General features: G+C 46.4%; 1 protein-coding gene across 1 annotated transcript; it reads right to left on the bottom strand.

Moving 5' to 3' along the window:
* Window positions 1-27,299: 27,299 nt before the first annotated feature.
* Window positions 27,300-57,161, bottom strand: LOC137637745 (zinc finger protein 585A-like). Its single transcript, XM_068369887.1, is given in 6 exon segments — window positions 27,300-29,852; window positions 29,975-30,052; window positions 48,907-49,779; window positions 50,566-51,127; window positions 55,956-56,160; window positions 56,163-57,161. Coding segments are annotated over 6 exon segments (3,420 nt in total). The 5' UTR covers window positions 56,695-57,161; the 3' UTR covers window positions 27,300-28,682.
* Between the last annotated feature and the right edge of the window lie 14,928 nt (window positions 57,162-72,089).

Below are 72,089 nucleotides of genomic sequence, written 5' to 3'. Positions count from 1 at the left end.
TTCGTTTTTTCCCAATTCTTTCAAAATTACTACGTACTAAGGAACTATCACAGAGTAATGATTCCTCTAGATGTTTATTTGTCGGAAAATTTTGTTTACTTTTTTTTTGATTGAATATCATCAAATTTTTTTAGCTAAAATATTGTTTTACATTTTTTTTTTTTATTTTATTTCCCTTCAAAAAAAATTTTTTGGGTCAGAATTTTAATTTTATAGTCGTAAAATAATCGACAATTATCCAGCAACCCACCATACAATTTTTATGCATATCCAATAATAATTAGATTAGTAAATAACACCTTGAAATTGACATACCCTTCCTACATTTCAAGTGGCAGATTAGGGAGTCTGAGTCAGTGTGGTTGGCGGCCATTTTGTGGACATATCCGAAGCGTAAGCTGCCCTATCTATATATATTCTTGTTCCCTATAGAATTTGTGATATTTTGGTATATTTTTACCTGCATAAATATCATATTATATATTAAATATATGTATTTTTTTACGAAATTTCCAAGTACTCAAAAAATTACCTTTAGATATGGCCCCTGATATAAATGTAATTTACAAAATAATGAAGATTTTTTTACATATTTCTATTTTAGGATAACATATGTTTATTCCCTAAAAAAATTAGCCACTTCCTATTTCATTTGGGTACCCAAAAAAATTCATGAAATTTGGACAATTTTTTTTGGCCAAAAAAAGTTACCCTTTTTTTCTCATTTCAGATCTTCACCTCCATGGGTCTGACTTCATCCAAAATACATCAAGATGTGTCCTAAACATTCAAGAATCAATTCCTAAAAGGATTTGTGTATATATGTATAAACTTTTTTTTATGAATTTTTATGTCAGGTCTTTTTTTTCTACTTAATTTTTTAAAATATTTATAATAAATAGTTTTTCTGCAGATGAGTAGTATTTATCTTTACAGTTGTTTTAAGCATTCATTGAAGTTTTTTTGGCAAAAGAAAAAAGGAGGTTACTGCAAAAACTGATTTTTCAAGAATTTTTTTTGGCGTCGGGGTCGTTCGCGTCCGAGTATACCCTTAAAGGGGTGTCCGAGGACCGTACCTATCCAGGGTTAAAGGAACCTTCCATCAGGATGACATGGCTATCTCACCCAAAAATAGATTTTTCGCCTCACTCAAAATCTGTTTATAGTAATCTTGCACAGACACAAAAATTTACCACAAACTCTTCCATATCAGTCTCTCTACCATTGCATTGGTTCTACTGTTATGGCAAATTAACATTACTAACATAAGTTTTATCTTTCTGGTTGCCTTTGTGTTGTCCAGTGCCTTCTTAAGACCTACAGATACCCTCCATCCCTATGAAGATGGACCAGGAATTCTGCAATTTTAGGCTGAGAGGTTCTGGAAGAAGAATGACCTTTCATCTGGCACCAGCGTAAAAAAAAACTGCCCCTTTGACTTGATAAACTCGACATGTAGAGCATCACATGGCTTAGGCTAACTAGATGAAAAGCGTTCTTACCTTGAGACCCTCCAGACAGGCTCCAAGCATGTGGAGCCCCTGATGAAGACAATGAAAGTGAGGCTGTTTGAGTAGATCTGGTCTCTCTAGCAATCTGACAGGAGGCTTCACTAGGACCTCAAAAAGGTCTGGGAACCAGTCCTTTCGAGGCCAGAAGGGAGCGATGAGGGCCAAGGAAAGAAAACTGGTTTCCCTTGCCTTGATAAAACGCCCAGATCAGAGAGAGGGAGGAGGTGTACACCTGAAGACTTCCTCATCTTGTAAGTGGGCATCTGTCCTCATGTACTGGGGATACTTGAACGAAGGGAAGACGACCTAGTAACAAAAGTTCATTCCTATGACATGGAATAAGAATTGAAAAACAATACAAGACTGAAAAATTATTTGAAAAAAAAGCCTCCCACTGATTGGGCACCCCTATATCAATACAAAAACACAAGTACCTGGTTTTTATTTTCTAGGACACCCACAGACCCCAAAATAGATATAAAACATAAGTCATATTTGAAAATACAGTCCCATTAGGTTTATGATGCAAATTTCTTAGCAATTAACACCAAGAAAGAGCATTTTCAGTCAAGGTCAAAGTATTCAAACAAAGTTCCCAGCTTGTGACATAAAGTTCCAAGCTTGTTGCGGTCTGCTGCCCTGGAGGGGGACACTGTCGTCTGCTGCCCTGGAGGGGGACAGTGCCGTCTGCTGCCCTGAAGATGGGGACTGCCATCTGCTGTCCCGAAGAGTACCCTTGAGTGTGCCTCTGCCCCTTCTTGTAGAGTGGCACTACCTGTACAGGAACTGTTGAGAGCCACTACCACCAGCTAGACTGATGTTTAGCATTGTCGTCTGATGGCCTGGAGAGTGGAACTAAATGCTGCTGAGGAGAGAGGGGAACTGCCTCAGCTGTAGCTACTGGAGCCATTTCTGGCCTACTGGCCTTGGCCGGGTTACCCAAGGACTGCTCCCCTAGTCCACTGGCTGCAGTCTCTGGCAGACTAAAGGGGTTAGTTGCCAGAACAGGTGAGGAAGCAAGGGGCCCACCACAAGCAGGAGACTCCCAGAAGCCTGGTACAGGGGGGAGTAATAGTGAGAACCCTGGAGGGGGCTGGAGACCTCCAATCACTGGTTCTGCTCCAGTTACAGGGATGGCCAGACCATTCACGTTTGGCCAAGTCGGGGACGTAGGAGCGCTGGTGGTCACTGTGGTTGACCCCAGTAGCAATGTGGCACGTTGGGGACGGCTTAATGCTCCTCAGCGCCCCTCGGGGAATTCTACCATTTCTCTCTGTGTAGGGAAACGTTGAAGAGTGGTCGGCATTCGGACAATAGGCAGTCTGCGTGCTACGTATGGCCACAGTCCGCAAACCACTATACAGTGACACAAGGAACCTTGAAGTGTGTGACATAAGAAAGTTCAAAGCTTGTGATGTAAGAAACCTTGGAGCATGTGACATAAGAAAGCTTCAAACTTAAGGAGAACCACGCTACATTGTGGTTCATTGTCTACAAAAGGAGTCAGAAGGGTTTGGACATTGACAACTTCCTCTCAGCACCTGGATGGAGAAGCTCCAACAACGCCTCGTTTGACAGGGGACCAGCCATACTCAACGATGGCCAGACCTGTAAAATATCAGAAAAAGAGCAGCCAACCCACGAGGGGAGGGCAGAACTGCTTCTCCAGGGGAAACAGTTCTGTCCCTCGAACCCCAAAATTGACCTGATGTTAAATGGTCTATGCTTCTGCCTGACCGTTCCCCAGGAGACTGAACGAGCAAGAGATTCGGGAAGAGATTGGAGGGGGGGGGGGGCAATGAAGAAGCCCGAAGTTTCTTCGACTTCGAGCAGGACCCTGAAGACAAAGAATCTCTCTTCGAATTCTTGCGCCTCCGTCCAAAGCACTCCCACTGGGAGGCAGACCATCCCCAACACTCAGGGCAGGAGTTGCCCTACGCAAGCTGTACGTTGAGATATTTAGAAGTGTGACTGTCCATGTAAAAGTTATTCAGAGTCTTTTGTAGTAAAAACTATTGTAACCAAGACTTTCCCAATATCAACTCGCCAAGGTATAGGGACACAACAGCGTAAGCTTAATACTAGGTACACAAGGGAGCATGGTTTACCTGCTGAGGTCATCTTATGCAGAGAACCAAGGATGCTGTTTTCTCCATGAGAGAGGACAATGAAGAAAAGAATAAGAGCCAGTCAAACCTCTTCATTCACACCGACTAAAAACGGATACTGTCCTCAACCTTCTGATACTTGTCCAATAAGGAGCTTGAGGTTTTATACCTGTCATTGTGCAGCCACCACAGGGTCGATAGAAAATGTATCGAGCCTCCTGTGGGTCACTTCTTGCAGCCATTGAGCTGTGAAAGTGTTCTGATGTTTCCACACCCCAGCCTGAAGAACCTGTTATTGAGAATTTCCTCTTGAATGCCAGCCTGACATCATGAGCTCCGGGGCAACATGAAGGAAGAGGGTTTGGATTCAGTTCATGGTCTATGGCCTTGCAAATCCAAGTTGAGATGGTATACTTGGCGACCCTCCTCTTGGTCCTTCCTGAGCTGATGAAGAGTGCAGGCACACGGGGACAGCCTGCGGCTGTTCTCTTAAGGTACAACCTCAAACTCCTCACTAAGAGTTAGAGATGATCAGGGTCATCTGTTACAGAACAAGACTCGAAATCCGGGAGGAGTCGAATCGAGGATATGCCACTCCCAAGTTCTGAGTCTTAGCAACAAACTCAGGTACGAAGCTGAATGTTACCTCTCCCCATCCCCTTGAATGAGCGATGTCGAATGAGAGACCATTAAGTTCACCGACTCGCTTGACCGAAGCCAAAGCAAGCAGAAACACCGTCTTCCAAAGTAGGTGGCAATCTGTTGCCTAGAGTAATGGTTCTTGAGCGGCCTGAGAACTCGAACCACATTCCATGGGGGCAGGTTTCACTTCAGACTGAGGACAGGTAAGTTCATAACTCTGTATGAGTAAGTTAAGTTCTAGCGATGAAGAAATGTCCATTCCCTTCAATCTAAAGGCGAGGCTTAAGGCTGAGTGATAGCCTCTTACCGCTGAGACTGAGACAGGCGCATTTTCTCCCATGCAAATACACGAGGAACTTCACTATTGCTGGGATGGTGACTTTGACAGGAGAGATACCCCTTCCAAGGCACAAACCACAGAAGACTTTCCACTTTGCCTGGTAGACTGTTGCTGATGACTTTCGCAGGTATCCAGATATCCTGCTAGCAACTTATTGCGAAAATCCTCTCGAGAGAGAATATGCTGGATAGTCTCCAGGTGTGAAGTCGTAGCAAAGCTATGGTTTCATGGAATAGGCTGGCATGTGGTTGTTTGGCTAGATCGTGTTGTGGAGAGATGTCTCGTGTAGATTCCGTCAGGAGTTGCAGAACGTCTGGAGACCATTCTGCGTGGTGCCATAGTGGAGCTATGAGGGTCATTGAAAGGTTGACCGATGTTCTGGCCTTGTTGAGTACCCTCTTCATCAGACAGAACGGGGGAAAGGCGTAAACATCGATGTTGTCCCACCGTTGTTGGAGAGCTTCTTGCCAGAGAGCCTTGGGGTCCGGGACTGGGGAGCAGTATAACAGGAACAGGAAGTTCAGGGCCGTTGCGAAGAGATCTACCATCAGAGAACCCCACAAAGTTAGGACTTTGTTGGCTACTAGATGATCCAAAGACCACTCGATACTCACTATCTGAGAAGCTCTGCTCAGGTTGTCGGCGAGCATATACTTCTTGCCCTGAATGAAGCGTGCCGATAGTGGTATCGAGAGAGTCTCGGCCATCTCAGTATCTCTACTGCTAGATGGGACAGGGGCTGCAAAAAAGTACCTCCTTGTTTGTTGATGTCAGCCACTACTGTGGTGTTGTCGCTCATTACCACCACTAAGTGGCCCGCTAGGAACTGTAGGAACTGTTAAAAGGCCAGAAAAACAGCCTTCATCTTTAACAGATTTATGTGGAGGTGCTCTTCTGACTCTGACCAGAGGCCTGAGGTTGTGTGGTGCAGCATGTCGCCCCCCACCACCCCTTTTTTTTTTTTTGAAGCGTCTGAGGACACCATGAAATCTGAGGGAAGACGAGAAGATCCAGTCTAACACCCACCATTCAAGGTCCGTCTGTTCTGCTGATCCCATGGGGATCCGGACATCCGGGGAATCGAGAGCCTGATTCCACAGGGAATTGAACTGCCACTGCAGGGATTTCATCCTGATGCAACCGTTAGGAACTGGAGGGGCCAGCGATGAAAAATGACACGAGGAGACGTAGCCAAGTCTGGGCTGGGAGCTCTTATCGTCTTAGAAAGGGTCTTGCGACCTTTCTCAGCCTTGATATTCTCTCGTCTGATGGGAAGGCTTTGTGGAGATTGGTGTCTATCATCATACCTTGGTATACCAGTCTCTGTGTAGGAAGCAGGGAGGACTTCTTCATGTTTACCATGATCCCCAGATCTTGGCAAAATCTCAGAACTTTGTCTCAATGTTGAAGAAGGGTTAACACAGAGTCTGTTAGGATTTGACAGTTGTCCATATAACGAAGGAGAGGAATGCCAATCCTGTGTGCCCAAGATGACACTAGGGCAAACTCTCTAGTGAAGACTTGAGGTGCTGTGGAAAGACTGAAGCATAGCATCTTTAACTGGTTATTTCCTGTTGTCTAGGCTGAATCTTCAGTATTTCCTTGCAGACGGAGGGATTGATTGATTGATTCAAAGTTTTTAGGTATCCTGACATCTAAGGTCATTGACGCCAATATCATTTAGTTTATATATATAAAAAAAAATAAAAGAATATTCAATTAAAACCATAAAAGTTTAATGTCATTATAAAAGTTAAATAGTCTTCAGAAGACCTGCTTCTGAAATAAATCTAAAAATGCCACTTGCATAGTAGGAAACATCATGTCCAAGAATCTTGGCAAGGATGAACAAGTACGCATCCTTTAGGTCCAGTGTACATATGAAGTCCAGTAGTATTACTGTTAGTCTGACCGTGTTTGATGTCTCCATGCTGAATGTAGTTTGTTTCACAAACTTGTCTAGAGCTGAGAGGTTGATGACTGGTCTCTAGCCTTCAGAAGACTTTTTCACAAGAAAGAGTCGACTGAAGATGCCTGGAGACTCGTCGAGGAATTCCTGGAGAACGCCCTTCTTCAACAGGGTCTGGACTTCTGCCCGGAGGGTTGGCCCCTTTGCTTACCCTATCACAAAGGGGTCTATTGACATCGGATTCCTGGTCAGGGTAGGGAGAGATGTTATGAACAGGATGCAATACCACAAACAAATCATGGAGATTGTACAGGGTTCAGCCCCGAGTTGCTTGCACCTGTCCAAGCAACTTTGTAAGCATCCCCCTACTGGTGGACAAGCAGGGGAAGTGCCTATCCTACCGCTTCCGGCTGCTCCCTCTAGGATATTTTCCTTCCCTGGAGGACTTTGGGCCTTTCCTGTCCTTGGGAGGAAAGGGCTTCTTGGACACCGTTGTCTTCGCTGCTGTTTTGTTTGTCATGGTCTTAGGTGTACGGGGGTGCTGAATAGCTAGAGGTTTATAGGGCATGGATTTCAAAGCCCAATGGAGAAGGGATTCCAGATGGGACTTCGTCCATCTCTTAGCAACATGTTCCACGTCCTTAGGCTGAAATAGACGGGATCCCTCTAGAGAGAAATTCCTGAACCTGGCGATCTCGGCATTTGGGACTTGCCGGTGGAATCTCTCAGATACCGCATCCCGACGTTTCCCAATGGTATTTGCCCATAAGTTTGAAACCTGATGGACGAGAAACTCGATTGAGTGGGTGCCTGAGAGCAGGAAAGTCTCCATTGCTTTCCTGGTACATTTCTTTGAGAAATCCTCAGTTCTTACCAGGATTTCCTAGGTCCCTAACCAAACATCAAGCCACAAAGTAGCCTGCATGGGAAGAAGAAGAGTTGGACAAGACACGTCTAAGATCTCAGAATACCTCCTCTGCTGCAGACAGGAGGTGGGAGAAGCTTGGTGGTAGAGTCGGAACGTTGGGAGGAGGAGAGCTCAGAGAGCTGTAGGGTGATCGTAGCCCTGGCACCCTTCAGGCCCTGAGACCAAGGCAAAGTTGCACTGGTCTCTGAGGGCTTCTAGGTGCATAAGACACGGTATAAGACCGTGTCTTTGCTCTCTCCTATGGTATCTCTGGGTTGGTAAACCCATTGAGAACCCTGAAGAGAGTCAGAACCTGACAGAATGCATGTTCCAACTCTTTCTGCTCTCCTTCCGACGTTGGACTTGGACTTGCAGCGAAGTCTCCTTTTCCCACCCCCAAGAGCTCTTCTCCGGGTGGGTCGCGCACATCCCTCGAGTGACAGGCTTCACCTGTAGGCTTAGAGGTTCTTGAAGAGGACTTAGGAAGAGTCTTGGAGTCATTCGGTTCCTTTCGTGGAAGGAGGTAGGGCTCAAGCATCGAAAGCCGGATTGTCATGTCCCTCCTGACTTCCATCGGTGGTGGAGAACTCTCCGTGCGAGGGGAAACTTCCTCCAAAGGTGGACGAGAGGAAGCCCCTCCCTGGCATTACTCCCTCGGCAGAGGTGAGGTAGGAGAGTGTCCAGTGAAAGATGCAGGAGCAGACCTTGATAGCCTAACAGGAGTCAGCTTTACCCTAGGGGAAGTAACCACGTCTGAGACCTTCTTCCTCTTCAGGGGAGAAGAAGCTGTGGTTCCTTACAGTAGGTCTGCTGTAGCTGTAAAATGCTCCGAAGAGCTGGCAGACAGAGCAGGCTTGAAGGCTTGCATCACTGCACTGACCATAGCCCTGAACCAGGGCTGCTGACTGACTAACGCACTGTCAGACAGATCCCCTTAAGGCCCTGAAGGGAAAGGGACCGACAGTTCCCTGAGAGGAGTCTCTGCTGTTGATGGATCCACCTTCGAGGAAGGCAGCTTCGGGATCCTGAACCCTTCTGTGGAGACCCCTCCTTTCCACGGCGGTCGCGCTGTAATGCGTTTGCGGATAGGGGAATGATGCGATGGTGAGCAGTCTACTCGATGTCTCTTAAAACCTAAAGGCTGTAGAACCTGCTTATGGCCATGGCGCAAGTGGGACAGTGAGCGCTAGCGCATTGGAGAGCGCTGGTGGGCCAGAGAGCCCACAGGGGAGCAATAGCGCGTAGTACGACGCCACGCAGGAGGATGCTGGTGTGCAATTTCCGGTAAATTTGCAGGAAAGCGCTGGCGAGCAGGTGAGCACTGGCAAGCTGGACTGCCAATGAGCCAGAGGATGCTGGTGAGCTGGAGAGAGTTTTGGCACAGGAGAGCGCTGTAGTCGTCAGCAACAGCAGATTCTAGAGGGTCAGGGGCGTCGACAGCGGCCACAGAAGACGCCTCTGACACCACAACATCGACAAGAATTAGTGGATCTACCTCCGAAATCAACGACGGCTGCACACTCGCATTGCGGAGGATAAATTGCAGCAAGGAGTCCTTGAAGGGCGCACCCGGCAGCCGCAAGGACGACCACACCTGTAACACAGAAACCATAGACAAGGCCTTACCCGGGGGGAGAGGTGGGGCCACTTCACTGGGGGAAGCAACACCATCTCTCAAGGACAAGGTTTGGCAAAAATTAAAGTCTACACTACTGCTCGACGGTCTCTCAGAAGAGGCCGAACAAGCAGGAGCTTCTTAGGAAGGTCGGGAGGCAAAAAAGAGATATTGTGGTTTTTTCCCTTCACACAAAGGAACCTTCGAAAGAGAAATATTCCGCTTTGACTTCTTCTGCCCTCGTCAAAATCTTTCCCACTGGGAGGCAGACCACTCCCGACTCTCATTACATTTATTACCGCAATCACACCGTTGACCTCTGCAGGTAGGAGAAAGGGTGTGGCGGTCAATGCCCATGGCCAACATGAAGGTCCAGCAGGGTTGGCCTTCAAGTCCAGGGAAAGTACGCATGGTCGCACAAGTCAACACAAAAACACACTATTAAAGAGAAAGCATGAACAAAAAGCACTAATGGCAGTCCAAAATATAACTTGGTGAGGATGAAAAACGGCAACAACCGTTTACCATCCGAGCCAAAAGATAAGGAACTTAAATCACCAGTGGGCGAGAGGGAGCTAACCCCCTACGCCTGCTAACTAGCGGAATGGGTAGTTAAACCTCACTAAATTTTAATGGCTCGTCATTTCAGCTTCACTGAAAGTAATACCCCTATTGAATAGCGTAGGTTCGTATTCCAGTTACGGCACACAAAAAGAATAGTTCAAAGCTATCACCCAATGGCAAGTCAAAAAGGCAATGGACCAGGAGAGCAGCAATGTCCGGTCTTCGCCGACCCAAAAGCAAATTAGATCCTCAGCCCAGTGTGTGAGTGAACGGGGTAGCCGGCTACCCACTAACTGGCGGTTTAGGTAGTTATCCCTCACTAAAAGTCTTATGGCTCATCTTCCAGCCTCGCCAAAAGTAATATCCCCATAAACAGCAAAGGTATAGAGTGACGGAACAAATATTTCTTTAAAGTTACATAAAAAAAAAATATTGCTTTTAATCCTGCAGTTTTCTATTTTTCATATGCAAACACCAATAACTAACTTGACCAGAAATTAAACCGAAATGATTGCACTTAGTACACTTAACATTAAGGTGAGCTATGAGTCCAAACAAATTGGATTTCCAAAAACAAACCATGACAGCCTCTGGACATGATTACTGCTCTGTACCACAAATAAAATCAATATGCTGTAAACTTAATTATCAGATATTCAATTTTGTAAACTCACATTAATACTGAAACCTGTAGAATTTATTCTTAAATAAATTGGGTTATGGACATTACCCAGCCCTGGGACTTTGAATATTATTCAGCAAAATATCTTAAAATATCACAAATTTTTAGTAATTTGTATTTTTCCTTACATACTTACCGAGAAACACTTTCTTAGGAGTTACCTGGAACCTCCTCTCAAACGACCAGAGTTTTGTGTAGTTTACCCTACTCCCATTTTCTATAGTGGTAGGCCTAGCGGGGGAAGACGTGCCCTGAGGGCAAAGCAAGGTAGGCCAGCTGCTTCCCAGGTCGCACCTCTTCAGTAAGTTTTAAGTAAGGAACAATACTCAAGATCAGTGAGGCAACTGGGGGACGGTTGGGGGGCCATGACCCGAAAGTGTTTCTCGGTAAGTATGTCAGGAAAAATACAAATTACTGAAAATTTGTGATTTGTTCCAACATAGAGACTTACCTAGAAACACTTTCTTAAGAGACTTACACTTTAGGAGGTGGGAGTGCCTCCCAGACATAGACCCCAATAGAAAGTAGGATAAACTACACAAGGGACTCATTAAGTGTGTGAATAACACTTACCCTTCAAAATATTCCTTCTTGTGCTTGATGAAACTTGACGATTCTTGAGACTCTGACTACTGTGTAAAAGATCCGAGGACGACTGATAGTACGAGAAAAAGGGGGAAGAAGGAGAGACCAAAAGATAATCATACTTGTGTCTAGAGCATTTGTATTTCGCGATTGAACCTGGGGCTTAAGCCGTCAAACCGGTTGGAGCGCTGAGATGACTGGCCCGATCGAAAACCCATCCAAAGACTTCCTCGTACAGTCCTTGAGGTAGTGAGCGGTGAATGTTGACTGATTAGACCAAGTTCCTGCTCGAAGAACCTGAGCTACCGGCATGTTCTTTTCAAAAGCTAGAGAAGTGCTTAGGCCTCTAACATCATGAGCCCTGGGCTTCCCTGGTACTGCAAGCCCATCACTTGAATAAGCCTGAATTATTACCTGTTTGAGCCAAAAAGAAACAGTATTCTTGGAGATGTTCTTTTTAGTTTTACCCGAGGATACGAAGAGGTTCTTAATAGCCGGACGGAGCTTTGCCGTTCTTTTAAGATACTTCCTAATCACCCTGACAGGGCACAATTTCAAGTATTCCTGATTACCTGAGTTCGGAATTGCTGGGACAGTAAAACTTTCAAACCTAGGATCCCAAACGGAAGGATTCTGGGTCTTGGCGACGAACGAGATGACAAACTTAAAGGAGATCTCTTTCCACCCTCTAGAATGCTCTACTTCATATGACAACCAATGTAGCTCACCCACTCTCTTAGCTGAGGCCAACGCTAACAGGAAGACAGCTTTGAGCGTGAGATTCTTGTCCACGATATCTTTTAAAGGTTCGAAGGGTGGTTTACGAAGCATATCTAGCACCCTAGCCAGGTCCCAACTCGGGACTCTAGGGGAAGATGGAGGACATGATTGCTCGAAGCTCTTGATGAGCATGGAAATGTGTCTGGAAGAACCCAAATCTATGCCCTTCAAGAGAAAGACTTGACCAAGGGCGGCTCGAACTCCTTTAACCGCTGGGACTGACATGGCCATCTTATCCCTGAGATGAACTAGGAAATCTGCTATACCGGGAAATGATGCTTCTAAGGGTTCTCTCTTCTTAGACTTGCACCACTTAACGAACATTATCCATTTAGATTGGTAGACAGCCGTAGAAGATTTTCTCAAGTAAAGGGACATCCTCTTAGCTGTCTTAGTCGAATACCCTTGTCTTTTCAGGAGGCACTGGATAACCTTCAGGCGTGAAGACGAAGGGATTGAGGGTTTTCGTGAAACCTCTGAAAGTGTGGCTGCCTCAAAAGGTCCGGTCTGTCAGGAAGAGGCCACGGAGGGAGAATGGCGAGACTTTTTAGGTCTGCGAACCACTCTCTCTCCGGCCACCAAGGCACGACCAAAGTCATCTTTAGGGTGATTGCCGTCCTCACTCTGTTGAGAACTTGTCTTATCAGGGCGAAGGGAGGAAAGGCATAGACGTCGAGACCGTCCCACCTGTGCTGAAAGGCGTCCTCCATTGCTGCTTTCGGGTCTGGGACAGGAGAACAGAATACGGGGAGTTGCGCATTCAACCTTGTTGCAAAAAGATCCATTACCGGGGATCCCCACATCTGAATGATGTAGCTTGCTACTTGTGGGTGAAGGGTCCACTCTGTCCCCACTACTTGTCCCACTCTGCTGCGGCCGTCTGCCAGGACGTTCTTCTTCCCAGGGATGAATCTTGCTGACAGGTTGACTTCCTCCTTTTCCGCCCACTTCAGGACTTGTAGGGCGAGATCGCACAACTCCTTCGACTTCAGTCCTCCTTCCTTCTTTACATACGCCACCACAGTTGCGTTGTCCAACATCAGGGCCACTGCGTTCCCTTTCAGGTCTTTCGTGAAGTGTTTGCAGGCTTCTTGGACCGCTCTCATCTCCAGGACATTGATATGTAGGGACTTTTCTTCTTCCGTCCATTTTCCCCTCGCTGTCTTCTCTCGAAGATGAGCACCCCATCCTTCCTTCGATGCATCCCTAAAAAGGAGTTCCGGAGGTTCGGAGGACAATGGCATCCATTTTTGAGTGTGTGTCCCATCCTGCCACCACTCTAGAGCTTGCTTGGTTTCCTGCAGAACTGGCACAATCTTGTCTGGGGAACTTCTCTGGTTCCAATTCTCCTTTAGGTTCCATTGAATTATTCTTAGGTTCTGCCTTCCGTGTGGAACAAGCTTCTCTAAGGACACCAGATGTCCTACCAACCTCTGCCAATACTTCGCTCTTCTGGGATGTCCTAGTAGGAAGGGAAGGAGAACTTGGTCCAGGTTGTTCAGCGTGTCTATTGATGGAAAATCCTTGACCTGTAATGAATCCAGAACTATCCCCAAGTAAGTCATCTTGTTGGTCGGGGTCAACTGAGATTTTTCCATGTTGACTGTGATGCCCAGATTTTTGCATAGTTGCAGAAGGTCTGCGCCATGTTGCTTCAAGACTTCCTTTGAGGAAGAAAGGAGTAACCAGTCGTCCAGGTATCGAATTAGACGAATCCCCCATTCGTGGGACCATACGGAGACGGTCGTAACCATCCTCGTGAATACCTGGGGCGCCGTGGAAAGTCTGAAACACAGGGCCTTGAATTGCAAAATCTAGGCTCCCCACTTCACCCAGAGAAACTTCCTGCTTGCTGGATGAATAGGAAACTGGAAATAGGCGTCCTTGAGGTCTATGGAAATCATAAAGTCTCCCTCCCTCAAGGACGCCATGACTGTTCTTGGGGTGTCCATTTTGAAGGAAGTCTTCCGAATATACTTATTGAGGGCTGACAGGTCTATTACTGGTCTCCACCCTCCTGTCGCTTTTTCCACCAAGAACAGGCGACTGTAGAATCCTGGACCCGGAGAATTCACTGTCTCCAAGGCTCCTTTCTGCAACATCGTGGAGACTTCTTCGTCCAATGCCGCCCTTTTCAACGGGTCCTTTGGAACCAACCAGTCCGCCTGACTTGCTGGAATCTGCGGAGGAAGGTCCTCCAGAAATGGAATCCTGTAACCCTCCTTCACTACAGTTACTGTCCACGGATCTGCTCTGTGGAGCTTCCATACTTGCCAAGAGAGTCTGAGGCATCCCCCTACCTGAGGCTTGGGCAGGGGAGGGGGGCCTCTCACCTTATATCCTACGGAATGACCGGCCTGCCCGGCCTCTTCTGGAGGATGAGTAAGCACTCCTGTAGGTTGGAGGAGTTGAAGCAGATCCCCTTCGGGAGGGATTCACTGATTGGGACCATTGTCCTGAGGAAGGTTCGCGCCTTCCTTGCGTTGGGGCAGATCTCGAAGACGTAGGCGCTTCTGCTACAGGTCTCCCAAAGACAGGTCGTCTCGCCGACTGTGGCTTATGCACGGCGAGTTCCCTCTTTTTACTCAACTTCTCCGCAAGCTCTTCTGCCTTCTTTGTGGGGATAAGATGTTCCTCCCATACAGAGATGTTCCGCAGGGCTCTAACTTCCCTGCCGGGGATTTTCACTGACAGATTCTTAACCATTGCATCTCTTCTCCTCAGTACCCAGTTCACGGAGAGAGCCAAGGACTGGAACGTCAGAAATTTCAGGGCACGGCTACCTGATCCCAACAACTCGTTCAACACCTCACGTTTGGCCGGCTCCATCGAGTCTGTTGGAATCTGAGTGCCAACTAAGGTGGTGGCCTACCAATCCAACCACGAAGCGACGTTGACCAGGTCCTTCGACATCTCCTCCATCATCACGGACTCGGACTGGGAGAAGAAGGTGGGAGCCGATGACGCCCTTTCGTCGGAGAAGCCCTGGCATAAGATGTCCAGAACCTCCCTCATCTTGCTTGCCCCGTGCGGTCTTCCTTCCAAAGCATAATACTTGCTTTGGGACTTAAGTCCCTGCAAGAGTTTAGCCGCACTATAGCCTTTACCTGAGTCACCATTTCGGGCTATGACCTTATCGATGTGCGTTCGGCCTACCCCCACGTCTCTGGCCTCCGGAAGGGCTAAAGAGGACTTCTTCTGTGCGGGTGCTGCCAAAAACTTGTTCAACCCGGAGGTCCAAACTTCCTCTTCTTGTGGGATGCGCTCCACTAAATTATTGTAGCCCCTGATCAAGAAGATCACCCTCCTATATGCGGAGTCCTCCGTCGGCAGCGTAGTCTCGTCGACCGCTTCCTCCGTCCTACGCTGGGGAGAGGAGTGATCACGGGCACCTCCGCTTGGACGGGACCCTCGGTTCTTCCTATCCTTGTCGACGGAAGGCTCCGTCCTCTTCAAAGGCCTCGACGAAGGGACGGGCTCCTCCGTGAAATTGTTCGACGGAGGAGCGCGCACTCGTCTCTCATCTCGATGGGGAGACCTGTCGAGGCTGCCCGTCCTAGGAGACGACTCCCTCCGCTGGGCGGATTGAGTGGCACTAGGACGGGACTTATGCCTACAAGACGAGGCCCTCCGCTCATCGGCTGACGCCATGTCGAGGTTACTGGAGGCCCTTCTAGGAGGACTGTCTCCTGCTCGCTTGGCTATCAAGCTTGAGGTCTTTGTAACGTCCCTCAGCTTGTTGTCGGGTACAAAGACCCATGTTCCCTGAGGAAAACTAGGTCTCCTGCTCTTACTTGGAGGCGAACGAGATCTTCCTCTCCTATCCCTAGATCCTGTGGGTGACCTCGAAGGGGAGCTCCTCCTCACGGATTGATCTCTCTTCCTCCTACGTCTCCTCCGACGTTCTTCACCCGACGAGCCCGATGAATCTTGCACCGACGAGTCTGACTTGCACGTGAACCTCGACTGCGTACCGGACGGCGGCTTCTTGGATCTACGTTATACTCCAGACGTAGAAGGTTGCAAAAACCTCTCCGGAACTGCTGAAGCAGGCGGCATCAACGACGACGGACGAGCCATGAAAGGGAAGGACTCGCTCAGGTCCTCCTCCATATACAACGGAGACCTCAACGGAGTCCTTGGCACACCCCATGCCAGCGGATCTTCTTGCGGGGAATCCTCTCTACCGACGGCACCTTCCGCAGCCGAAGCACCTGAAACATCCACCCAAGAATCTGGCGACGAAAAAGGCACATTATTATTCCACATGGGGTCCTCCGCCGAGACACGCTCCCCACGTACGAGAGCAACGTCCCTCGGACCCCCACTACACACACTTACAGGCGCCTGATCCGCCATGAAAACAGAAGCATCACCCGCAACATCAATCCCCTGGGAAAGAGGCACCAACTTTTTCCCTTTCACCGACTTACCTCGTCCCCTACTCTGGGTAGGGGAAGAAGAAGGAACTCTACCTGATCCCTCGCCCGCAGAAGTCGCAGGGGAAGACAAACTTGTTTTCCTTGGAGACCGCTTCGTAGCCTTCGTTTTCTTGGTCCCAAATTTGACCCATTGGACCTCATTCCATCCAGCACATTCCGGACACGTGTCCGAAGGCGAACACACTTTACCTCTACACGAGGAACACAAAGAATGGGGATCCTCATCGGTCTTCGACAAAAAAGCCCCACACGATTTCCCGGCTCTAAGCCCAGGACAACGGCGAGCATGCTCCATAGCACACAATCACAAAGTCCACTAGACACAAGCACGAAAGAAAGAAAAGCACTAAACACCAATAAAAGCACAAGGAATGAAGGTAAAAGCACACAGCAATAGCACTAATCGCACGGAAAGATACTAAAGACCATGTGGTAACCACGTGGTGATGAACACAAAGGGGGTCGCACTGAGCACTGAGGAGCAGCGTGTGATAACACGACGCGACCAGAAAACTTACAAAAGAGGTGCAACCTGGGAAGCAGCTGGCCTACCTTGGTTTGCCCTCAGGGCACGTTTTCCCCCGCTAGGCCTACCACTATAGAAAATGGGAGTAGGGTAAACTACACAAAACTCTAGTCGTTTGAGAGGAGGTTCCAGGTAACTCCAAAGAAAGTGTTTCGAGGTAAGTCTCTGTGTTGGAACAACTTAACTTTATTCTTGTGAAACCTGAATACAGTACTGTACTAAGAATGCTGTAAAACGATTTGACGAGAAACTCTCTCTCCAGAGGGACCAATGCAGATTGAAATATTTGAGAAGAGCAATTGTGGAAATGAACGTGAAACCAAATATTTAATATTTTAATGAAGATTCTCCTCTCAAGGACAATTCAATGAAACTTATATAACCTAAACTAATCACTAAGACAGTAAAAGAGATTACATCAACCAAATCACAAAATCTTTAAAAATAATGATACTTCTCTACCTTATTACTATACTTATATTCAACAAACAAACAAAAAGATATCTCCATACAATAGTACTTCTAAATAATTGCATCACTTCATATTCCAATACAAGTAACCAAGACTTTCCTAATACAACCTCGCCAGAGAATGAGGAGGCAACAGTATTAGTTTAATACTAGGTACACAAGGGAGCATGGTTTTAGTTCAGCGTATGCAGAGAACGCAGGATGCTACTTTCTGCAAGAGATGGGACGATGAAGAAAAGAATAAGAGCCAGTCAAACCTTTTCATTCACACAGAATTAAAACCGGGTAAACAGTGCCCTCAACTTTCTGCTACTTGTCCAATAAAAAGCTTGAGGTATTATACCAGCTGTTGTGCAGCCACCACTGGGACAATAGAAAACGTATCGAGCCTCCTGTGGGTCATATCTTGCAGGCAGTGGGCTGTGAAAGTGTTCTGATGTTTCCACAACCTAGCTTGAAGAACCTGTTTCTGAGAAGTTCCTCTTGAATGCCAAGGACGTAGCTACGCCCCTGATGTCCATGAGCTCTGGGGTGACGTGAAGGTGGAGGGTCTGGATTCAGCACATGGTCTGTGACCTTGCAAATCCATGCTGAGATGGTGTTCTTGGTGACCCACCTCTTGGTTCTTCCTGAGCTGGAGAAGAGTGCGGGCACACAGGGACAGGCTGCGGCTGTTCTCTTAAGGTACAGCCTCAAACTCCTCATTGGGCAGAGTAAGAGATGATCAGGGTCATCAGTTACAGAACAAAGACTCGAAATCCAGAAGGAGTCATATCGAGGATCCACTACTCCCCGGTTCTGAGTCATAGTAACAAACTCAGGGACAAAGTTGAATGTTACCTCTCCCCCATTTCCTTGAATGGGCGATGTCGTATGAGAGACCAGGGAATTTACTAACTTGCTTGGCCGAAGCCAAATCTAGCAGGAACACCGTCTTCCAAAGTAGGTAGCAATAATGGTTTATAGGGAGGTCTCTTTAGAGAGCGGAGAACTCGAACCACTTTCCATGGGGGAGGTCTCACTTCAGACTGAGGACAGGTAAGTTCATAACTCTGTATGAGAAAGGAAAGTTCTAGCGATGAAGAAATGTCCATTCCATTCAGTCTAAAGGCGAGGTTTGAGGCTGAGCGACAGCCTTTTACCGCTAAGACTAACAGGCGCAATTCCTCATGCAAATACACGAGGAACTCTGCTATTGCTGGAATGGTGGCATCGAGAGGAGAGATACCCCTTCCACAACACCAACCACAGAAGACTGTAGGGCAATATTAGGCCTGGCACCCTTCAGCTCCTGAGACCAATGCAAGGCGGCACTGGTCTTTGAGGGCTTCTGGGTGTAATCTTTGCCCTCTCGTGGGGGTATCTCTGGGTTGGTAAACAAATTGAGAACCCTCATGAGAGTCTGAACCTGCCAAAATGCATGTTGCGACACTTTCTGCTCTCCTTCCAACACTGAACTTGCCGCGAAGTCTCCTTCTTCCACCCCCGAGAGCTCTTTTCGGGGTGGGTTGCAGACATCCCTTGAGTGACTGGCTGCATCTGTAGAATTAGAGGTCCTTGAAGACGACTTTGGAAGAGTCTTGGAGTCCAATGGTGGTGGAGAACTATCCGTGCGAGGGGAAACTTCCTCCGAAGGTGGAAGGGAGGAAGCCCCTCCTTCCCGCGACTCTCTCGGCAGAGGTGAGGTAGGAGAGTGTCCGGTGAAAGATGCAGGAAAAGCAGGCCTTGATGGCCTAACAGGAGTCAGCTTTACCCTTAGGGAAGTGACTGCATCTGAGACTCCTCTCTTCCTCTACAGGGGAGAACAAGAAGCCATGGTTCCTTGCAGTACGTCTGCTGGAGCTGTAAGGTTGCTCCGAAGAGCTGGCAGACAGAGAAGGCTTGCACCACTACTCTAACCATAACACTGAACCACGGCTGCTAACTGACCGACGCACTGTCAGAAAGATCCCCTCAAGGAAAAGGGACCAAAGGTTCCCTGTCAAGAGTCTCAGCTGTTGATGGGTCCACCATCGAGGAAGGCAGCTTCGGGATCCTCAAGCCTTCTGTGAAGACCCCTTCACCTTTCCCCGCCGGTAGCACTGTAATGTGTTTGCGGGGATGGGAATGAGGCGATGGTGACCTGTCAATTTGATGTTCAATAAACAAAGGGGCTTGTAGAGTCTGCTCATGGCCATGGCGCAAGTGCGCCGGTGAGCGCAGGCGCATAAGCGGGCACTGGTGGGCCGGAGAGATCTTCTGTGGAGAAGAGCGGTGGCGCGCAGGAGAGCGCTGGGGTGCAGTAAGGCACTGCGCAGGAGGATGCTGGTGCGCAGTTTCGGTGAATGCGCAGGAGAGCATTGGCACGCAGGTTGGCGTTGGAGAACGCCAGGAGCTGGAGGGTGCTGATGAGCTGGAGAGAGCTTGGCACACACTGGTTTGGAGAGCGCTTTCCTGCAGGAGAGTGTTGGCGAGCCGGAGACCACGACTGCGCATGAGAGCACTGATGTCTTGGGGAGCGCTGACGAGCTTGATCTGGTGAGCGCTGTTGCACTGGCGAGCGTAGGTTGGCTGGCAAACGATGGCAAATGCTGCTTTTTGGAATGGAGGGGCTACACTGAAGAGCGGCGGCAGTCGGTAGATTGCTGGGGGGTTGGAGGGTGCTGAGGACGAGCAGGAGAAGGCTGGTGGTCAGGCAAATGTCGAAGCACTGGAGAGAGAAGTCGCTCTGAAAGCGTTGGAATACAGGCTGGCGCTGACATGCTGTTGGAGAGCACTGGTGCACTGCAAGGCGCTGGCGAGCTGGAAAGTGTTGGCGTGCAGCTGAACGCTTTGGAAGAACATCCGGATGATGTACTGTACAAGAGACAGGAAGGATGACGGCAGGTCGGCACAAAGGTCGAATTGGACCAAGGATGTGCCCTTTGGAAGGGCAAACATCCACTGATAGGGATCGCGAACGATCCACAGAAGAGTCAATGGCCGAGGACTAGCAGCAGCGTCGTCAGGATAATGACCAGGAATGGGCGAAGGTTGAAGGCCAGAAGACGACTAAAGAATAGAGGCTCCTCTGCGGGGAACGGCTGCAAAGACAAGGCCAAAGAAGCACCTTTTCACCGATGGTCAAAGGCAACCTCTCAGGCGAAGCGGAGGGTGAGCTCTGAGACGTGGAAACAGCAAGCTCACCTATACCAGCAATCCTCCGAAGAGGAGTCTCTATGACACAACTCACCCGATGGTGAGAGCCACTCACAGGAGACACATGAAGGACTCAAGTTTCCCCCTCGAAGGATGGACAAAACGGTGGAAGGTCGGGAGGCTGAAGAAGTCTTGTGTTTTTTTCCCTTCAAAGGAACCTTGGAAAGAGAAATATTCCGCTTTGACTTCTTCTTCTGCCGTCACCCAAACCTTTCCAATTGGGAGGCAGACCACTCCCGACACTCATTACAGATATTACTACAATCACACCGTTGACCTCTGCAGGTGGGACAAAGGGTGTGGAGGTTGGTGTCCATGGCCGACATGAAGGTACCGCAGGGACAGCCTTCAAGTCCAGGGCAGGTACGCATGGTGGCAAAAGTCAACACAAACACATACTCTTAAAGAGAAAGCACAAAAAAAAACCATTAATGGCAGTCCAAAATATAATTTGGTGAGGATGAAGAATGACAACGAGCCAAAACCAAAGTGACCTAAATCACCGGTGTGTTAAAGGGAGCAGTAGCAAGCTATCCCCCCTACCCCCACTAACTACCGGAATGGGTAGGTAACCCTCGCTAAAAGTCTTATGGCTCATTTTCCAGCCTCGCCGAAAGTAATATCCCTATAAATAGCGAAGGTTTATATAAAGAGATAGAACAAATAAATATTTCTTAAAAGTTACATAAAAAAAATATTTGATTTAATCCTTCAGTCTTCTATTTCCCATATGCAAACACCAAAAATGACAAATTCGTAGATAATTTGTATTTTTCTAAACTATACAAACCTTAGCTATTTACATGGGGTAATTACTTCGGCGTAGCTGAATGACAAGCCATAAAAGTTTTAACGAGGGTTTACTACCCCGCCGCTAGTTAGCGAGGGGGGGGGGGGGGGTAGGAAGGGGTAGCTAGCTACCCCCCCCCCCCCCCCTCACACACATTGGTGAAAGGCTCACTTTACTTAGAGGTAGGACTTATCTTGGGGGACAGGGCTGGCGGGCACATATGTGCAAATAGCTAAGGTTTGTATAGTTAAGAAAAATACAAATTATCTACGAATTTGTCATTTGTTCCGTAACTGAAATACAAACCACGCTATTTACATGGGGTGACTTAACCCTTAGGAAGGGTGGTAAGTACCCTGCCATACTGGCTTTGGCTTGCCCGGGGACCCTGACCCCGAGTTTGTAGGAACTCAAGGGGTAAGGGGTCCCTGCTCCTCGCTGGCAGTTGTGAAACTGTTACGGCCTACATAAGCTTTGTGTGAAGGTGAAAAGTGACTCGTCCTAGGAAGTTGACCTGGAGTTCTTCAGATGGAAATCTAGGCTAGGACTCTCCCAATACCACCTCATCAGGGTATGGGGACATGCCAGTATCACAACTTAATACTAGGAACACAAGGAAGCATGGTTTACCTGCAGAGGTTCGAGGTCAGCTGTGCAAGGAACCCAGGATGCAGCTTTCTCCAAGGAAGGAGAGGATGAAGAAAAGAATAACGGCCAGGCATATCTTTTCATTCACGCAGACTAAAACCAGGTAACAATGCCCTCAACCTTCTGCTACTTGTCCAATAAGGAGCCTGAGGTTAGACAAGCTATTGTGCAGCCACCACAGGGACGATAGAAAACGTATCAAGCCTCCTGTGTGTCATGTCTTGGAGGTAGTGGGCCGTGAAGGTGGTCTGACGCTTCCACACCCCAGCTTGAAGGACCTGAGTCACTGAAAAGTTCTTCTTGAAGGCCAGGGACGTAGCTACGCCCCTCACGTCATGCGCTCTAGGGCGACGTGACGGAGGAGGGTCAGGATTCAAGGCCTGGTGAATTACCTTGCGAATCCAGGCCGAGATAGTGTTTCTGGTGACCCTCCTCTTCGTCTCCCCGGTGCTCACGAACAAAGTCCACACCTGGGGGGCGAATTGCAGCTGTTCATTTAAGATACAACCTCAGACTCCTGACTGAGCACAGTAGGAGATGGTCTGGGTTATCTGTTACAGAACGGAGACTCGAGACCCAGAAGGAGTCGAACCTTGGGTCCGGCACTCCCGGGTTCTGAGTCTTGGCAACAAACTCAGGGACGAAGCTGAACGTTACCTCCCCCGATCCCCTTGAATGGGCGACGTCGTACGAGAGACCATGAAGCTCACTGACTCGCTTGGCCGAGGCCAAAGCTAGCAGGAAAACCGTCTTCCAGCTAAGGTGGCGATCAGAAGCCTGGTGTAATGGTTCGTAGGGAGGTCTCTTGAGAGACCTGAGAACTCGAACCACGTTCCATGGAGGAGGTCTCACTTCCGACTGAGGGCAGGTAAATTCGTAACTCCGTATGAGAAGGGAAAGTTCAAGCGAGGAGGAAATGTCCATTCCTTTAAGTCTGAAGGCAAGACTTAAAGCTGACCGATAGCCTTTCACAGCCGAGACTGAAAGGCGCATTTCCTCCCGCAGATAAACGAGGAACTCCGCTATTGCTGGTAGAGTGGCATCGAGAGGAGAGATACCCCTTCCATGACACCAACCACAGAAAACTCGCCACTTCGCCTGGTACACCCCTGCGGATGACTTGCGCAGGTGGCCAAACATCCTGTTCGCAACTTGTTGCGAAAATCCTCTCTCGAAGCGAAGCTACGCTTTGTGGTAGATGTTGGAGTGTGGTTGTTTAAGTAGCTCGTGACGTGGAGGGAGCTCCCTCAGAATCTCCGTGAGGAGTTGCAGAAGGTCCGGGAACCATTCTGCATGATGCCATAGCGGAGCTATCAAGGCCATTGAGAGATTGACCGATGTTCTGGTCTTGTTGAGTACCCTCCTCATCAGACAGAACGGGGGAAAGGCGTACACATCGACGTTGTCCCACTGTTGGTGGAAGGCATCCTGCCAGAGAGCCTTGGGGTCCGGGACTGGGGAGCAGTACAGCGGGAGCTTGGTGTTCAGCGCCGTAGCGAACAGATCCACTGTCGGGGAACCCCACAAAGTCAGGAATTTGTTGGCTATCTGAGGATCCAAAGACCACTCGGTACTCACTATCTGCGTCGCTCTGCTCAGACTGTCGGCGAGCACATTCCTTTTGCCTGGAATGAAGCGAGCCACTAGTGAGATCGAGTGGGCTTCGGACCATCTCAGGATCTCTACTGCGAGATGGGATAGCTGTTCCGAAAAGGTACCTCCCTGCTTGTTGATATACGCCATTACTTTGGTGTTATTGCTCATCACCACCACAGAGTGGCCCGCCAGGACTTGGTGGAACTTCTGAAGTGCCAGGAACACGGCCTTCATTTCTAGCAGGTTTAAGTGCAGGTACTTTTCTGATTCTAACCACAGGCCTGAGATCCTGTGGCTCAGAACATGGGCCCCCCACCCTTTGTTTGATGCGTCCGAGAACAGCATCAAATCCGGGGAATGGACAAGAAGGTCCACTCCCTTTCGTAGGTTCTCGTCTCCCATCCACCATTGGAGGTCCGCCCGTTCCGCAGGTCCCATAAGGATCATGGGGTCCGGGGAATCGTGGTCTTGACTCCACCGGGACTTGAGTCGCCACTGGAGGGATCTCATCCTGAGGCGACTGTTAGGAACGAAACGGGTCAGGGAGGAGAGGTGGCCGAGGAGACGAAGCCTTGCTATCCTTTCGTCTGATGGGAAAGCTTTGTGTAGATTGGTGTCTATGACCATGCTTATATATACCAGTTTCTGAGAGGGCTGCAGGGAGGACTTCTCGAGATTTACCACGATCCCTAGATACTGGCAAACTTCGAGGAGTTTGTCTCGGTGGCGAAGAAGGGTTGCCTCCGAGTCCGCTAGGATCAGCCAGTCGTCCAGATAATGGAGGAGACGGATGCCGATCCTGTAGGCCCACGAAGAGATGATGGTGAATACTCTGGTGTACACCTGAGGGGCTGTGGAGAGACCGAAACACAGCACCTTGAACTGGTAGATCTTATTGTCTAGGCAGAATCTCAGGTACTTCCTTGAAGACGGATGGATTGGGATCTGGAAGTACGCGTCTTTCAGGTCCAGTGTACACATGAAGTCGAGTGGTCTCACCGCAAGTCTGACCGTGTCTGCCGTCTCCATGCTGAACGGAGTCTGCTTGACAAACCCGTTCAGGGTCGAGAGGTCGATGACTGGTCTCCAGCCTCCAGACGCCTTTCTCACAAGAAAGAGTTGACTGTAGAAGCCTGGGGACCCGTCTACAACCTCCTGGAGCGCGTCCTTCTTCAACATGGTCTGGACTTCTGCCCGGAGGGCTTGCCCTTTTGCCAATCCCATAGCAAAAGAGCTTAATGACACTGGATTCGCTGTCAGGGGAGGTAGAGAGGCTGTGAACGGGACGCGATAACCTAGATTGATCACGGAGATCGTCCAGGCATCTGCCTCAAGTTGCTGCCACCTTGTCGCGCAACTCTGTAGGCATACCCCCATTGGTGGACATGCAGGGGATTGCCAACCCTAGCGTTTCTGGCCTCGGCTGGTACCTCTAGGGTTTTTGCCTACCCTGGAGGACTTCTTACTCCTTCTGCTCTTGGCAGGAAAGGGCTTAGACACCTTGGGCTTCGCTGTGGTCGTCTTCTTTGTGTCCTTAGCTGGACGGGGCTGCTGAACCGCTGGAGGTTTGTAGGACCTCGATGTCAGGGCCCTGTGGATGAGGGAATCCTGGTTGGATTTCCTCCACCTCTCGGCAGCGGGCTCCACGTCCTTAGGCTCAAACAGGCTCTTACCGAGGACGGAAGTGTCTGAGCCTGCTAGCCTCTGCACTGGGGTCCTTATGATGGAACCTCTCGGCCACAGCGTCCACACGCTTGAGGATCGTGTTGGCCCACAAGCTCAAAACTTGGTGGGCCAGAAACTCAATGGTTCGTGTGCCCGAGAGTAGGAAAGTCTCCAACACTTTCCTGGTGCTTTCTTTGGAGAGGTCGTCGGACCAAACCAGGATGCCCAGAGACCCCAGCCAGATGTTGAGCCACGAAGTTGCCTGCATGGCACACTTGGTGACCTTCTCCTGGCTCAGGATCTCAGTGGCTGAGAAGGACATGTGCCGGTTGGAATGTCTCTCAAGAGGGACTCCCCCTGTGAGTTCTTCCACGGCATGGTGTAAGGGAAGACTCAGACAAGACTCCTCCAGGATCTCGAAGTACCTCCTCTGATGGACTCGAGGAGGAGGGAGGAGCTTGTTACCGGCCCTCGATCTGTTGGAGGAGGCAAGCTCAGAGAGCTGGCCCTCGACCTTGTCCGTGGCACTCTTCATCACCTGGGATCAGGGCAAAGCTGCACTGGCCCTAGAGGGTTTCTGGGTGCCATAGACGCGGTCCAGGACCGTGTCCTTGCCTTCGCGAGGTGGGACCTCAGGATCCGGGATCCCATTGAGGTTCTTCATGAGGGTCATGACTTGCCAGAAAGCATGTTCTGACTCCTGGTGCTCTCCTCCCGAAGGACTGGCAGCGAAGTCTCCCGTCCCCAGTGGCTCTTCCTGGGGGGACACGTGGACATCCTCGACGGCTCTAGACGGTTCCTGTCTGATCCTCGCTGAAGATTTAGGAATCGTCTTCGAGTCCTTAGGCTCCCTCCTAGGCGGGATACAGGACTCGAGAAGCAAAGGGGGCAGGCTCTTCTCCACCCCTGGACAAGACGACCTCTCAGGGAGAGACGGAGCTTCCCCCATTGGTGCGATGGGGGAATGATCCAGCTCATCCGACTCTCCTGAGGAGGGGTAATCCTCCTACGCAGGGGAGGGAGAGAAGGTCTGGGGGGGAGGAGGAGCCTTGCGCAAGGATCTGCGAGGAGACAGAATAAGCCTCGGAGGAGTTGGACGCACCCAGTTTGATCAAGTCAAACAGGGCTTCCTTGGAGGGCGAACCCTGCAGCCCTAAGGAATCCCAAAGTTGCAACAAATCATTATTAGACATAAAATCCTCCTCCGGGGAAGGAGGGGCAGCTGCCTCGCTATGGGAGGCAACTACCTCTCCCGCACCCCAGGATCGGTCAACAGCACAGCGGTCTACGCTACCACTCGCCGGCCTCTCGGATGAGACCGCTCGAGGGGGAGCTTCGGAGGAGGAAAGGGCAACGGAAGAAGAACTCCTGGAATTTTCTCTCTTCAGAGAAGCCTCTGAAGGAGAAAGATCCCTTTTGGCCTTCTTCTTACGGCGCCGGGAAAACCTCTCCCACTGGGAGGTAGGCCACTCCCTACATTCAATACATACATTACCACTAGCACACCGTAGGCCCCTACAGTGAGGACACAAGGTGTGGGGATCAGTGTCGACCGCCGACATAAAGGTCCCACAAGGGCGGCCGGGAAGTCCAAGGCAAGTACGCATTATCAATAGAGGCCAACTTCAATCACACTGCGAAAGAGAATAAGCAAAAAGACAGATTAGTTATGGCAGTCAAAGCAAGGGAGAGCACAGGCAGGTCTATTCTCTTCCCGAGCCAAAAGTAAAGTGACCCTTTCACTGGTGTGTGAGGGGGGGGGGTAGCTAGCTACCCCTCCCTACCCCCGCTAACTAGCGGCGGGGTAGTAAACCCTCGTTAAAACTTTTATGGCTCGTCATTCAGCTACGCCGAAGTAATTACCCCATGTAAATAACGTGGTTTGTATTTCTGTTACGGAACAAACAAACGACCCGAAATTAAACCCAAATGATTGCACTTAGTAATAGAGTTAACAATAGGGTGAGCTATGAGCCCAAACAAATTGAGTTTCCAAAAACAAACCATGACAGCCTCTGGACATGATTACCGCTCTGTAATACAATCAATATACTGTAAACTTAATAACATCAGATATTCAATTTAGTAAACTCACATTAATACTGAAACCTGTAGAATTTATTCTTAAATAAATTGGGTTATGGACATTACCCAGCCCTGGGACTTGGAATATTATTCAGCAAAATATCTTTAAATCTTAACTTTATTCTTGTGAAACCTGAATACAGTACTGTACTAAGAATGCTGTAAATTGATTTGATGAGAAACTCTCTCTCCAGAGGGACCAATGCAGATTGAAGTATTTGAGAAGAACAATTGTGGAAATGAAAGAGAAACCAAATATTTAGATATTTTAATCAAGATTCTCCTCTCAAGGACAATCCAATGAAACTTATATAACCTAAACTAATCACTAAGACTATAAAAGAGATTACATCAACCAAATCACAAAATCCTTAAAAAATAATGATACTTCTCTACCTTATTACTCTACTTATATTCAACAAACAAACAAAAAGATATCTCCATACAATAGTACTTCTAAATAATTGCATCACTTCATATTCCAATACAAGTAGACTGGCTTTTGATTCTTCCTTCCTGCTAACATTCATAACTTCACTACAGTACAATAAGTAGGTAGAATCATCCAGTATTACTTTAAAAAAGAGACAACGTCACCAACATTGTTTCAAAAGGCTTGATGCTGTATATCATTCTCTAAGCTTTATTTAGGCTGTGACCAAGCCAATCAACTACTGGAGCTGAAACTAAATCAGCGGACATTTCCAAGTTCAAACTTAGTACAAATGTTTTTTCTGTTGACAATGTTTCATTTCCTGGTTTTTATAATGCTTATTTATTAAATATTGTTATCTATCTTAAAATAATCTAATTTTTCTCTTATATAGTTTATTCTTTACATTCCTATTTCTTCACTGCACCAGACTGTCAACTTTTTGGTCCCTTGGGCTAGTGGCATTTTGCTTTTGCACCTTGGCTTCTAATAGTAATAATTATGCTGATATGACAAATTTGGAAATAATTTGTATTTTTCCCAACTATACAAACCTGGAGCTCTTTACAGCAGAGATGCATTTTGGCAACAGCTGGAACTAGCTGTGAAACTTTTAGCTACTTAGCGAAGGGAGAGCAAGAGTTGGACCAACCACTCTGCTCACACCACCACTTGTAACTGAAAGTCACTTTGCAATTGCGGCAGAACTTCCTGGGGGAAGGTGATAGTGGGACCAGTATGTGTTAAGAGCTCCAGGATTGTATACATAGGGAAAATGCAATTTTTTTCCAAATTTGTCATTTATTACTGCACTACATACAAACCCTAATGATATTTACAGTGGAGACTCACCGTTAGGTGGGTGTAAGTCCAAAAAACTAACTGGCTAGTGCCTGACCTGGGGGGTTACCCTGTGCTTCGCATGAGCTGTTTGGAGGCACCATGTCACCTTGTCGACTCTGAGAGCTAACGGCCTGGGCAATCATGCGAAGGGGTAAGAAGTCTCATCAATAATCTTTGCTGTTTTTTTTCCTTTATTCCAGATTACAATTTCAGACTTTATAGCACCTCCTTCTATGATGATTCTTGAGGAAACCTTCAGAACAAAATGCTTCACCACAGTCCGTGCACATGAATGGTTTTTCTTCCATGTGAGTTCTTAAATGTTTATCGAGTCTCTGTTTTAAATTATATGTTTTGCCACATTCATGACACTGGAATAGATCTCTCATGTGATTTCTTATGTTTAGTGAGATAGTTTTTCAAAGTAAAGAATTCGCTACAGACATCACACTTGTATGGCTTCTCTCCCGTGTGAATTCTTAAATGTCTAGTGAGATTTGATTGTCTAATAAATGTTTTGCTACAGACATCGCAATTGTATGGCTTCTCTCCTGTGTGAATTCTTAAATGTGCAGTGAGAGTTTGTTTCTGGGTAAATGTTTTGCTACAGACATTGCATTTGTATGGCTTCTCTCCCGTGTGAATTCTTAAATGTAGAGTGAGATTTTGTTTCTTGGTAAATGTTTTGCCACAGACATCACAATTGTATGGCCTCTCTCCCGTGTGAATTCTTAAATGTCTAGTGAGATTTGATTGTCTAATAAATGTTTTGCTACAGACATCGCAATTGTATGGCTTCTCTCCTGTGTGAATTCTTAAATGTGCAGTGAGAGTTTGTTTCTGGGTAAATGTTTTGCTACAGACATTACATTTGTATGGCCTCTCTCCCATGTGAATTCCTAAATGTTCAGTGAGAGTTGATTTTCTAGTAAATGTTTTGCTACAGACATTGCACTTGTATGGCTTCTCTCCCGTGTGAATTCTTAAATGTACTGTAAGAGATAATTTATTAAAAAACGTTTTCCCACATTCACTGCATGTGCATCGCTTTCTAGCTAGAGCATTAGAGTTAACATTACCAGAGATACTTTTTTTTTTCTGCTTCTCATTTATTTGATTCACCTCTTGATTCAAAACATCTTTCTGTAATAATTCTTTTCCACTGATCACACATGAAAGTCTTTCCTTTTCTTTTCCTTTATCCTCTTCCTTAACTGTCCTTAAATAAGTGTCTACACTTTCCTCATTATCGACATCCCCTTTCCAATTTCCTGAACCCTTTTCACTTACTGATGCATCGTACTCGTAGGAATTTTTCAAGTTGCTTTCGCTAGAATCAAATATTTCTGGCTCTACTTTGACTTCCAATTTTGGGTCCAAGAAAAGAGCGCTATCATTAAAGAGAGCAACACTGCCTGAGGTATCATTATTTTCTGGATCAATTGCAGGTGAAAATAGATCTTCAATTTCACTTTTCACTGAAAATTCAAAAGGTGGTTCAGAATTCATCATCCTCTCCCTATCACAAGATGACAAACCCCTTAATATTATTTTCAATAGACTTCAAAGAGGAAATTAACACTAAACTTCCTATTCTCAGACATCATACTGTACAACAAAAACTTCCAACATGACCCTTTCTTTTCCCGTCTTACGTCTTTTGCATATAACTTCAGTAGCTTACAAGCTTTAGCAGCAAGAGGTGGATGATTCCTTCCTTTGAGATGAAGAGTCTGGAAGAATAGAAAACTACAATCAGTTGGAGAAGAGCAAAACTCAATAAAAATAATGGAGTTTTCTAAAACTAAAATAAATTCATAAAAGTTATGTAATTTGTATTTTTCCTAAACATACAAACCACAGACTTTGATCTGTGTTCTATCTGTTCTTGTTACACATTTCAGGCATCTAAAAATCTCATATCCTCTGTAGATTCTATAATCCACAGCATCTCCTGTGACATTATTGGTTTTATTCTTTAAATATCTTTCCCCTTGCTCTTCAAAAAGACAAAGACATTTCATCCAATGTCTTATTTCCTTTACTGTACTTCCTCTCCAGTCACCATCAAAATTGTCTTGCTAATACTGCTATGCACCTCAGAGCCTTCCTCCAGAATTATGAACAGCAAAAGCCTTTTTAGGGCTCAGGCCATGTCGTCCTGATGGAAGGTTCCTTTAAGAAGCTTCCTAGGGTATATTTGACTACAGTGATATTCCCAGAGAATTTACCTTAAGGTCTCCAGAATTCTAACTCATGGCGCAAATATCCTTAAAGTTTCCTTTAAGGATATCGCATAATATCAGGGGATGTATATCTTGATATGACACATAGCAATCTTCACCCCGAATAGCGTTTTCGCTTTGAGGGGGAAAGTGGCCAAAATAGAAGGGGAGCCGTTATCAAGGTACCCTTCCTCCGTTACTATTCAACTATCTAGATGGCGCCATCGTCGACGCCATGTTCATTCCTTTATCTGTAGCGATCTCGCACGGTGATTTTTCCGGTTGCTCTCTCGTTATTTTGGATTATTTTGGATTTATCATGCAATCCCCAGCCTTTTCTGCATCTGCAAAGTTGAGTATTTGACCTTTACATTGTATAAATTTTTAGCTCTTGCCTCACAGTGAAATTCAGTCAGTTTAAGTTAACTTAGTGGAAGAGCTGTTGCCTGAACCGGAGGCGTCATGGGCGCTGTTATTTAGTTAGCCAGAACGACTTTCCCAGTATAAATAGCATAAATAAAGGTGGCTATTTAGTCTTCACTGCTAGGAGTTAATTACATTATGCTGATAGTATTTGTAATAGCTTCGGCGATTTAGGTAACCGAACCTTGCTTACGCTAGGCTACCTAGCCTAGGCGTTTCAATTTACTTTCATGCATGATATAATTGACATTCCTAGTGTTATTAATTTTAAATGAAGCTTTTTAGGCAATTAATACATGTGAGATATATCCATTGCATATAAAATTTCCTTTTCTAAGTTAGTATACGAGAGAGTTTCGGTGATTTAGGAAGTAGATTCGCGCTGCCACTGGGCTACTAGCTTAGCGGCTTTAGTATACTTTCATATGTGTTCCTCGGTTACCCTCGTGTATCATTTTATCTATTCAGGCGTAGATAGATATCTCCTAGAATTATTATATAAAGCAATACTCGTCTCCAGTGGAGACCTAAGGGTAATCCTTCCTTCCCTCTGAGTGTAGCCTTAGGCGACAACCCTAGTCGGTTGTGGCTCGAGTTGTCATTCAAGCAGGACTAGGCTAGGGTTTTTCAGTCCCTTTCCTTAGCCGCACATGGCAGGTTTTGGGTTTCGGTCAGAATCTCAGAGTAGATAGTCTTGTGCTGGCAGCTGGCCGGCAGGGGGAATAGTCATTCCCCTGTCGGATTACGCTGCCGGCATAGGAGACTAGACCTCCCTAGACCACACCTGAAAGGGTTATGTGATATTGCCACCTTCTCCCTGTGGTCTAGTAGACTAGTCCTGTGCTTGTAGACCCTAGGCTGAAGAATAGACATTCTTTTGTTGTCTAAGATGCCACCTGCAGTGGAACTCTGTTTCTCTCTTGTTTATGGGTGGCGGCAAGATTGCTGCCGGCCCCTTAACTGTATTGGCAGACCCTAGGCTGGAGAATAGATACTCTCCTACTGCCTAGGATGACGCCGATACTGAGACAGAGTTTCTTTAGGGTGTTGTAGGACAGGCAACCCTGCCGGCTCCTTCCACACCTCATACAGGACCCTTTTCCCTCCCCCCTCTGTCCTTTAGTGATGGCCTAGCCATCACAACCCTTCGGCCGTCGTCCTACAATTTCACCGCTTGCCGGCAGGTTGTAGGACCGGCTCGGGCTTCTGCTTGTAGTGGCCTAGTCACTCAGCTTTCCCTTATGGACGCAAGGCTTCGAGCTGTGCCGGCTGCCGGCAGAGGATCCCTTTACTGTAGAGTGTTCTTCAGTCCTCCCTTGGACTGACATTCACAAACCTATGGCCGGCAGAGACCGGCAATGGTTGTGGATGGGTGGAAGCCTGAACAATATATTCTCCCCTTCCATTTGAACCCTCATTCTGGAGGAAGGCAGTAAGCAGAGCTCTTACATCATCCTTCACTCCTTGCTTTCTCTCTCTCTCTATCGGCTAGTGCCGCCAGGTACTAACCTAACCGGCAGCTGCCGGCCACTACCCTAGCCGGCAAGATGCTGACTGGACTTGTGCTCCAGAAGCCAACAAGCCGCCGCCACAACTGACTTGGCCGGCAAAAGCCGGCCGAGTTCAGACTGCCGGCCACTACCCTGACCGACAAGACGGCGGTTGGACTAGTGTTCCGACAGCCGGCAATCCGTCGGCAACCATCCCAGCCGGCAATGCGCCGGCTGAACTGTGCCCCAGGTGCTAGCCTTGCTGGCAACATGCCGGCTAGAACTACACTATATGACTATACAGCAGCCAGTATATTTGCAGTATAGATCATACTGCAAACAGAAAACTATGGTATAAAGTATATAGTAGTTAAATTTCCAACATACTCTGTGTGTCCATGTGCAGTCTATTGTTGAGACCATACTATATAAGGAAAGGAAATTTCTTTCCTTACACTGATAGATGATCAGTTACAAATGACCCTCATTATTAAACTTTTGGGAAGTCAGTGTTAAGTTACACTTATCTATCCTTACAGGGTAGAAGTCTTCCAATGGGCCTCCTGAATAGGATAACCCTAGGCTTTAATTTTGAGAGAGGTCACAGCAATTGGCTGGACAGGAAACACATGTATGTGTTTTTCCTAATTCATTTCTAGCTTGCCTATCCTAAGCTATATGCAATAAAATGCAAAAATATTATTGATAATATTTATATAGTTTATCAAGTGAGATGAACTACCATATACTCATTTTCTTTTCCTCTCTTTACAGGAGGACCACCCTAAGTGCCGCCGAGTCTTCTGCAACGTCAAGAGCAAGGACTTCTGTGGCCACGAGGAGTGCAGGGCCCACTCCCTCTGTTCCATCACCAAGGGAACACTCAAGTATTGGGACCCCCAGGTATGTAATGTATGCAAAGCCTTGGTTACTGAGGCCTTTGATGACCCCAAGACAACGGAGTCAAGGGATGCAGCACGGAGTAAACTGCATAGATGGGTCCGTGGCTTCCAGAAGAACGCCACGGGGCCTTACCTTCCGAATGAGCGGATGCGGGCCTATCTGTTCCCTAAGGCGTCTGCGGATGCCCTCATACCACAGCCTCACCCTGAGATCCCTTGCGTCCAGATTTCCGTAGATACGGATGTCTCGGATGTGATGAAGGACATCCATCTAGATGAGAGGATGTCAGAAGTGTCAGAAGACACTGAGAAGGACCTTCTTGCGGAAGGTCAGGAAGAGGAGTCTACCTTGGCTCCTGAAACTGAGGAGGATGAAGTCGAATCGGTGCCCGTTTTGTCGGTTCCAGCCCCAGAACCAGTGCCCTCTATATCCTCTGCTCCTCCATCTGATGAAATGAGGAAGACCCTGTCTACCCTCATGACCCTGTCTACCCTCATGTCAATGATGGAGAGATTTCAGAAGCAGAGTGAAGAAAGGGAAGCTGCACTGAGGAAGGAGATACATCATCTCGCAGCGTCCTGCGGGTCTCACAAGAGACTCAACGTGAAGGGTCTTCCTTCATGTTCAGATATAAACCCGTGGAGGCATGCACAGTACATGCCGATCACAAACGGGAAGATATTTATTTCAGAGAAGCTGGGAGCCGTCCTCATAGAAGATGTCGACTTCTGGCCCAGCTTTGAGTCTTATCCAGACTGCTTCGTCCATCTGAAGGCAGAACCTGTGTCTAAAGAGGAGACACAGCAGAAAGAGGTCATAGTTCTTGACTATGGAAAAGCTCAGGCTTTAATGGCTAGCAGTTTGAAAGACAGGGGCTTCACTAACTCTAAAGTGCCAGCCCTGAGTAAGAAACACCCTTCCTTTCTTGCTCCAGCTACACTGGCCTTTCCCTTTGTGGAAAAGGGGTTCAAGGCAGTGATGAAGGCAGTAGAAGCTGGGAAACCTTGTCCTACACTTGAGGAGTGTAGACCCTTATCCCTAACTCTGCCTACAGACCACAAGGACTGGAAGGAAATACATTTTACCTTCTCAGTTGGGAAGTTGGAGGCGGATATTGATGGACGCCAGTTCAGTGAAAACCTCCCTAAGTTGTCTGATTTTCTCTTGCGCAGAGAGCAAGAAACAAAGGAAAGGCTTGCCGCATCTCTGTCCCTCCAGACTACCTTGGAGGCAATGGCAAGTGACCATAGAACCCCAGACATGTTTATGGTCGTGGCCAAGTCATACTTGGCAATGCTGGTCAAGGACCTATATGGTTTTGTTAGGGCCAGAAGGGCATGTAGGGAGTTCGTGATCGCTTCAGCTGCAGTGAAGCACGAACCCAGGAAGTTAATATCTTCCAATATCTGGGGTAAAGACCTCTTCCCGAGCGAAGTGGTCAAGGAAATAGTCGACAAGGCGGCCACGGAGAACAGGAATCTTCTCCAAAAGTAGGGTATGTCGTCTAAGAGGAAGATTTCCCCGGATGAGGGTCCCTAACCGAAAAGGAAGACAAGGAGGCCAAGGCTGCCCTGTCGCCCCGCCAGACAACAACAACTTCCGATGACCGCGGTGCCCCAGATGGTGGCACAACCCCAACCCACCTACCAAATGGTATCCCAGCAGATGGTGACCCAGTCACCAGCCTTTACTCCCACCTATGAGAGGAAGACCACTACCATTCGCACTAAAGGGTGAGGGTCAAATAGAGGTTCCTCTAGACACCCCTCAAGAGGAAGAGGGGGTAGGGGAGGGCGCGGTCAAGAAGGCAAGTCCTCCGGTCAACCGAAGATGCTTACGGTTGGAGGAAAGTCCATTCATTTTGGGATCGCATAACCTTCGATCCCTGGGCCCACAGCCTAATCAGGAACGGACTAGGTTGGAGCTGGAAGACAGCTCCACCATAATTTCCTCAATTCTTTCAATACTCCATCCCCGTCCTGGAAGAATATACCCGAGAACTCTTGAGCAAACGGGTGTTAAGGAGGGCAAAGTCCATCAAATTCCAAGGAAGGCTGTTTTGTGTTCCCAAGAATAACTCAGAGTCATTCTGGACTTGTCGCCACTCAAAAAGTTCATAGTAAACTACAAGTTCAGGATGTTGACCCTTCAACGCATAAGGACCCTGCTGCCAAAACGGGCGTACACAGTCTCCATAGACATGGCAGATGCCTATTGGCATATCCCAATCAATCGCCAACTCTCCTCTTACCTAGGATTCAGGCTACAGAAGAAGAAATACGTCTTTAGAGCCATGCCCTTTGGACTAAACATAGCCCCAAGGATCTTTACAAAGCTTGCAGATGCAGTCGTTCAACAACTACGCCTAGAAGGTGTCCAGGTGGTAGCCTACCTGGAAGATTGGCTGGTGTGAGCAGCATACGAGACAGAATGCATGCAAGCATCCAAGAAAGTGATCCAGTTCCTTGAACATCTGGGATTCAAGATCAACGTCAAAAAGTCTCGACTATCTCCAGCTCAGGAGTTTCAATGGCTTGGAATACATTGGAACTTACAGTCACACCGCCTCTTCATTCCACTAAAGAAGAGGAGAGACATAGCAGGATCTGTCGAGAGACTACTGAAATCCAACAGGATATCAAGACGCCAACAGGAGAGAGAGACGGGCTCCCTTCAGTTTGCATCAGCGACAGACCCGGTGCTAAGAGCACAGTTAAAGGATGCATCAGGAGTCTGGAGAAGATACGCACCAAACGTTTGAAGAGATCTAAGAAGACCGATACCGACTCGACTACGATCACTTATCAAGCCATGGTCGAAGGCCAAGAACCTGAAGAGGTCGGTGCCTGTGCAACCACCTCTACCTTCAGTCATCATCCACACGGACGCATCAAAGGAAGGATGGGGATGTCACTCTCACCAATGGAAAGTCCAAGGGACTTGGTCCTCTCTATTCAAGACCTTCCACATCAACATTTTGGAGGCCATGGCAGTCTTTCTCACGCTAAAGAAATTGTCCCCTCGCCATTCAGTCCACATAAGACTGATTCTGGACAGCGAGGTGATAGTGAGATGTTTGAATCGTCAAGGTTCGAGATCACCCCCAAATCAACCAAGTGATGTTGGCCATCTTCCACTTGGCAGAAAAGAAGAGATGGCACTTATCAGCAGTTCACCTTCAAGGGTTCCGCAATGTGACGGCGGACGCTCTATCCAGGCTCACGCCGATAGAGTCAGAATGGTCCCTAGTCGTAGGATCATTCTCCTTCATCTTACGTCAAGTACCAGAACTGCAGATCGACCTCTTCGTGACGAGCGACAACAAGAAGCTACCTCGTTATGTGGCCCCATACGAGGCTCCTCTAGCAGAAGCAGTGGACGCCATGTCCCTCGACTGGAACAGATGGACTGGGATTTACCTGTTCCCTCCAACCAACCTTCTGTTGAAGGTCCTCAACAAGCTGAGATCCTTTCAGGGAACTGCAGCCATAGTGGCTCCCAAGTGGCCGATGAGCAATTGGTTCCCTTCACCATTGGAACTGAAGCTGAGGCTGATCCCTCTCCCGGACCCAGTTCTGACTCAACAAGTACAGAAGTTGACTGTCTTCGCTTCATCACAGAAAACCCAAAACCTTCATCTCATGATTTTTTCTCCTTAGCAGGTAAGAAAAGGTTTGGGATCTTGAAAGACAGTATAGACTTCTTAGAAGAATATAAGTCTAAATCTACCAGAAGGCAATATGAGTCGTCTTGGAAGAAATGGGTTGCTTTTGTCAAGGAAAAAAGACCAAAAGAGATCTCAACAGATTTCTGTTTATCCTTCTTTATTCGCCTTCATGGACAAAGTTTGGCAGCCAACATGATAACGTGTAAATCAGCCTCGACTAGACCTTTGCTTTACGCCTTCCAAGTAGACTTATCCATCGGAATCTTTAACAAGATCCCTCAACAGTAAACAATGAGGACAGTTCTCTGAAAGATCTGACTCAAAAAGTTATATTCTTGTTTGCTATAGCCTCGGGGGCCAGAGTTAGTGAAATAGTGGCCCTTTCTCGTGATGAGGGCCATATTCAGTTCACAGAAGCGGGAGAACTGAATCTCTTTCCTGACCCAACGTTTCTCGGCAAGAACGAACTACCTACCAAAAGATGGGGTCCCTGGAGAATCTGCCCTCTGAAGGAAGATGCCTCGCTGTGTCCAGTAGTGTCTAAAGGTCTATCTTCGTAGAACTTCAGACTTCAGAGGAGGACAGCATTTTAAAGTAGAAACATCGGGCTCAAACTTATCCCTAAAACAGCTAAGGGCGAAGATCACCTACTTCATTCGCAGAGCGGATCTTGACAGTACACCCGCAGGTCACGATCCTAGAAAGATTGCTTCGTCATTAAACTTCTTCCAATACATGGATTTCGAGCGTCTTCACTCGTATACTGGATGGAAGTCATCCAGAGTGTTTTTTAAACACTACACGAAGAGAGTGCAAGAGTTGAAAAGGTATGAGTGGCAGCAGGTAGTGTTCTAAAACCTGTTGCTTAGCGCTGCGAGGAACAGTGAATTGATTGGGACTGTCATGTATAGGGTGTACGTGTTGACACCTTATAGTGCAACATGTAAAGTGAAGTGTCACCCTAAGGATTGTTCCAGTTATTAAAGGTGAAGAAACATAGAGTTAACACTTGTGCCATGTGTTCTTTACACAGTGTGAAAAGACAGTCATTCACAGAAACGCATGTTAGAAAATTTATTAAATTTTCAGTTTGGTGGCATTAACTACTGTTTCCTTTCAGACGTAACAAGTATTTCTGGTCTCATCTCCATTTTTATGTTTCTTGTTATTCACTAGCATTTTTAGTGTTACTATATAATGTATGTTGAATTACTATTTATTGATTACCAATAAATAATTGATTGGTACTGTATTTGCATCTTATCTCGTCCCAAATTTAAATAAATAAAGATTTGTGTGAGCATTATTTATTTATCTGCTTATATTCTGCATATTGACATGAGAACAATTGAAATATCTTTGTTCTTACATGTATACAACCTTTTTCTGCCTATGCATACTTTGTTCCTACACAGATACAAACTTGTCTGTTGTTGCATACAGCTAAGCCTGTATGTCTTGGATGCTATGTTGGCTTTTGTAAACCTTTGTTCGTATTGAAAATACAAACTTCTGCAGGTTTTGTATACAGTGAGACCTGTATGCTTTTGTTGCTAGGTTTGTTCATATGGGATATGCAAACCTCGAGACTTTTCCTGAGTCTGGTATGACTCTTCCCTGTAGGGGGCTGGAAGCACTAACATAGTTCATGATTAGAAGTAATGACGTTTAACGGTAACGTCATATGTCTCTAAGGTCTGAGCGACCAAGAAAATATTGTATTGAGGTTGAGGCCTATTTGGAAATCCACAGATACATTAGTGCTCTGATAACCTTCCATCAGGAGGACATGGTCTGATCCCAAAAAAACGGATTTTGAGCGAAGCGAAAACGCTATTCGGGGTGAAGATTGCTATGTGTCATATCAAGATATACATCCCCTGATATTATGCGATATCCTTAAAGGAACTTTAAGGATATTCACGCCAGGAGTTAGAATTCTGGAGACCTTAAGGGAAATTCTCTGGGAATATCTCTGTAGTCAAATATTCCCTAGGAAGCTACTTAAAGGAACCTTCCATCAGGACGACATAGCTATCTCACCCAAAAATAGATTTTTCGCCTCGCTCAAAATCCGTTTATAGTAATCTTGCACAGACACGAAAATTTACCACAAACTCTTCCATATCACTCTCTCTACCTTTGCTTTGGTTCTACTGTTATGACAAATTAACATTACTAACATAAGTTTTTTCTTTCTGGTTGCCTTTGTGTTGTCCAGTGCCTTATTAAGACCTACAGATACCCTCCATCCCTATGAAGATGGACCAGGAATTAGGCTGAGAGGTTCTGGCACCAGCGTAAAAAAAACTGCCCATTTGACTTGATAAACTCGACATGTAGAGCATCACATGGCTTAGGCTAACTAGATGAAAAGCCTTCTTACCTTGAGACCCTCCAGACAGGCTCCAAGCATGTGGAGCCCCTGATGAAGACAATGAAAGTGAGGCTGTTTGAGTAGATCTGGTCTCTCTAGCAATCTGACAGGAGGCTTCACTAGGACCTTAAAAAGGTCTGGGAACCAGTCCTTTCGAGGCCAGAAGGGAGCGATGAGGGCCAAGGAAAGAAAACTGGTTTCCCTTGCCTTGATAAAACGCCCAGATCAGAGAGAGGGAGGAGGTGTACACCTGAAGACATCCTCATCTCGTAAGTGGGCATCTGTCCTCATGTACTGGGGATACTTGAACGAAGGGAAGACGACCTAGTAACTAAATTTCATTTCTATGACATGGAATAAGAATTGAAAAACAATACAAGACTGAAAAATTATTTGAAAAAAAGCCTCCCACTGATTGGGCACCCCTATATCAATACAAAAACACAAGTACCTGGTTTTCATTTTCTAGGACACCCACACACCCAAAAAAAGATATAAAACATAAGTCATATTTGAAAATACAGTCCCATTAGGTTTATGATGCAAATTTCTTAGCAATTAACACCAAGAAAGAGCATTTTCTGTAGAGGTCAAAGTATTCAAACAAAGTTCCCAGCTTGTGACATAAGAAAGTTCCAAGCTTGTTGCCGTCTGCTGCCCTGGATGGGGACACTGCCGTCTGCTGCCCTGGAAAGGGACAGTGCCGTCTGCTGCCCTGGAGGGGGACAGTGCCGTCTGCTGCCCTGGAGTGGGACAGTGCCGTCTGCTGCCCTGAAGGGGGACACTGCCATCTGCCTCTTCTTGTAGAGTGGCACTACCTGTACAGGAACTGTTGAGAGCCACTACCACCAGCTAGACTGATGTTTAGCATTGTCGTCTGATGGCCTGGAGAGTGGAACTAAATGCTGCTGAGGAGAGAGGGGAACTGCCTCAGCTGTAGCTACTGGAACCATTTCTGGCCTACTGGCTTTGGCCGGGTTACCCAAGAACTGCTCCCCTAGTCCACTGGCTGCAGTCTCTGGCAGACTAAAGGGGTTAGTTGCCGAACAGGTGAGGAAGCAAAAGGTCCACCACAAGCAGGAGACTCCCAGAAGCCTGGTACAGGTGGGAGTAATGGTGAGAACCCTGGAAGGGGCTGGAGACCTCCAATCACTGGTTCTGCTCCAGTTACAGGGATGGCCAGACCATTCACGTTTGGCAAAGTCGGGGACGTAGGAGCGCTGTTGGTCACTGTGGTTGACCCCAGTAGCAATGTGGCACGTTGGGGACGGCTTAATGCTCCTCAGCGCCCCTCGGGGAATTCTACCATTTCTCTTTGTGTAGAGAAACGTTGAAGAGTGGTCGGCATTCGGACAATAGGCAGTTTGCGTGCTACGTATGGCCACAGTCCGCAAACCACTACAGAGTGACACAAGGAACCTTGAAGTGTGTGACATAAGAAAGTTCAAAGCTTGTGATGTAAGAAACCTTGGAGCATGTGACATAAGAAAGCTTCAAGCTTAAAGGAGAACCACGCTACATTGTGGTTCATTGTCTACAAAAGGAGTCGGAAGGGTTTGGACATTGACAACTTCCTCTCAGCACCTAGATGGAGAAGCTCCAACAACGCCTCGTTTGACAGGGGACCAGCCATACTCAACGATGGCCAGACTTGTAAAATATCAGAAAAAGAGCAGCCACCCCACGAGGGGAGGGCAGAACTGCTTCTCCAGGGGAAACAGTTCTGTCCCTCGAACCCCAAAATTAACCTGATGTTAAATGGTCTATGCTTCTGCTTGACCGTTCCCCAGGAGACTGATCGAGCAGGAGATTTGGGAAGAGATTGGAGGGGGGGGGGGTGGCAATGAAGAAGCCCGAAGTTTCTTCGACTTCGAGCAGGACCCTGAAGACAAAGAATCTCTCTTCAACTTCCTGCACCTCCGTCCAAAGCACTCCCACTGGGAGGCAGACCATCCCCAACACTCAGGGCAGGAGTTGCCCTACGCAAGCTGTATATTGAGATATTTAAAGTGTGACCGTCCATGTAAAAGTTATTCAGAGTCTTTTGTAGTAAAAACTATTGTAACCAAGACTTTCCCAATATCAACTCGCCAAGGTATAGGGACACAACAGCGTAAGCTTAATACTAGGTACACAAGGGAGCATGGTTTACCTGCTGAGGTCATCTTATGCAGAGAACCAAGGATGCTGTTTTCTCCATGAGAGAGGACAATGAAGAAAAGAATAAGAGCCAGTCAAACCTCTTCATTCACACCGACTAAAAACGGATACTGTCCTCAACCTTCTGATACTTGTCCAATAAGGAGCTTGAGGTTTTATACCTGTCATTGTGCAGCCACCACAGGGTCGATAGAAAATGTATCGAGCCTCCTGTGGGTCACTTCTTGCAGCCATTGAGCTGTGAAAGTGTTCTGATGTTTCCACACCCCAGCCTGAAGAACCTGTTATTGAGAATTTCCTCTTGAATGCCAGCCTGACATCATGAGCTCCGGGGCAACATGAAGGAAGAGGGTTTGGATTCAGTTCATGGTCTATGGCCTTGCAAATCCAAGTTGAGATGGTATACTTGGCGACCCTCCTCTTGGTCCTTCCTGAGCTGATGAAGAGTGCAGGCACACGGGGACAGCATGCGGCTGTTCTCTTAAGGTACAACCTCAAACTCCTCACTAAGAGTTAGAGATGATCAGGGTCATCTGTTACAGAACAAGACTCGAAATCCGGGAGGAGTCGAATCGAGGATATGCTACTCCCAAGTTCTGAGTCTTAGCAACAAACTCAGGTACGAAGCTGAATGTTACCTCTCCCCATCCCCTTGAATGAGCGATGTCGAATGAGAGACCATTAAGTTCACCGACTCGCTTGACTGAAGCCAAAGCAAGTAGGTGGCAATCTGTTGCCTAGAGTAATGGTTCTTGAGCGGCCTGAGAACTCGAACCACATTCCATGGGGGCAGGTTTCACTTCAGACTGAGGACAGGTAAGTTCATAACTCTGTATGAGTAAGTTAAGTTCTAGCAATGAAGAAATGTCCATTCCCTTCAATCTAAAGGCGAGGCTTAAGGCTGAGTGATAGCCTCTTACCGCTGAGACTGAGACAGGCGCATTTTCTTCATGCAAATACACGAGGAACTTCACTATTGCTGGGATGGTGGCATCGACAGGAGAGATACCCCTTCCAAGGCACAAACCACAGAAGACTTTCCACTTTGCCTGGTAGACTGTTGCTGATGACTTTCGCAGGTATCCAGATATCCTGCTAGCAACTTATTGCGAAAATCCTCTCGAGAGAGAATATGCTGGATAGTCTCCAGGTGTGAATTCGTAGCAAAGCTATGGTTTCATGGAATAGGCTGGCATGTGGTTGTTTGGGTAGATCGTGTTGTGGAGAGATGTCTCGTGTAGATTCCGTCAGGAGTTACAGAACGTCTGGAGACCATTCTGCGTGGTGCCATAGTGGAGCTATGAGGGTCATTGAAAGGTTGACCGATGTTCTGGCCTTGTTGAGTACCCTCTTCATCAGACAAAACGGGGGAAAGGCGTAAATATCGATGTTGTCCCACCGTTGTTGGAGAGCTTCTTGCCAGAGAGCCTTGGGGTCCAGGACTGGGGAGCAGTATAACAGGAACAGGAAGTTCAGGGCCGTTGCGAAGAGATCCACCATCAGAGAACCCCACAAAGTTAGGACTTTGTTGGCTACTAGATGATCCAAAGACCACTCGATACTCACTATCTGAGAAGCTCTGCTCAGGTTGCAAAAAAGTACCTCCTTGTTTGTTGATGTCAGCCACTACTGTGGTGTTGTCGCTCATTACCACCACTAAGTGGCCCGCTAGGAACTGTAGGAACTGTTAAAGGGCCAGAAAAACAGCCTTCATCTTTAACAGATTTATGTGGAGGTGCTCTTCTGACTCTGACCAGAGGCCTGAGGTTGTGTGGTGCAGCATGTCGCCCCCCCCCCCCCCCCGACCTTTTTTTTTTTTTTTGAAGCGTCTGAGGACACCATGAAATCTGAGGGAAGACGAGAAGATCCAGTCTAACACCCACCATTCAAGGTCCGTCTGTTCTGCTGATCCCATGGGGATCCGGACATCCGGGGAATCGAGAGCCTGATTCCACAGGGAATTGAACTGCCACTGCAGGGATTTCATCCTGATGCAACTGTTAGGAACTGGAGGTGCCAGCGATGAAAAATGACATGAGGAGACGTAGCCAAGTCTGGGCTGGAAGCTCTTATCGTCTTAGAAAGGGTCTTGCGACCTTTCTCAGCCTTGATATTCTCTCGTCTGATGGGAAGGCTTTGTGGAGATTGGTGTCTATCATCATGCCTTGGTATACCAGTCTCTGTGTAGGAAGCAGGAAGGACTTCTTCATGTTTACCATGATCCCCAGATCTTGGCAAAATCTCAGAACTTTGTCTCAATGTTGAAGAAGGGTTAACACAGAGTCTGTTAGGATTTGACAGTTGTCCATATAACGAAGGAGAGGGATGCCAATCCTGTGTGCCCAAGATGACACTAGGGCAAACTCTCTAGTGAAGACTTGAGGTGCTGTGGAAAGACTGAAGCATAGCATCTTTAACTAGCTATTTCCTGTTGTCTAGGCTGAATCTTCAGTATTTCCTTGCAGACGGAGGGATTGATTCAAAGTTTTTAGGCATCCTGACATCTAAGGTCATTGACGCCAATATCATTTAGTTTATATATATAAAAAAATAAAAGAATATTCAATTAAAACCATAAAAGTTTTATGTCATTATAAAAGTTAAATAGTCTTCAGAAGACCTGCTTCTGAAATAAATCTAAAAATGCCACTTGCATAGTAGGACACATCATGTCCAAAAATCTTGGCAAGAATGAACAAGTACGCATCCTTTAGGTCCAGTGTACATATGAAGTCCTGTAGTATTACTGTTAGTCTGACCGTGTTTGATGTCTCCATGCTGAATGTAGTTTGTTTCACAAACTTGTCTAGAGCTGAGAGGTTGATGACTGGTCTCTAGCCTTCAGAAGACTTTTTCACAAGAAAGAGTCGACTAAAGATGCCTGGAGACTCGTCGAGGAATTCCTGGAGAACGCCCTTCTTCAACAGGGTCTGGACTTCTGCCCGGAGGGTTGGCCCCTTTGCTTACCCCCATCACAAAGGGGTCTATTGACATCGGATTCCTGGTCAGGGTAGGGAGAGATGTTATGAACAGGATGCAATACCACAAACAAATCATGGAGATTGTACAGGGTTCAGCCCAGAGTTGCTTCCACCTGTCCAAGCAACTTTGTAAGCATCCCCCTACTGGTGGACAAGCAGGGGAAGTGCCTATCCTACCACTTGCGGCTGCCCCCTTTAGGATATTTTCCTTCCCTGGAGGACTTTGGGCCTTTACTGTCCTTGGGAGGAAAGGGCTTCTTGGACACCGTTGTCTTCGCTGCTGTTTTGTTTGTCATGGTCTTAGGTGTACGGGGGTGCTGAATAGCTAGTGGTTTATAGGGCATGGATTTCAAAGCCCAATGGAGAAGGGAGTCCAGATGGGACTTCGTCCATCTCTTAGCAATTCCTGAACCTGGCGATCTCGGCATTTGGGACTTGCCGGTGGAATCTCTCAGATACCGCATCCTGACGTTTCCCAATGGTATTTGCCCATAAGTTTGAAACCTGATGGGCGAGAAACTCGATCGAGTGGGTGCCTGAGAGCAGGAAAGTCTCCATTGCTTTCCTGGTACATTTCTTTGAGAAATCCTCAGTTCTTACCAGGATTTCCAAGGTCCCTAACCAAACATCAAGCCACAAAGTAGCCTGCATGGGGAGAAGAAGAGTTGGACAAGACACGTCTAAGATCTCAGAATACCTCCTCTGCTGCAGACAGGATGTGGGAAAAGCTTGGTGGTAGAGCTGGAACGTTGGGAGGAGGAGAGCTCACAGAGCTGTAAGGTGATCGTAGCCCTGGCACCCTTCAGGCCCTGAGACCAAGGCAAGGTTGCACTGGTCTCTGAGGGCTTCTAGGTGCATAAGACACGGTATAAGACCTGTCTTTGCTCTCTCTTATGGTATCTCTGGGTTGGTAAACCCATTGAGAACCCGGAGGAGAGTCAGAACCTGACAGAATGCATGTTCCAACTCTTTCTGCTCTCCTTCCGACGTTGGACTTGGACTTGCAGCAAAGTCTCCTTTTCCCACCCCCAAGAGCTCTTCTCCGGGTGGGTCGCGCACATCCCTCGAGTGACAGGCTTCACCTGTAGGCTTAGAGGTTCTTGAAGAGGACTTAGGAAGAGTCTTGGAGTCCTTCGGTTCCTTTCGTGGAAGGAGGTAGGGCTCAAGCATCGAAAGCCGGATTGTCATGTCCCTCCTGACTTCCATCGGTGGTGGAGAACTCTCCGTGCGAGGGGAAACTTCCTCCAAAGGTGGACGAGAGGAAGCCCCTCCCTGGCATTACTCCTTCGGCAGAGGTGAGGTAGGAGAGTGTCCAGTGAAAGATGCAGGAACAGACATTGATAGCCTAACAGGAGTCAGCTTTACCCTAGGGGAAGTAACCACGTCGAAGACCTTCTTCCTCTTCAGGGGAGAACTGTGGTTCCTTACAGTAGGTCTGCTGTAGCTGTAAAATGCTCCGAAGAGCTGGCAGACAGAGCAAGCTTGAAGGCTTGCATCACTGCACTGACCATAGCCCTGAACCAGGGCTGCTGACTGACTAACGCACTGTCAGACAAATCCCCTTGAAGCCCTGAAGGGAAAGGGACCGACAGTTCCCTGAGAGGAGTCACTGCTGTTGATGGATCCACCTTCGAGGAAGGCAGCTTCGGGATCCTGAACCCTTCTGTGGGGACCCCTCCTCCTTTCCACGGCGGTCGCGCTGTAATGCGTTTGCGGATAGGGGTATGATGCGATGGTGAGCTGTCTACTCGATGTCTCTTAAAACCTAGAGGCTGTAGAACCTGCTTTTGGCCATGGCGCAAGTGGGACAGTGAGCGCTAGCGCATTGGGGAGCACTGGTGGGCCAGAGAGCCCACAGGGGAGCAATAGCGCGTAGTACGACGCCACGCAGGAGGATGCTGGTGTGCAGTTTCCGGTAAATTTGCAGGAAAGCGCTGGCGTGCAGGTGAGCACTGGCAAGCTGGAGTGCCAATGAGCCAGAGGATGCTGGTGAGCTGGAGAGAGTTTTGGCACATGAGAGCGCTGTAGTTGTCAGCAACAGCAGATTCTAGAGGGTCAGGGGCGTCGACAGCGGCCACAGAAGACGCCTCTGACACCACAACATCGACAAGAATTAGTGGATCTACCTCCGAAATCAACGACGGCTGCCCACTCGCATTGCGGAGGATAAATTGCAGCAAGGAGTCCTTGTAGGGCGCACCCGGCAGCCGCAAGGACGACCACACCTGTAACACAGAAACCATAGACAAGGCCTTACCCGGGGGGAGAGGTGGGGCCACTTCACTAGGGGAAGCAACACCATCTCTCAAGGACAAGGGTTGGCAAAAATTAAAGTCTACACTACTGCTCGACGGTCTCTCAGAAGAGGCCGAACAAGCAGGAGCTTCGGAGGAAGGTCGGGAGGCAAAAAAGAGATCTTGTGTTTTTTTCCCTTCACACAAAGGAACCTTCGAAAGAGAAATATCCCGCTATGACTTCTTCCGCCCTCGCCAAAATCTTTCCCACTGGGAGGCAGACCACTCCCGACTCTCATTACACTTATTACCACGATCACACCGTTGACCTCTGCAGGTAGGAGAAAGGGTGTGGCGGTCAATGCCCATGGCCAACATGAAGGTCCAGCAGGGTTGGCCTTGAAGTCCAGGGAAAGTACGCATGGTCGCACAAGTCAACACAAACACACACTATTAAAGAGAAAGCATAAACAAAAAGCACTAATGGCAGTCCAAAATATAACTTGGTGAGGATGAAAAACGGCAACAACCGTTTACCATCCGAGCTAAAAGATAAGGAACTTAAATCACCGATGGGCGAGAGGGAGCAAACCCCCTACGCCCGCTAACTAGCGGAATGGGTAGTTAAACCTCACTAAATTTTAATGGCTCGTCATTTCAGCTTCACTGAAAGTAATACCCCTATTGAATGGCGTAGGTTCGTATTCCAGTTACGGCACACAAAAAGAATAATTCAAAGCTATCACCCAATGGCAAGTCAAAAAGGCAATGGACCAGGAGAGCAGCAATGTCCGGTCTTCGCCGACCCAAAAGCAAAGTAGATCCTCTGCCCAGTGTGTGAGTGAACGGGATAGCCGGCTACCCACTAACTGGCGGTTTAGGTAGTTATCCCTCACTAAAAGTCTTATGGCTCATCTTCCAGCCTCGCCAAAAGTAACATCCCCATAAACAGCAAAGGTATAGAGTGACAGAAAAAATATTTCTTTAAAGTTACATAAAAAAAATATTGCTTTTAATCCTGCAGTTTTCTATTTTTCATATGCAAACACCGATAACTAACTTGACCAGAAATTAAACCCAAATGAATGCACTTAGTACACTTAACATTAAGGTGAGCTATGAGTCCAAACAAATTGGATTTCCAAAAACAAACCATGACAGCCTCTAGACATGATTACTGCTCTGTACCACAAATACAATCAATATGCTGTAAACTTAATTAACATCAGATATTCAATTTTGTAAACTCACATTAATACTGAAACCTGTAGAATTTATTCTTAAATAAATTGGGTTATGGACATTACCCAGCCCTGGGACTTTGAATATTATTCAGCAAAATATCTTAGAATATCACAAATTTTTAGTAATTTGTATTTTTCCTAACATACTTACCGAGAAACACTTTCTTAGGAGTTACCTGGAACCTCCTCTCAAACGACCAGAGTTTTGTGTAGTTTACCCTACTCCCAATTTCTATAGTGGTAGGCCTAGCGGGGGAAAAGTGTTTCTTGGTAAGTATGTCAGGAAAAATACAAATTACTGAAAATTTGTGATTTGTTCCAACATAGAGACTTACCTCGAAACACTTTCTTAAGAGACTTACACTTTAGGAGGTGGGAGTGCCTCCCAGACATAGACCCCAATGGAAAGTAGGATAAACTACACAAGGGACTCATTAAGTGTGTAAATAACACTTACCCTTCAAAATATTCCTTATTGTGCTTGATGAATCTTGACGATTCTTGAGACTCTGACTACTGTGTAAAAGATCCGAGGACGACTGATAGTACGAGAAAAAGGGGGAAGAAGGAGAGACCAAAAGATAATCATACTTGTGTCTAGAGCATTTGTAATTCGCGATTGAACCTGGGGCTTAAGCCGTCAAACCGGTTGGAGCGCTGAGATGACTGGCCCGATCGAAAACCCATCCAAAGACTTCCTCGTACAGTCCTTGAGGTAGTGAGCGGTGAATGTCGACTGATTAGACCAAGTTCCTGCTCGAAGAACCTGAGCTACCGGCATGTTCTTTTCAAAAGCTAGAGAAGTGCTTAGGCCTTTAACATCATGAGCCCTGGGCTTCCCTGGTACTGCAAGCCCATCACTTGAATAAGCCTGAATTATTACCTGTTTGAGCCAAAAAGAAACAGTATTCTTGGAGATGGTCTTTTTAGTTTTACCCGAGGATACGAAGAGGTTCTTAATAGCCGGACGGAGATTCGCCGTTCTTTTAAGATACTTCCTAATCACCCTGACAGGGCACAATTTCAAGTATTCCTGATTACCTGAGTTCGGAATTGCTGGGACAGTAAAACTTTCAAACCTAGGATCCCAAACGGAAGGATTCTGGGTCTTGGCGACGAACGAGGGGACAAACTTAAAGGAGATCTCTTTCCACCCTCTAGAATGCTCTACTTCATATGACAACCCATGTAGCTCACCCACTCTCTTAGCTGAGGCAAACACTAACAGGAAGACAGCTTTGAGCGTGAGATTCTTGTCCACGATATCTTTTAAGGGTTCGAAGGGTGGTTTACGAAGCATATCTAGCACCCTAGCCAGGTCCCAACTCAGGACTCTAGGGGAAGATGGAGGACATGACTGCTCGAAGCTCTTGATGAACATGGAAATGTGTCTGGAAGAACCCAAATCTATGCCCTTCAAGAGAAAGACTTGACCAAGGACGACTCGAACTCCTTTAACCGCTGGGACTGACATGGCCATCTTATCCCTGAGATGAACTAGGAAATCTGCTATATCGGGAACTGATGCTTCTAGGGGTTCTATCTTCTTAGACTTGCACCACTTAACGAACATTGTCCATTTAGATTGGTAGACAGCCGTAGAAGATTTTCTCAAGTAAAGGGACATCCTCTTAGCTGTCTTAGTCGAATACCCTTGTCTTTTCAGGAGGCACTGGATAACCTTCAGGCGTGAAGACGAAGGGATTGAGGGTTTTCGTGAAACCTCTGAAAGTGTGGCTGCCTCAAAAGGTCCGGTCTGTCAGGAAGAGGCCACGGAGGGAGAATGGCGAGACTTTTTAGGTCTGCGAACCACTCTCTCTCCGGCCACCAAGGCACGACCAAAGTCATCTTTAGGGTGATTGCCGTCCTCACTCTGTTGAGAACTTGTCTTATCAGGGCGAAGGGAGGAAAGGCATAAACGTCGAGACCGTCCCACCTGTGCTGAAAGGCGTCCTCCATTGCTGCTTTCGGGTCTGGGATATGAGAACAGAATACGGGGAGTTGCGCATTCAACCTTGTTGCAAAAAGATCCATTACCGGGGATCCCCACATCTGAATGATGTAGCTTGCTACTTGTGGGTGAAGGGTCCACTCTGTCCCCACTACTTGTCCCACTCTGCTGAGGCCGTCTGCCAGGACGTTCTTCTTACCCGGGATGAATCTTGCTGACAGGTTGACTTCCTCCTCTTCCGCCCACTTCAGGACTTGTAGGGCGAGATCGCACAACTCCTTCGACTTCAGTCCTCCTTCCTTCTTTACATACGCCACCACAGTTGCGTTGTCCGACATCAGGGCCACTGCGTTCCCTTTCAGGTCTTTCGTGAAGTGTTTGCAGGCTTCTTGGACCGCTCTCATCTCCAGGACATTGATATGTTGGGACTTTTCTTCTTCCGTCCATTTTCCCCTCGCTGTCTTCTCTCGAAGATGAGCACCCCATCCTTCCTTCGATGCATCCGTAAAAAGAAGGAGTTCCGGAGGTTCGGGGGACAATGGCATCCATTTTTTAGTGTGTGTCCGATCCTGCCACCACTCTAGAGCTTGCTTGGTTTCCTGCAGAACTGGCACAATCTTGTCTGGGGAACTTCTCTGGTTCCAATTCTCCTTTAGGTTCCATTGAATTATTCTTAGGTTCTGCCTTCCGTGTGGAACAAGCTTCTCTATGGACACCAGATGTCCTACCAACCTCTGCCAATCCTTCGCTCTTCTGGGATGTCCTAGTAGGAAGGGAAGGAGAACTTGGTCCAGGTTGTTCAGCCTGTCTATTGATGGAAAATCCTTGACCTGTAATGAATCCAGAACTATCCCCAAGTAAGTCATATTGTTGGTTGGGGTCAACTGAGATTTTTCCATGTTGACTGTGATGCCCAGATTTTTGCATAGTTGCAGAAGGTCTGTGCCATGTTGCTTCAAGACTTCCTTTGAGGAAGAAAGGAGTAACCAGTCGTCCAGGTATCGAATTAGACAAATCCCCCGTTCGTGGGCCCATACGGAGACCGTCATAAACATCCTCGTGAATACCTGGGGCGCCGTGAAAAGTCCGAAGCACAGGGCCTTGAATTGCAAAATCTGGGCTCCCCACTTCACCCGGAGAAACTTCCTGCTTGCTGGATGAATAGGAAACTGGAAATAGGCGTCCTTTAGGGCTATGGAAATCATAAAGTCTCCCTCCCTCAAGGATGCCATGACTGTTCTTGGGGTGTCCATTTTGAAGGAAGTCTTCCGAATATACTTAATGAGGGCTGACAGGTCTATTACTGGTCTCCACCCTCCTGTCGCTTTTTCCACCAAGAACAGGCGACTGTAGAATCCTGGACCCGGAGAATTCACTGTCTCCAAGGCTCCTTTCTGCAACATCGTGGAGACTTCTTCGTCCAATGCCGCCCTTTTCAACGGGTCCTTTGGAACCAACCAGTCCGCCTGACTTGCTGGAATCAGCGGAGGCAGGTCCTCCAGAAATGGAATCCTGTAACCCTCCTTCACTACAGTTACTGTCCACGGATCTGCTCCGTGGAGCTTCCATGCTTGCCAAGAGAGTCTGAGGCATCCCCCTACCTGAGGCTTGGGCAGGGGAGGGGGGCCTCTCACCTTATCTCCTACGGAATGACCGGCCAGCCGGCCTCTTCTGGAAGATGAGTAAGCACTCCTGTAGGTTGGAGGAGTTGAAGCAGATCCCCTTCGGGAGGGATTCACTGATTGGGACCATTGTCCTGAGGAAGGTTCACGCCTTCCTTGCGTTGGGGCAGATCTCGAAGACGTAGGCGCTTCTGCTACAGGTCTCCTAAAGACAGGTCGTCTCGCCGACTGTGGCTTATGCACGGCGAGTTCCCTCTTTTTAGTCAACTTCTCCGCAAGCTCTTCTGCCTTCTTTGTGGGGATAAGATGTTCCTCCCATACAGAGATGTTCCGCAGGGCTCTAACTTCCCTGCCGGGGATTTTCACTGACAGATTCTTAACCATTGCATCTCTTCTCCTCAGTACCCAGTTCACGGAGAGAGCCAAGGACTGGAACGTCAGAAATTTCAGGGCACGGCTACCTGATCCCAACAACTCGTTCAACGCCTCACGTTTGGCCGGCTCCATCGAGTCTGTTGGAATCTGAGTGCCCACTAAGGTGGTGGCCCACCAATCCAACCACGAAGCGACGTTGACCAGGTCCTTCGACATCTCCTCCATCATCACGTACTCGGACTGGGAGAAGAAGGTGGGAGCCGATGACGCCCTTTCGTCGGAGAAGCCCTGGCATAAGATGTCCAGAACCTCCCCCATCTTGCTTGCCCCATGCGGTCTTCCTTCCAAAGCATAATACTTGCTTTGGGACTTAAGTCCCTGCAAGAGTTTAGCCGCACTATAGCCTTTACCTGAGTCACCATTTCGGGCTATGACCTTATCGATGTGCGTTCGGCCTACCCCCACGTCTCTGGCCTCCGGAAGGACTAAAGAGGACTTCTTCTGTGCGGGTGCTGCCAAAAACTTGTTCAACCCGGAGGTCCAAACTTCCTCTTCTTGTGGGATGGGCTCCACTAAATTATTGTAGCCCCTGATCAAGAAGATCACCCTCCTATATGCGGAGTCCTCCGTCGGCAGCGTAGTCTCGTCGTCCGCTTCCTCCGTCCTACGCTGGGGAGAGGAGTGATCACGGGCACCTCCGTTTGGACGGGACCCTCGGTTCTTCCCATCCTTGTCGACGGAAGGCTCCGTCCTCTTCAAAGGCCTCGACGAAGGGACGGGCTCCTCCGTGAAATTGTTCGACGGAGGAGCACGCACTCATCTCTCATCTCGATAGGGAGACCTGTCGAGGCTGCCCGTCCTAGGAGACGACTCCCTCTGCTGGGCGGATTGAGTGGCACTAGGACGGGACTTATGCCTACAAGACGAGGCCCTCCACTCATCGGCTGACGCCATGTCGAGGTTACTGGAGGCCCTTCTAGGAGGACTGTCTCCTGCTCGCTTGGCTATCAAGCTTGAGGTCTTTGTAAGGTCCCTCAGCTTGTTGTCGGGTACAAACACCCATGTTCCCTGAGGAGAACTAGGTCTCCTGCTCTTACTTGGAGGCGAACGAGATCTTCCTCTCCTATCCCTAGATCCTGTGGGTGATCTCGAAGGGGAGCTCCTCCTCACGGATCGATCTCTCTTCCTCCTACGTCTCCTCCGACGTTCTTCACCCGACGAGCCCGATGAATCTTGCACCGACGAGTCTGACTTGCACGTGAACCTCGACTGCGTACCGGATGGCGGCTTCTTGGATCTACGTTGTACTCCGGACGTAGAAGGTTGCAAAAACCTCTCCGGAACTGCTGAAACAGGCGGTATCAACGACGACGGACGAGCCATGAAAGGGAAGGACTCCCTCAGGTCCTCCTCCATATCCAACGGAGACCTCAACGGAGTCCTTGGCACACCCCATGCCAGCGGATCTTTTTGGGGGGAATCCTCTCTACCGACGGCACCTTCCGCAGCCGAAGCACCTGAAACATCCACCCAAGAATCTGGCGACGAAAAAGGCACATTATTATTCCACATGGGGTCCTCCGCCAAGACACGCTCCCCACGTACGAGAGCAACGTCCCTCGGACCCCCACTACACACACTTACAGGCGCCTGATCCGCCATGAAAACAGAAGCATCACCCGCAACATCAATCCCCTGGGAAAGAGGCACCAACTTTTTCCCTTTCACCGACTTACCTCGTCCCCTACTCTGGGTAGGGGAAGAAGAAGGAACTCTACCTGATCCCTCGCCCGCAGAAGTCGCAGGGGAAGACAAACTTGTTTTCCTTGGAGACCGCTTCGTAGCCTTCGTTTTCTTGGTCCCAAATTTGACCCATTGGACCTCACTCCATCCAGCACATTCCGGACACGTGTCCGAAGGCGAACACACTTTACCTCTACACGAGGAACACAAAGAATGGGGATCCTCATCGGTCTTCGACAAAAAAGCCCCACACGATTTCCCGGCTCTAAGCCCAGGACAACGGCGAGCATGCTCCATAGCACACAATCACAAAGTCCACTAGACACAAGCACGAAAGAAAGAAAAGCACTAAACACCAATAAAAGCACAAGGAATGAAGGTAAAAGCACACAGCAATAGCACTAATCGCACGGAAAGATACTAAAGACCATGTGGTAACCACGTGGTGATGAACACAAAGGGGGTCGCACTGAGAACTGAGGAGCAGCGTGTGATAACACGACGCGACCAGAAAACTTACAAAAGAGGTGCAACCTGGGAAGCAGCTGGCCTACCTTGGTTTGCCCTCAGGGCACGTTTTCCCCCGCTAGGCCTACCACTATAGAAAATGGGAGTAGGGTAAACTATACAAAACTCTGGTCGTTTGAGAGGAGGTTCCAGGTAACTCCAAAGAAAGTGTTTCGAGGTAAGTCTCTGTGTTGGAACAAATTAACTTTATTCTTGTGAAACCTGAATACAGTACTGTACTAAGAATGCTGTAAAACGATTTGACGAGAAACTCTCTCTCCAGAGGGACCAATGCAGATTGAAATATTTGAGAAGAGCAATTGTGGAAATGAACGTGAAACCAAATATTTAATATTTTAATGAAGATTCTCCTCTCAAGGACAATTCAATGAAACTTATATAACCTAAACTAATCACTAAGACAGTAAAAGAGATTACATCAACCAAATCACAAAATCTTTAAAAATAATGATACTTCTCTACCTTATTACTATACTTATATTCAACAAACAAACAAAAAGATATCTCCATACAATAGTACTTCTAAATAACTGCATCACTTCATATTCCAATACAAGTAGACTGGCTTTTGATTCTTCCTTCCTGCTAACATTCATAACTTCACTACAGTACAATAAGCAGGTAGAATCATCCAGTATTACTTTAAAAAAGAGACAACGTCACCAACATTGTTTCAAAAGGCTTGATGCTGTATATCATTCTCTAAGCTTTATTTAGGCTGTGACCAAGCCAATCAACTACTGGAGCTGAAACTAAATCAGCGGATATTTCCAAGTTCAAACTTAGTACAAATGTTTTTTCTGTTGACAATGTTTCATTTCCTGGTTTTTATAATGCTTATTTATTAAACATTGTTATCTATCTTAAAATAATCTCCTTTTTCTCTCATATAGTTTATTCTTTACATTCCTATTTCTTCACTGCACCAGACTGTCAACTTTTTGGTCCCTTGGGCTAGTGGCAATTTGCTTTTGCACCTTGGCTTCTAATAGTAATAATTATGCTCATATGACAAATTTGGAAATAATTTGTATTTTTCCCAACTATACAAACCTGGAGCTCATTACAGCAGAGATGCATTTTGGCAACAGCTGGAACTAGCTGTGAAACTTTTAGCTACTTAGCGAAGGGAGAGCAAGAGTTGGACTAACCACTCTGCTCACACCACCACTTGTAACTGAAAGTCACTTTGCAATTGCGGCAGAACTTCCTGGGGGAAGGTGATAGTGGGACCAGTATGTGTTAAGAGCTCCAGGATTGTATACATAGGGAAAATGCAAATTTTTTCCAAATTTGTCATTTATTACTGCACTACATAAAAACTCTAATGATATTTACAATGGAGACTCACCGTTAGGTAGGTGTAAGTCCAAAAAACTAACTGGCTAGTGCTTGACCTGGGGGCTACTCTGTGCTTCGCATGAGCTGTTTGGAGGCACCATGTCACCTCGTAGAATCTGAGAGCTAACGGCCTGGGCAATCGTGCGAAGGGGTAAGAACTCTCATATCTATAATCTTTGCTGTTTTTTCTCCTTTATTCCAGATCACAATATCAGACTTTATAGCACCTCCTTCTATGATGATTCTTTAGGAAACCCTCAGAGCAAAATGCTTCACCACAGTCCGTGCACATGAATGGTTTTTTTTCCATGTGATTTCTTAAACGTTTATCGAGTCTCTGTTTTAAATTATATGTTTTGCCACATTCATGACACTGGAATAGATCTCTCATGTGATTTCTTATGTTTAGTGAGATAGTTTTTCAAAGTAAAGAATTCGCTACAGACATCACACTTGTATGGCTTCTCTCCCGTGTGAATTCTTAAATGTCTAGTGAGATGTGATTGTCTAATAAATGTTTTGCCACAGACATCGTAATTGTATGGCCTCTCTCCCGTGTGAATTCTTAAATGTCTATGAGATTTGATTGTCTAATAAATGTTTTGCCACAGACATCGCAATTGTATGGCTTCTTTCCCGTGTGAATTCTTAAATGTCTAGTGAGATATTGTTTGCAAGTAAATGTTTTGCTACAGACATCGCACTTGTATGGCTTCTCTCCCGTGTGAATTCTTAAATGTAGAGTGAGACTTTGTTTCTGGGTAAATGTTTTGCTACAGACATTGCACTTGTATGGCTTCTCTCCCGTGCGAAGTCTTAAATGTATAGTGAGCTTTGATTTTGTAATAAATGTTTTGCTACAGACATTACATTTGTATGGCCTCTCTCCTGTGTGAGTTCTTAAATGTTCAGTGAGATTTGATTTTCTAATAAATGTTTTGCTACAGACATTGCACTTGTATGACTTCTCTCCCGTGTGAATTCTTAAATGTACTGTAAGAGATAATTTATTAAAAAACGTTTTCCCACATTCACTGCATGTGCATCGCTTTCTAGCTAGAGCATTGGAGTTAACATTACCAGAGATACTTTTTTTTTTTCTGCTTCTCATCTATTTGATTCACCTCTTGATTCAAAACATCTTTCTGTAATAATTCTTTTCCACTGATCACACATGAAAGTCTTTCCTTTTCTTTTCCTTTATCCTCTTCTTTAACTGTTCTTAAATAAGTGTCTACACTTTCCTCATTATCGACATCCCCTTTCCAATTTCCTGAACCGTTTTCACTCACTGATGCATCGTACTCGTAGGAATTTTTCAAGTTGCTTTCGCTAGAATCAAATATTTCTGGCTCTACTTTGACTTCCATTTTTGGGTCCAAGAAAAGAGCGCCATCATTAAAGAGAGCAACACTGCCAGACGTATCATTATTTCCTGGATCGATTGCAGGTGAAAATAGATCTTAAATTTTACTTTTCATTGAAAATTCAAAAGGTGCTTCACAATTCATCATCCTCTCCCTATCACAAGATGACAAACTCCTTAATATTATTTTCAATAGACTTCAAAGAGGAAATTAACACTAAACTTCCTATTCTCAGACATCATACTGAACAACAAAAACTTCCAACATGACCCTTTCTTTTCCCGTCTTACGTTTTTTGCATATAACCTCAGTAGCTTATAAGCTTTAGCGGCAAGAGGTGGATGATTCCTTCCTTTGAGATGAAAAGTCTGAAATAATAGAAAACTACAATCAGTTGGAGAAGATCAAAACTCAATAAAAATAATGGAGTTTTCTAAAACTAAAATAAATTCATAAAAGTTATGTAATTTGTATTTTTCCTAAACATACAAACCACAGACTTTGATCTGTGTTCTATCTGTTCTTGTTACACATTTCAGGCATCTAAAAATCTCATATCCTTTGTAGATTCTATAATCCACAGCATCTCCCGTGACATTATTGGTTTTATTCTTTAAATAGTTTTCCCCTTGCTCTTCAAAAAGACAAAGACATTTCATCCAATGTCTTATTTCCTTTACTGTACTTCCTCTCCAGTCACCATCAAAATTGTCTTGCTAATACTGCTATGCACCTCAGAGCCTTCCTCCAGAATTATGAACAGCAAAAGGCTTTTTAGGGCTCAGGCCATGTCGTCCTGATGGAAGGTTCCTTTAAGTAGCTTCCTAGGGTATATTTGACTACAGTGATATTCCCAGAGAATTTACCTTCAGGTCTCCAGAATTCTAACTCATGGCGCAAATATCCTTAAAGTTTCCTTTAAGGATATCGCATAATATCAGGGGATGTATATCTTGATATGACACATAGCAATCTTCACCCCGAATAGCGTTTTCGCTTTGAGGGGGAAAGTGGCAAAAATAGAAGGGGAGCCGTTATCAAGGTACCCTTCCTCCGTTACTATTCGACTATCTAGATGGCGCCATCGTCGACGCCATGTTCATTCCTTTATCTGTAGCGATCTCGCACGGTGATTTTCCCGGTTGCTCTCTCGTTACTTTGGATTATTTTGGATTTATCATGCAATCCCCAGCCTCTTCTGCCTCTGGAAAGTTGAGTATTTGACCTTTACATTGTATAAATTTTTAGCTCTTGCCTCACAGTGAAATTAAATCAATTTAAGTTAACTTAATGGAAGAGCTGTTGCCTGAACCGGAGGCGTCATGGGCGCAGTTATTTAGTTAGCCAGAACGACTTTCCCAGTATAAATAGCATAAATAAAGATGGCTATTTAGTCTTCACTGCTAGGAGTTAATTACATTATGCTGATAGTATTTGTAATAGCTTCGGCGATTTAGGTAACCGAACCTTGCTTACGCTAGGCTACCTAGCCTAGGCGTTTGTTTACTTTCATGCATGATATAATTGACATTCCTAGTGTTATTAATTTTAAATGAAGCTTTTTAGGCAATTAATACATGTAAGATATATCCATTGCATATAAAATTTCCTTTTCTAAGTTAGTATACGAGAGTTTCGGTGATTTAGGAAGTCGATTCGCGCTGCCACTGGGCTACTAGCTTAGCGGCTTTAGTATACTTTCATGTGTTCCTCGGTTACACTCGTGTATCATTTTATCTATTCAGGCGGAGATAGATATCTCCTAGAATTATTATATAAAGCGATACTCGTCTCCAGTGGAGACCTAAGGGTAATCCTTCCTTCCCTCTGAGTGTAGCCTTAGGCGACAACCCTAGTCGGTTGTGGCCCGAGTTGTCATTCAGGCAGGACTAGGCTAGGGTTTTTCAGTCCCTTCCCTTAACCGCAGATGGCAGGTTTTGGGTTTCGGTCAGAATCTCAGAGTAGATAGTCTTGTGCTGGCAGCTGGCCGGCAGGGGGAATAGTCATTCCCCTGTCGGATTATGCTGCCGGCATAGGAGACTAGACCTCCCTAGACCACACCTGAAAGGTTTATGTGATATTGCCACCTTCTCCCTGTGGTCTAGTAGACTAGTCCTGTGCTTGTAGACCCTAGGCTGAAGAATAGACATTCTTTTGTTGTCTAAGATGCCACCTGCAGTGGAACTCTGTTTCTCTCTTGTTTATGGGTGGCGGCAAAATTGCTGCCGGCCCCTTAACTGTATTGGCAGACCCTAGGCTGGAGAATAGATATTCTCCTACTGCCTAGGATGACGCCCATACTGAAACAGAGTTTCTTTAGGGTGTTGTAGGACCGGCAACCCTGCCGGCTCCTTCCACACCTCATACAGGACCCTTTTCCCTCCCCCCTCTGTCCTTTAGTGATGGCCTAGCCATCGCAACCCTTCGGCCGTCGTCCTACAATTTCACCGCTTGCCGGCAGGTTGTAGGACAGGCTCGGGCTTCTGCTTGTAGTGGCCTAGTCACTCAGCTTTCCCTTATGGATGCAAGGCTTCGAGCTGTGCCGGCTGCCGGCAGAGGATCCCTTTACTGTAGAGTGTTCTTCAGTCCTCCCTTGGACTGCCATTCACAAACCTATGGCCGGCAGAGACCGGCAATGGTTGTGGATGGGTGGAAGCCTGAACAATATATTCTCCCCTTCCATTTGAACCCTCATTCTGGAGGAAGGCAGTAAGACAGAGCTCTTACATCATCCTTCACTCCTTGCTTTCTCTCTCTCTCTCTATCGGCTAGTGCCGCAGGGTACTAACCTAACCGGCAGCTGCCGGCCACTACCCTAGCCGGCAAGATGCTGACTGGACTTGTGCTCCGGAAGCCAACAAGCCGCCGCCACAACTGACTTGGCCGGCAAAAGCCGGCCGAGTTCAGACTGCCGGCCACTACCCTGACCGACAAGACGGCGGTTGGACTAGTGTGCCGACAGCCGGCAGCTGGCAATCCGTCGGCAACCATCCCAGCCGGCAATGCGCCGGCTGAACTGTGCCCCAGGTGCTAGCCTTGCATGCAACATGCCGGGTAGAACTACACTATATGACTATACAGTAGCCAGTATATTTGCAGTATAGATCATACTGCAAACAGAAAACTATGGTATAAAGTATACAGTAGTTAAATTTCCAACATACTCTGTGTGTCCATGTGCAGTCTATTGTTGAGACCATACTATATAAGGAAAGGAAATTTCTTTCCTTACACTGATAGATGATCAGTTACAAATGACCCTCATTATTAAACTTTTGGGAAGTCAGTGTTAAGTTACACTTATCTATCCATACAGGGTAGAAGTCTTCCAATGGGCCTCCTGAATAGGATAACCCTAGGCTTTAATTTTGAGAGAGGTCACAGCAATTGGCTGGACAGGAAACACATGTATGTGTCTTTCCTAATTCATTTCTAGCTTGCCTATCCTAAGCTATATACAATAAAATGCATAAATATTATTGATAATATTTATATAGTTTATCAAGTGAGATGAACTACCGTATACTCATCTTGTTTTCCTCTCTTTACAGGAGGACCACCCTAAGTGCCGCCGAGTCTTCTGCAACGTCAAGAGCAAGGACTTCTGTGGCCACGAGGAGTGCAGGGCCCACTCTCTCTGTTCCATCACCAAGGGAACATTCAAGTATTGGGACCCCCAGGTATGTAATGTATGCAAAGCCTTGGTTACTGAGGCCTTTGATGACCCCAAGACAATGGAGTCAAGGGATGCAGCACGGAGTAAACTGCATAGATGAGTCCGTGGCTTCCAGAAGAACGCCACGGGGCCTTACCTTCCGAATGAGCGGATGCGGGCCTATCTGTTCCCTAAGGCATCTGCGGATGCCATCATACCACAGCCTCACCCTGAGATCCCTTGCGTCCAGATTTCCATAGATACGGATGTCTCGGATGTGATGACATCCATCTAGATGAGAGGATGTCAGAAGTGTCAGAAGACACTGAGAAGGATCTTCTTACGGAAGGTCAGGAAGAGGAGTCTACCTTGGCTCCTGAAACTGAGGAGGATGAAGTCGAATCGGTGCCCGTTTCGTCGGTTCCAGCCCCAGAACCAGTGCCCTCTATATCCTCTGCTCCTCCATCTGATGAAATGAGGAAGACCCTGTCTACCCTCATGTCAATGATTGAGAGATTTCAGAAGCAGAGTGAAGAAAGGGAAGCTGCACTGAGGAAGGAGATACATCATCTCGCAGCGTCCTACGGGTCTCACAATCTCAACGTGAAGGGTCTTCCTTCATGTTCTGATATAAAACCGTGGAGGCATGCACAGTACATGCCGATCACAAACGGGAAGATATTTATTTCAGAGAAGCTGGGAGCCGTCCTCATCGAAGATGTCGACTTCTGGCCCAGCTTTGAGTCTTATCCAGACTGCTTCGTCCATCTGAAGGCAGAACCTGAGTCTAAAGAGGAGACAGAGCAGAAAGAGGTCATAGTTCTTGACTATGGAAAAGCTCAGGCTTTAATGGCTTCACAAACTCTAAAGTGCCAGCCCTGAGTAAGAAACACCCTTCCTTTCTTGCTCCAGCTACACTGGCCTTTCCCTTTGCGGAAAAAGGGTTCAAGGCAGTGATGAAGGCAGTAGAAGCTGGGAAACCTTCTCCTACACTTGAGGAGTGTAGACCCATATCCCTAGCTCTGCCTACAGACCACAAGGACTGGAAGGAAATACATATTACCTTCTCAGTTGGGAAGTTGGAGGCGGATATTGATGGACGCCAGTTCAGTGAAAACCTCCCTAAGTTGTCTGATTTTCTCTTGCGCAGAGAGCAAGAGACAAAGGAAAGGCTTGCCGCATCTCTGTCCCTCCAGACTACCTTGGAGGCAATGGCAAGTGACCATAGAACCCCAGACATGTTTATGGTCGTGGCCAAGTCATACTTGGCAATGCTGGTCAAGGACCTATATGGTTTTGTTAGGGCCAGAAGGGCATGTAGGGAGTTCGTGTTCGCTTCAGCTGCAGTGAGGCACGAACCCAGGAAGTTAATATCTTCCAATATCTGGGGTAAAGACCTCTTCCCGAGCGAAGTGGTCAAGGAAATAGTCGACAAGGCGGCCACGGAGAACAGAAATCTTCTCCAAAAGTGGGGTATGTCGTCTAAGAGGAAGACTTCCCCGGATGAGGGTCCCTAACCGAAAAGGAAGACAAGGAGGCCAAAGCTTCCCTGTCGCCCCGCCAGACAACAACAACTTCCGATGACCGCGGTGCACCAGATGGTGGCACAACCCCAACCCACCTACAAAATGGTTCCCGAGCAGATGGTGACCCAGTCACCAGCCTTTACTCCCACCTATGAGAGGAAGACCACTACCATTCGCACTAAAGGGTGAGGGTCAAATAGAGGTTCCTCTAGACGCCCCTCAAGAGGAAGAGGGGGTAGGGGAGGGCGCGGTCAAGAAGGCAAGTCCTCCGGTCAACCGAAGATGCTTACGGTAGGAGGAAGACTCCATTCATTTTGGGATCGCTGGACCTTCGATCCCTGGGCCCAAAGCCCAATCAAGAACGGACTAGGTTGGAGCTGGAAGACAGCTCCACCATCATTTCCTCAATTCTTTCAACACTCCATCTCCGTCCTGGAAGAATATACCCGAGAACTCTTGAGCAAACGGGTGTTAAGGAGGGCAAAGTCCATCAAATTCCAAGGAAGGCTGTTTTGTGTTCCCAAGAATAACCCAGAGTCATTCTGGACTTGTCGCCACTCAAAAAGTTCATAGTATACTACAAGTTCAGGATGTTGACCCTTCAACACATAAGGACCCTGATGCCAAAACGGGTGTACACAGTCTCCATAGACATGGCAGATGCCTATTGGCATATCCCAATCAATCGCCAACTCTCCTCTTACCTAGGATTCAGGCTACAGAAGAAGAAATACATCTTCAGAGCCATGCCCTTTGGACTAAACATAGCCCCAAGGATCTTTACAAGGCTTGCAGATGCAGTCGTTCAACAACTACGCCTAGAAGGTGTCCAGGTGGTAGCCTACCTGGAAGATTGGCTGGTGTGAGTAGCATCCGAGACAGAATGCATGCAAGCATCCAAGAAAGTGATCCAGTTCCTTGAACATCTGGGATTCAAGATCAACGTCAAAAAGTCTCGACTATCTCCAGCTCAGGAGTTTCAATGGCTTGGAATACATTGGAACTTACAGTCACACCGCCTCTTCATTCCACTAAAGAAGAGGAGAGACATAGCAGGATCTGTCAAGAGACTACTGAAATCCAACAGGATATCAAGACGCCAACAGGAGAGAATGATGGGCTCCCTCCAGTTTGCATCAGTGACAGACCCGGTGCTAAGAGCACAGTTAAAGGATGCATCAGGAGTCTGGAGAAGATACGCACCAAACGCTCGAAGATATCTAAGAAGACTGATACCAACTCGACTACGATCACTTCTCAAGCCATGGTCGAAGGCCAAGAACCTGAAGAGGTCGGTGCCTGTGCAACCACCTCTACCTTCAGTCATCATCCACACGGACGCATCAAAGGAAGGATGGGGAGGTCACTCTCACCAATGGAAAGTCCAAGGGACTTGGTCCTCTCTATTCAAGACCTTCCACATCAACATTTTGGAGGCCATGGCAGTCTTTCTCACGCTGAAGAAATTGTCCCCACTCCATTCAGTCCACATAAGACTGATTCTGGACAGCGAGGTGATAGTGAGATGTTTGAATCGTCAAGGTTCGAGATCACCCCCAAATCAACCAAGTGATGTTGGCCATCTTCCGCTTGGCAGAAAAGAAGAGATGGCACTTATCAGCAGTTCACCTTCAAGGGTTCCACAATGTGACAGCGGACGCTCTATCCAGGCTTACGCCGATAAGAGTCAGAATGGTCCCTAGTCGCAGGATCATTCTCCTTCATCTTACGTCAAGTACCAGAACTGCAGATCGACCTCTTCGCGACGAGCGACAACAAGAAGCTACCTCGTTATGTGGCCCCATACGAGGATCCTCTAGCAGAAGCGGTGGACGCCATTTCCCTCGACTGGAACAGATGGACCGGGATTTACCTGTTCCCTCCAACCAACCTTCTGTTGAAGGTCCTCAACAAGCTGAGAGCCTTTCAGGGAACTGCAGCCATAGTGGCTCCCAAGTGGCCGACGAGCAATTGGTTCCCTTTACCATTGGAACTGAAGCTGAGGCTGATCCCTCTCCCGGACCCTGTTCTGACTCAACAAGTACAGAAGTTGACTGTCTTCGCTTCATCACAGAAAACCCAAAACCTTCATCTCATGATTTTCTCTCCTTAGCAGTTAAGAAAAGGTTTGGGATCTCGAAAGACAGTATACACTTCTTAGAAGAATATAAGTCTAAATCTACCAGAAGGCAATATGAGTCGTCTTGGAAGAAATGGGTTGCTTTTGTCAAGGAAAAAAGACCAAAAGAGATCTCAACAGATTTCTGTTTATCCTTCTTTATTCGCCTTCATGGACAAGGTTTAGCAGCCAACATGATAACGCGTAAATCAGCCTCGACTGGACCTTTGCTTTACGCCTTCCAAGTAGACTTATCCATCGAAATCTTTAACAAGATCCCTAAGGCCTGTGCTAGGCTTAGGCCTGCAGCACATCTGAAGCCCATCTCATGGTCCTTGAATAAGGTCCTACACTTTGCCTAAACAGTGAACAATGAGGACAGTTCTCTGAAAGATCTGACTCAAAAAGTTATATTCTTGTTTGCTATAGCCTCGGGGGCCAGAGTTAGTGAAATAGTGGCCCTTTCTCGTGATGAGGGCCATATTCAGTTCACAGAAGCGGGAGAACTGAATCTCTTTCCTGACCCAACGTTTCTCGGCAAGAACGAGCTACCTACCAAAAGATGGGGTCCCTGGAGAATCTGCCCTCTGAAGGAAGATGCCTCGCTGTGTCCAGTAGTGTCTAAAGGTCTATCTTTGTAGAACTTCAGACTTCAGAGGAGGACAGCATTTTAAAGGAGAAACATCGGGCTCAAACTTATCCCTAAAACAGCTAAGGGCGAAGATCACCTACTTCATTCGCAGAACGGATCTTGACAGTACACCCGCAGGTCACGATCCTAGAAAAATTGCTTCGTCATTGAACTTCTTCCAATACATGGATTTTGAGCGTCTTCAGTCGTATACTGGATGGAAGTCATCCAGAGTGTTTTTTAAACACTACGCGAAGCAAGTGCAAGAGTTGAAAAGGTATGAGTGGCAGCAGGTAGTGTTCTAAAACCTGTTGCTTAGCGCTGCGAGGAACAGTGAATTGATTGGGACTGTCATGTATAGGGTGTACGTGTTGACACCTTATAGTGCAACATGTAAAGTGAAGTGTCACCCTATGGATTGTTCCAGTTATTAAAGGTGAAGAAACATAACGAGTTAACACTTGTGCCATGTGTTCTTTACACAGTGTGAAAAGACAGTCATTCACAGAAACGCATGTTAGAAAATTTATTAAATTTTCAGTTTGGTGGCATTAACTATTGTTTCCTTTCAGGCGTAACAAGTATTTCTGGTCTCATCTCCATTTTTATGTTTCTTGTTATTCACTAGCATTTTTAGTGTTACTATACAGTGATCCCTCGCTACTTCGCGGTTCGACTATCGCGGATTCACCACTTCGCGGATTTTTTTCATAACGCATGTATATACATATATCGCAGATTTTCCAGAAATTTCATAAAAACCGCGATGTGACCGATGGTGAGAGATTGGAGAAAGTAAGGAAAATTGAATCATGATTGATTTTCAATATAAATGAAACTTTGAGGAGCAACAAAGATATCATTTGTTAGAGAGATAGAGAGAGGTAAGGAATGGGAGGTAGTGAAAAGTAGCCCACAGAGAGAGAGAAAGAGAGAGAGAGAGAGAGAGAGAGAGAGTGAGAGTGTGTGTTTTAAATATAATAAACAAAAAAATTTGATAGGTTATAACACATTGGTGCTTATGGAATATCAACTGTATAGACGGTTTGAATAAGTTAAGAAATGGCATAAACGATACTTAGTTAGTGTATTCGTACGCTCTCAGGAGCGGCAGCTAGACATCAGCTGATCTGATCACAGCCAAAAGTAAAACAAAAAGAAGTCAACAATACTCGATTTTTAAAACACACCCGAAATTTAAAAACAAAAGTACACGCTTTCTTAATGTGCAATTAACTATTTAAAGAGTAGCAATTTTCTAGAATAAAATGATGTTTCCCAAAAAATAGTGGTTTGCTGATGAAATCGGATGCCGTATTTTTAGCAACAATTGAAATGGATGTAAACTCGGCATAATTTTTTCGTTTCGTATTTAATTGATACTAAGAAAACTAATTTTAGTTTCTTCATCTATATGTAAGTATTGTATAACACGAAGAGAGAGAGAGAGAGAGAGAGAGAGAGAGAGAGAGAGAGAGAGAGAGAGAGAGAGAGAGAGAGAGAATGAATCAGCTGTTGTAATCGAATGCCGTGTTTTTGTTTCGTGAGAATTTCATCGCCACAACTAACAACAACATACTGTACTAAACTTTACAGTATTATACAGACTACTGTAATATGATAAAATAAAATATTTGTAATAACCTATTTTATATGAAATGGGGCTATTTTTTTGTTTAAAATTTACATTTACGTACGTAAAACAACTCTCTCTCTCTCTCTCTCTCTCTCTCTCTCTCTCTCTCTCTCTCTCTCTCTCTCTCTCTCTCTCTCTCTCTCTCTCTCGTAAATTGTTTTCCTGCTTTGCTACGTATGTATGATTTTATATAGATACGGTAAATAATATTTGTAATAACATATTTTCTAAAAGCTTTTACTGTAATATCATTATTTATCACTTTCATCATGCTCGTTAAATGCCTTCGTTTCTTTATTACAATCAAAGATGGAGCGTACTTAAAGAAAAACATTTCATTTGGAAGTCCTAAGAAAAATTAAGTAAAACATTGGTAATAACAAAATCAACATACTGTATAATCAATATAATCGATGCAAAAACTAACCTATACACAGATGTGTACACTAAATGCGTTTGTTTCTTAATTATGATCAGAGATAAACGTAAACAAAACATTGGTTGCCATTTTTTATCATGCTTTTTGACGTGTTTAGGAAACGCATGATATAAAATTGCCTTTAATATTTGTGCCTGTTTTAGTTTAGGGTACTGTAGTACATGCATTAAGTGTTCTGTACATTAAAAGGTAGTTTGTTAACAGTACTACGTACAAAGGAAGGTTTTAAAAGTCGGAATATACATGTTAAATAAATACGTAAATATGGTGTCACTACTTCGCGGATTTTCACGAGGGATCACTGTATAATGTATGTTGAATTACTATGTATTGATTACCAATAAATAATTGATTGGTACTGTATTTGCGTCTTATCTCGCCCCAAATTTGGTAAATAAAGATTTGTGTGAGCATTATTTATTTATTCGCTTATATTCTGCATATTGACATGAGAACAATTGAAATATCTTTGTTCTTACATGTATACAACCTTTTTCTGCCTATGCATACTTTGTTCCTACACAGATACAAACTTGTCTGTTGTTGCATACAGCTAAGCCTGTATGTCTTGGATGTTATGTTGGCTTTTGTAAACCTTTGTTCGTATTGGAACAACACCCCAAAGTGAGCTGCTTTGGAACGTTTCTAGTAACTGATGATATATTTTCATAACATTTCCATGCAACCGACGTTAAAAATTTTTTTAAACATTTCTTCCAGTGCATGTTATCACTAATTTATTTAGCGATTTCTGGCTGGTCAATAGCTCCTATTCTCTAGTTCGCATTCCCAGACAGTTAGACCAGATGGACTACTAGGGATTCGAACGTTCTTAAGAGAACAGCATATCATGGTAGACATTCGCAAAATGCAGCTCTTTGCACAAGTGGTTGTCTGTGTCTGATCACCACAGTTCACAATCGGTCACATGCCTGTCTTATACTCTTGATCGATCTTTTACCCTTGTTTGCCCAGGGAGTAACACTTCTAACCTCCTTTTGCTTCTGGTAAATACAGCCCGAAGTAAGATTTGGTTAGGCAGTGAGTAAAGAGGGATTCCTATACAATACAAATCTGAATTATAAGGAATGCTTTTACCTGCCAAAGACTCTAATCGGCAAGGTGCCGATGTAGTAGTAGTTCTTAGGCACCCTCGGAACGGTCACTTCAGGTGCCCTTCTAGCCTTTGGCATGTGGGCCTTTGCAGGTTGATCTGGAGGCCCCAACCTTGTTGCCTTCCCTTGTCAGCTTATTCTAAGGACGGAGACTGACTCTGGACCAAAGGAAGTTGGGCCAACGCCCAGTGTCACCAGAAGGTCTTCCTACGTCCAAGGGTCTGTGGAATAGTGGTTACAAGAATGCTCCACCAGCATGCTTTCCCCTGAGAACAAGTTTGCTTGCTGAGCTTGTTCATCTGGAAGATACGTGCCTTATCCTCCTCACCCCTCTGAGCTAGTGTCCATCCATTGCTTTTGGCAACACCCTTGCAATAGGGGGCTTGTAAGCACCGGAGAGGCCTCTTGGAGACTCGTGAATCTTGAACTTGAGCTGTAACTTATGTTGATTCTCCATGTAAGCTTGCCATTCAGCTCACCTAGTTGGGTTAAAAGGGTGGCACAACACCTTCTTGCACTTTCAGCTCTACTATCTGCATCCTGTTCAAGCTATCGCAAAATAGAATGCAAAAGACAGGTTAGCGCACCCGAGGCAAATCGTTCACGCTCCATTGTGACTGGTCCTCTCCCTTATCTAGATGATTGATACCTGTTTGTTAGCTCGAGCAAAGTCAAGACAAAGGTTGCAAGGATTATCCTCTCCTCGTGGGTTAAGCAAGTCATTGACCGAGCCGTTCGCATCAAATTCTCCACCTAGAGCTCATGACGTCAGGGGAAATATTATATCCCTGGCATTCAAGAAGAATCTTTCTGTGATGCAGGTTTGCCAAACAAGGGTATGGAAAAGACAAACCATCTTCACTCCCTGTTACCTGCAAGATGTGATCCACAAGTTCATATATATATGTTTTGATAGGCGCTGTGGTAGCTATACAGCAAATGGTTTAGCTGCCTTAGCTCCTCACAGGACTATTAGTAGTCGTTCGAGGACATATATTCAAGTTATGTCCTCAATCTCCTTATGAGGGGGAGTTTGGGAAAATGGTTCTCAATATGTTTAAGCACAAACCCATTGTTATACATAGCTTTAACTACCCGAGTTATGTTCTGTCATACTCACTTTGCTTGGGCTGTGAACCCATTGGTTTAAAGCCATTGTTTTACGAGTTTAAGGGATAGACAATCCTCACATTATCATGCTTAGATGTTGCAATCCCGGTTAAGTTTTCAGCCAGTTGAAGGCACATCCACGCACTCTAGTGTAAGTTTCCAATTGTAAAGAATGTAGGGTTTGTATACAATATAGGAACAAATCTCAAATTTGGAAGTAATTTGCATTTTTCCTGACAATGCAAACCTGTAGTTCTTTACACATACTTTTACCCGCTATCACTCAACCCCCAGAGGAAAGTCCTGACTGCAAATAAAGAGAGAATTAGGAGTAAGTGGGATCGGTGCGGGGTTTGGTGGTGCTTCTCCCGGCTACCACTGGTTAACAACCAGGCAGTTGTTTACACCTTGTTAAAAGTTTTATAGCTGTATGTTAGCTTCCACTGATTTCTTTTCCCTCTGTAAAGAACTTTCGGTTTGTATAGTTAGGAAAAATACAAATTACTTCCAAATTTGTAATTATTTTATGTATATAGCAACATGATGTATTCTATTTACTGGCAATCTCATATTCTAGCTCTTGTTCAGACAAAGTTTGTAATTACCAATAGTCACTTCATGTATAATGTATGTTGAATTACTATGTATTGATTACCAATAAATAATTGATTGGTACTGTATTTGCGTCTTATCTCGCCCCAAATTTAAATAAATAAAGATGTGTGTGAGCATTATTTATTTATCCGCTTATATTCTGCATATTGACATGAGAACAATTGAAATAGCTTTGTTCTTACATGTATACAACCTTTTTCTGACTATGCATACTTTGTTCCTACACAGATACAAACTAGTCTGTTGTTGCATACAGCTAAGCCTGTATGTCTTGGATGCTATGTTGGCTTTTGTAAACCTTTGTTCGTATTGAAAATACAAACTTCGGCAGGTTTTGTATACAGTGAGACCTGTATGCTTTTGTTGCTAGGTTTGTTCATATGGGATATGCAAACCTCGAGACTTTTCCTGAGTCTGGTATGACTCTTCCCTGTAGGGGGCTGGAAGCACTAACATAGTTCATGATTAGAAGTAATGACGTATAACGGTAACGTCATATGTCTCTAAGGTCTGAGCGACCAAGAAAATATTGTATTGAGGTTGAGGCACATTTGGAAATCCACAGATACATTAATGCTCTGATAACCTTCCATCAGGAGGACATGGTCTGATCCAAAAAAACGGATTTTGAGCGAAGTGAAAAATCTATTTTTGGGTGAGATAGCCATGTCGTCCTGATGAAACCGCCCTCCTTTCTAGGAAAAGGCCTTAGTAGGATCCCTCCCGAAACTACTGTATCTGCAGCACCTTGCTCAACGCTACAAGGAACAAACATAGCGGCGACAATGGCGCCATATAGATACTCAAATTGTCACGGAGGAAGGGTACCTTTTAAAGGAACCTTCCATCAGGACGACATGGCTATCTCACCCAAAAATAGATTTTTTGCCTCGCTCAAAATCCGTTTATAGTAATCTTGCACAGACACGAAAATTTACCACAAACTCTTCCATATCACTCTCTCTACCTTTGCTTTGGTTTTACTGTTATGGCAAATTAACATTACTAACATAAGTTTTTTCTTTCTGGTTGCCTTTGTGTTGTCCAGTGCCTTCTCAAGACCTACAGATACCCTCCATCCCTGTGAAGGTGGACCAGGAATTCTGCAATTTTAGGCTGAAAGGTTCTGGCACCAGCGTAAAAAAAAAAACTGCCCATTTGACTTGATAAACTCGACATGTAGAGCATCACATGGCTTAGGCTAACTAGATGAAAAACTTTCTTACCTTGAGACCCTCCAGACAGGCTCCAAGCATGTGGAGCCCCTGATGAAGACAATGAAAGTGAGGCTGTTTGAGTAGATCTGGTCTCTCTAGCAATCTGACAGGAGGCTTCACTAGGACCTCAAAAAGGCCTGGGAACCAGTCCTTTCGAGGCCAGAAGGGAGCGATGAGGGCCAATGAAAGAAAACTGGTTTCCCTTGCCTTCATAAAACGCCCAGATCAGAGAGAGGGAGGAGGTGTACACCTGAAGACTTCCTCATCTTGTAAGTGGGCATCTGTCCTCATGTACTGGGGATACTTGAACGAAGGGAAGACGACCTAGTAACAAAAGTTCATTCCTATGACATGGAATAAGAATTGAAAAACATGAAAAATTATTTGAAAAAAAAAGCCTCCCACTGATTGGGCACCCCTATATCAATACAAAAACACAAGAACCTGGTTTTTATTTTCTAGGACACCCACACACCCAAAAAAAGATATAAAACATAAGTCATATTTGAAAATACAGTCCCATTAGGTTTATGATGCAAATTTCTTAGCAATTAACACCAAGAAAGAGCATTTTTGGTCAAGGTCAAAGTATTCAAACAAAGTTCCCAGCTTGTGACATAAGAAAGTTCCAAGCTTGTTGCCGTCTGCTGCCCTGGAGGGGGACACTGCCATCTGCTGCCTTGGAGGGGGACAGTGCCGTCTGCTGCCCTGAAGGGGGACACTGCCATCTGCTGTCCCGAAGAGTACCCTTGAGTGTGCCTCTGCCCCTTCTTGTAGAGTGGCACTACCTGTACAGGAACTGTTGAGAGCCACTACCACCAGCTACACTGATGTTTAGCATTGTCGTCTGATGGCCTGGAGAGTGGAACTAAATGCTGCTGAGGAGAGAGGGGAACTGCCTCAGCTGTAGCTACTGGAACCATTTCTGGCCTACTGGCTGTGGCCGGGTTACCCAAGAACTGCTCCCCTAGTCCACTGGCTGCAGTCTCTGGCAGACTAAAGGGGTTAGTTGCCGGAACAGGTGAGGAAGCAAAAGGTCCACCACAAGCACGACACTCCCAGAAGCCTGGTACAGG

This window comes from Palaemon carinicauda, unplaced genomic scaffold (assembly GCF_036898095.1).
Source record: "Palaemon carinicauda isolate YSFRI2023 unplaced genomic scaffold, ASM3689809v2 scaffold96, whole genome shotgun sequence".
NCBI lineage: Eukaryota > Metazoa > Arthropoda > Malacostraca > Decapoda > Palaemonidae > Palaemon > Palaemon carinicauda.
Note: the sequence above shows the minus strand (reverse complement) of the source record. Positions and strands in the feature narration are given on the sequence as shown.